The sequence below is a fragment of the Ptychodera flava genome (genome assembly GCF_041260155.1).
Source record: "Ptychodera flava strain L36383 chromosome 23 unlocalized genomic scaffold, AS_Pfla_20210202 Scaffold_23__1_contigs__length_28996876_pilon, whole genome shotgun sequence".
NCBI classification, from domain to species: domain Eukaryota; kingdom Metazoa; phylum Hemichordata; class Enteropneusta; family Ptychoderidae; genus Ptychodera; species Ptychodera flava.
This window is the reverse complement of record NW_027248277.1, coordinates 2007640-2058549: the sequence shown is the minus strand read 5'-3', so window position 1 is coordinate 2058549 and position 50910 is coordinate 2007640. Positions and strand designations below refer to the sequence as shown.

At 39.1% G+C, this 50910-nt stretch overlaps 1 protein-coding gene across 2 annotated transcripts; it reads right to left on the bottom strand.

Moving 5' to 3' along the window:
- Positions 1-3080: 3080 nt before the first annotated feature.
- On the bottom strand, positions 3081-24629 carry LOC139123722 (uncharacterized). 2 transcript variants are annotated; one of them, XR_011549779.1, is made up of 5 exons: positions 24300-24629; positions 22068-22190; positions 19342-20376; positions 11311-12580; positions 10085-10879 (listed from the first exon to the last, which is right to left on the bottom strand). XR_011549779.1 is itself a non-coding variant. In XM_070689878.1 (4 exons), exons 1-4 carry the CDS (start codon positions 24364-24366, stop codon positions 3100-3102), a joined length of 2301 nt encoding a protein of 766 aa, XP_070545979.1. In that variant the 5' UTR covers positions 24367-24625; the 3' UTR covers positions 3081-3099. The 2 variants fall into 2 exon arrangements, 1 of the variants encoding a protein (XP_070545979.1); XM_070689878.1 differs by lacking the exons at positions 10085-10879; positions 11311-12580 and adding an exon at positions 3081-4175 and having other exon boundaries at positions 24300-24625.
- Between the last annotated feature and the right edge of the window lie 26281 nt (positions 24630-50910).

Genomic DNA, 50910 nt, shown 5'->3' with positions numbered 1-50910 from the left:
TAAGGGTTAAGGAAAACATTCACGGATTTGAGAATTAGTTCGATTCCTAACGGATCAACTTCAGCAAATAAAAGTGCTCACAAAATGTATGAAATGTGAAGATTTTTGTGATATATTTTATGAGTCTTCTCCGACTTCTTCAGAAGTTGAAAATGCATTTTATCGTACAATTAAGGTTGTATGTGACTCTGGCACACATACATGTATATGGACTCTCAAGTTTTTACAATATTCTTTTTACCTACTACTTGTAGGGGCTTATAGGGTAGATAAAGTTTTCATCAGCTTATTTTTGTGAAAATTAGGAATTTTATTTTACCCCATAGAGATAACATAGGGATGGCGGCAATTTTGAATTTCAAATATCGGTAAATATTAGGTAATTTCACCAGAAAAGGGACGCTGTATTTGGCAGTAGTGAACTCATGACAGACATAAGTCTATCTGAAAGTTCAACTGACCTCAGTTGTGACCCGACAACTTCCAAAATGGCAAAAACTAAAGATAAACTTATGTCTGCCATCAAAAATTCAGGCAGATGAGGTTTTAACAAGTGACAAAGACACAAGCTATATCCTTTCTACCGATTCTGGCAAAAACAATTTTTAAATTTTTTTGGGTTCACAACTGAGGTCATGAAAAGTTGTGGCCAATCAGAGGGAAACATTTTTAAGTCAGTGGCCATTTTGAAAAAGTGTTTGAATGGGTGGAAGTGTAGCGCCACCATCAAGCAGAGAGGCTGGGTCATCAAGAATAGGTTATTTGGTGTATGTCACATTGAATAGGATGTACTTCTCACTCTCTTCAAAGCACTTTACATCACCTCAGTAGTTCTTTACCAGTTCCATGATGCACAAATGCTGGGGTATACGCATAGAACTTTTTAGCCGTAGGGTACACGCAGGGTATGTTACTCATAGAACTCTATGGCAGATTACACCCTGACTACCGGTATATCAATCGCGCTGATGGTTAGATTATACACGGTGCATTATTTGGCATTGCAAATTTGTATCATTATTTTATAACAATCCATTGCACGACACAAATCAGTATGTTTTGTTGTTTTGAGTGTGTTTGATATGGCCACTACAATGCATTATGGGATAACCGGGAAAAGGTCTATTGGCTCTATAATCAGAAAGCAATACATTTTTCTTTCTCACTTTTGACTCTGTTTCTAGTTTCTACTTCGTCTGCTTTAATGTGAATGATTTAACATGAATATAAACAAGACTTATGATGGTATGCACCTCAAAAGTGGAATACTTCAACTTTTCCTCAGCTTTCCTCCAGGAATCTTTCAACCATTCTCTTCCAAAATCAAGAATAAAAATCAGGGGTCAGCATGCAAATTTTGGTACTAGAGAAACTATCTGACAAGTAGTTTGAGAAACAATTTTTGACCAAAATTGACCAAAATTGGCAAAGATTGCCCCCAAAATACAAAATTACAGATTTCATCAGAATTTGAATACATTACTTTTGATCATCCTAATGAACCTGTGTAAAGGTATCAGATGAGTACTTATTGGAGAAAAAAAATTTAGACCAAAAATTGGGAAAATTGCCCCTAAATACAAATACAAAGATTTCACTTCAATTTATAAAAATACCGCAATTATACGGTGTCGCTCAACTTTGATCTGAATTGGTACATACCGAAGATCAACAAGAAGTGTTATTTCTATCTGTTCAGTGCAGGAAAATTATACGTTGATGTTATGACAATTTCTGCACAGTACAACCAGAAAAACAACAAGAAATATTTAAACCAGAAATTAAGAATGACAAAAGTAAATAAGGTCTGAAACTTTAGATACTGAAGGTCAACTTTAGCAACATGCATAGCAGAGAATCTTTCTACCATGGATGTACAAAAATAGACATCCATATGGTTTCAGCAGATCTGTTAATATGTCACAGTTCATAAACAATGACAGGAAATGAACAATTAGCTGTTTCAGTTACTGCTACCACTCCCAAACATAATAGGTACCCTGCATACAAATAGGTAACGGTCAAAATCCTCTTATTCAGATATGTGGGCTGATTCAGTTCACTGCCACCACTCCTGCACACTTGCAGTATTTCCCTTTTTCTCACCTCATTTGCACATTTTTGACACTGATGTGTTCACTTGAACAAATTCACATCTCAACCCCTACATCTACCTGTACACCAAATACTGAGACGGTTACTAAGCTTTGGCGGTATGGGAGCCTTTGTGTGTGACGGACATACATCCGCACATACCCACAAATATACAGACATACAGACGCCACTCAGACTCATCATACAAGCTCTTTTTGGTATTTATATATAAAACAAATATGAGCTAAAAACTTGACTGAGGTTATCCGAAGAACATGGATACCAACTTTCCGACAAGTCATTTAAGAGAACGAGTGATTTTGACTAAAAACTGAAAAAATAACCCTAAAAATACAAACATGCAAATTTCACTCAAATCTGTAGACATCTCATTCAGAATACCTATAGGAACCTGCACATCAAGTTTCAACCTCATCTGACCAACGCTTGCAGAGTTCTAGCAATTTCCATACTTTTTCCTTTTTTCCCCTCATTTGTGTATTTTGACACTGACATGTTCTTTTGAACAACTTCACATCTCCACCCCTGGGTGCACCTGAACACCAAATACTAAGACAGTAGGTGCTGTGGTTAGGGAGTTTTTGCAGTGGATGGACACACTTATTTACATACCTACATACATACATACCAACATTGACCTACATACACACAGGCAATCTTTCCTACCTATAAGAATAGCTTCCATTGGCACATACCAGTACATGAGGGAGCTAAAAAATGACCCAAAGTTTACCAGTATTTGAAATTCAAAATGGCCACCATCTCGGTGTTAATCGAGTCTATGGGGTCAAATAAAATTTTGATTTTCAATAAACTAAGATGTAGAAAAGCTTTCTTACACCAGGAGCTTTAAAATGAATCAAGACAACAGTATATCAGAGCAGGATTGTAAATCATTCTGTTTTCCCTTTGAATTTAGTATCTATCCTGGCTGGAAATGATGATTAAATGAGGATTCTATATCAGTCCAGTAACATTCAACTATCAATCTTTTATCGTAATCCACATCTGTTGATCAAATGGAGCACATTTATTCTTAGAGCAGTGCAGCGTAAATCCCAACTCGGATCTGAAACATTTGCCACATTTCTGACATTTAAGCTCACTGCCATCCACATGTGTCTTACAGTGTCTTTTCAAATCTGTTATCTTAGAAGTCTTGTAACTACAACACGTACACTCAAACTGTTTGTCATTGGAGTGCAGTAACAGATGCTCTTCAAGGTGACACCTGTGTTTGAAAGTCTTCCCACAGGTTTGACAGAGAAATGTTTCTTTTTTACCACACAGTAATCGGTCTTTTATTCTATGAGTGGACCTCATGTGATGTTTGAATGAACCTCTAAATTTGTATCTTTTTGGACACAAATGACAGGCATAAAACACAGAGCTGTGACTTTCTTGGTGGTGCCTCATAGCACTCACAAACCGAGTTTCATATCCACAAATCTTACATTTTCTGATATACTGCTTTCCGGCTGCTTTCTTTTTACCGGAACATGCATGTTTTTTCCAGCGCGATTTGAGCCAGAAAGATTCAGAACATTTACTGCATTTGTAAACTCTACGATCACTATTTTGATTTTTATCTGCATTGTCCCTTGTACTGGCTTCATTACCAAGTGTGACATCACAAAGGTTAACAGATGGTACAGACGAAACTAGAAGCTCATACAAACTATTACCATCTTGTGTCTCATCCTCACCGTTGTCTTTTCTGTTTTTATTTTTGATTTTGTCAAAGTTCTTACCACTGCGTGTATCAGCATTTTGTATGACATGATTTCCTACGCTATAAGTCTTCAGGGCAGAGTTGTTTACGCCAGCTCGTGTCTTGTACTTTCGTCTCATCCTGCCCAGACGGTGATGTTGTTCTGTAAAAGATTCTCTCCCTCTCTCATTACTGTCATGAGCATTGTCATTCCTACAGGTTTCCTCAGTGATTACAACGTCTTCATCTTCCAATTCTATTATCACACTTCCCATCTCATCACCTACTACCTTCCTCCCTCGTGCTGGAACACTGACACGGTGGTAAGTTATGTCTTTTGGTGTCTCACCTTTGAGAAGAAAAATCAGAAAAAAATCAGTTTCATTACTGAAACACTGAAGTGACTGGTTAACAAGAGATTACAACTACAACACTGCCTAGTGCTAGCCAACTTACCATACTTTCTCAAGTGGTATAACAGATTGAGTTTTAGAATTACACAACTACAACACTGCCTAGTGCCAGCCAACTTACCAAACCATCCGTGGGGGTACAGTGGATTGAACTTCAGAATTTTGCAACTAACGGTACAACACTGCCTAGTGCCAGCCAACTTACCAAGCCATCCGTGGGGGTACAGTGGATTGAACTTCAGAATTTTGCAACTAACGGTACAACACTGCCTAGTGCCAGCCAACTTACCAAACCATCCGTGGGGGTACAGTGGATTGAACTTCAGAATTTTGCAACTAACGGTACAACACTGCCTAGTGCTAGCCAACTTACCAAACCATCCGTGGGGGTACAGTGGATTGAACTTCAGAATTTTGCAACTAACGGTACAACACTGCCTAGTGCTAGCCAACTTACCAAACCATCCATGGGGGTACAGTGGATTGAACTTCAGAATTTTGCAACTAACGGTACAACACTGCCTAGTGCTAGCCAATTTACCAAGCCATCCTAATTGGTACGGCAGATTGAGATTCAGAATGACAACTGCAGCACTGCCTAGTGCTAGCCAATTTACCAAGCCATCCTAAGTGGTACTGCAGATTGAGTTTCAGAATGACAACTACAACACTGCCTAGTGCTAGCCAACTTACCAAGCCCAGGCGTACCTACGTAACGATATCATAGTTAAGGCAGTCAAAGAGATACCATGACTATGCATGCAGTAACTTTAACCCTCGGTCTAAGTAGCAACTGCTAGAAAAGTGATGCTGACACAGGGTTATCTTGAAGCCGAGATTAACCCTTTGAACCCAGCTCAGACAAAAATGTCTGCATGATGTCATAGGGTATCAGGGGGACAGGATGCAAAGGGTTAAACCAAACATTTTGAAGAAAATTCCACCGTTGGTGGCTCTAACAAGACCAGAAAGATGCCGGCGATAAGAAATTTATGCTACATCTTTGCTATCTTTGTGTTGACTATTGTTTAAAGTAGTCAATACAGCGTAGAACATGTGAGAAAGAGTACGGTACAAATAAAGTGTCCATGTTCATTTTTGAATAATGGCTGAGATTAGTTGATGAATGTAAGTTGACCAGGGCCTAGGCCATTAATTAATAATACATGACACACAAATAATGTCCTCAGGGCACATTAGTTTATCCGAAGTCATTTTATCTAATTTCTGTGCCACTTCAGATATCAAGTTTTGGTAAATTGAAGTTTTTCAAGTTATTGCTAAAATTGACCGAAAGAATTTGTTTTTATTTGCTTTAGAATTAGTTAGTATAGCCATCAATATTCATTGAACTAGGTCTATTGTAATGTTCCGGACAAAGTCGAGATACAAAGTTTCAGAAAAAGAAAGTCGCGTCATTTTCAGTCTCTGGATACGGTAGACATAATCTCACAACCTTTCTGGTATATGTATTATTTATTACAGAAAATATAGCTTTAGTTTTGTCTCTTAGAGTACAGCTGGGGTAGAGTAACTGTGCTTAAAGAACTATCAGATTAGGCCAAAGTAATTAAATTCTTTGTTTTGCGTCCACTCTAAATGGAAAAAGGTACGCGTACAAGCGGCTGAAAAACACACACAAGAAAATTAACACAATGTAATTTGATTGCAGCAAATAAAAAATTGTAACAAAATTTTAGTTCAGAAAAGCTAAGCGGTTATGTCCTAAAATTTCCTATTCAAATACACTGTGTGTGTTTTTCATGAAAATCTTAAAAACCTAAGCGGGTGGGGACGCAAAACAAAGAATTTAATTACTTTGGCCTTACTGCATTAACCCACTGGTGATGATTTATTTCAAGTTTATTTGTCATCTGTGTCACAAGTACGTTTTATTTCATAAATTACAATGTATTATTTATTAATGAACAGATACAGAGAAAGCCCCCTATCGATGGTTGATACTCACAGCTTTCCACCACTGAGAATGTATGTCAAAGGGTATCCAAAGGCATCGTGGGAGTTTGCCATTGCCAATATTAATGCAGATCTTACAGTGTGTTTCAATTCGGTGCAACAAACTCAGTGTATGAGATTGACACATTACATGTACAAAACAAATGATTAACTTGACTATCACGACACATGTCAAAGTAAACTGGGGACCTGTACTCCAAATATGAAAGGAATGGGACTGGCCATTTTGAAGAAGCTTAGAATGTGAAAGTTGACACCGCCACATATCCACTTAAATGAGCTCCCTGTTGCTGACAGTGGAGCTAACAGAGTGTCATCAACTGGTCAGATATTGGTCTGGACAGAGCTGCCCCATGCTGGTTTACTGTAATTAATCAATGTGTGATACCCAAGTTAGTCCTTTATATTGTACACAAAAAGTACCCATTTCATATACCAAGTTGGTTTATCAGCACATACCGGTACTTACATACATACATACCGTACATACAGACAGACATACATACATGCATGCATGCATGCATACATACATACAGACAGAAACAAACATACAGACATACATGCATGCATACATACATACAGACACACATTGACAGACAGACACATACAGACACACAGATAGAAATACATACAGAAATACAGACACATACATACAGGCATATACATACATACAGACAGACAGACATGTACACACATACACACATACATACAGACAGACAGACAGACATGCAGACATACATACATACATACAGAGACATACAGACACGTACAGACAGACATACAGGCATACATACATACAGACAGTATGTATGTATGCCTGTATGTACCGGGGTATGTCATACAGACATACCTACAGACAGACAGACAGAGAGACAGACAGACAGCTACAGAGACACCACCGACCTGCCATTTAAGCCCTTTTTGGTATGCAGGGTTCGAAATTTATTTTTTTCTTTGGTGGTCAAGGTGACCACCAGATTCAAAATTGGTGGTCAATAGTCAAATGTTGGTGGTCCAAAAAATACATCAGTCACTATCAATATCAGAGTCTAATTCGCGTGGAGGCCGAGGTCCATAGGGCTGGATAGTGGGCCAACGTCTTGTTCTGGCACCATACCATCACATTTGTAGAGCTGGATGAGGGTTGAAATCTCTCAGTGGAGGCCCTGTCAGCTTGATTCTCATGAGCTCATTGAGTGTTTGCGTTGTTAAGTTACACCTCCAGTCCGTTTTTATCTTCCCCATGACTGAGAATCCCCTTTCACACTCACTTGTGTGAATTGGGATGAGAAGAATTATCTTGACAAGGGTAAGTATATTTGTTAAGTTATCTGGCTGCTGTAGGAGGAGCCTCTGCCAAAAGTAAAGGTAAGTCAGATCGGGTTGATTGATGATTGTGTTCAGTGCAGTTAACTTTAGTTCCCTCCACTCTATTACAGTGTTTCCAACTTCACATCCTTCCCTCTGAAGCAACACCTGGAAGTGTTCCGCTAGATGCTGAACTTCATTATTTCCGTATGTGTTAAGGGCATCATCTTCATTTACTGGCCAATTTGCTGGATTGAAAATTCTGGCCATGTTCAAGATTTCATTATTTTCGAATGACTGAAATCTTTGTTGTAATTGGTCCACGGTATTTTTTGAGTAACTACACTTTGTCACCATTGACAGTTTCATCATAGTCCTGTCTTGGCTGAGTTTGACCCTGTTCAGCAGTTCAGCAGCTAACTCCATACCTTTGAAAGTTACTTTGATGCCATCCTCATCCACTTCAGCAAGACCATTGAACTCGATTTCTTGAGGGCCAGGGTTCGTCATGAGTTCCCTCAGGCTAGTTAGTGCAACATGGAAACAGGTCTGCACTGTTTCAACAGAAGTGTTGTTCTTCTGGAAAGTCAGTGACAGGCGAGACAATATTCTGTAAATATCCATCATCACATACAGAGATTTCACGAACCGATATGACTTTAACTGTCTCACAAATCCTCTGGCTTTATTTTTGGCATCTGTTGACTGACCTGTCAAAGCTACCTGTTCAAGATGCGTAACCATAGGCACATAATTTTTCGTCACGTTGATTACCGCACGTTCGTGATGTCCAATCCATCTCGTGCCGACCACATTCGAAGGTTTATACACCCTCTGATTCATCGCGTCGCCGGTTATCTGTAAATTTGTCCAATTCAATGGAGAATTTGTGTAAAACTTGTACACGTGAATGAAGAAATCCTCTAATCCTCTAAAAAATTGAGATCGCTGTAACGCTGTCTTATCGCACGCTTGAGTCTGTGGGCTACACAGTGTATAGACACGAGGTATATCATTACGTATGCGAGTTGCAACTCCGCGATTCTCGCCAAAATTAACGGCAGCTCCATCGGCGCCAAAGCCACTATCCTACTTCTCCACTGTTGTTGATCCAAATCAAGCTCTCGATCGAATGCCCGATCAATAGATTGTAGGATACCCTCACTGGTCGTTCCAATTGCTGCAGCGACAGATACACGGTGAGGGGAAGACCATTGTCAATCAAACGTAGATACAACACTTCCTGGTCGACGACAGAAACATCGGTCGCAGAATCGATCAAAATCGAAAATATACGGCTGTTATATACTTTATCTTTCAACTGCTCCTTCAAAATTTCAGCGATATAATGAATGAAAGTTTGAGCTTGCTTATCATTTTTGTACGTTGTACCCAAGTTGACATCATTACACTCCTGAAGTTCACACAATCCAGCAAAATCGGAGAACGGTCGTTCTGCAACTGCGAGGTAATATGCAGTCCGAAACACTTTTTCCAATTTAAGCACCTGTGTACCTGGTCTTTTTCTGCGTTTATGAAACATCTTTGCATCGGCGTACTTTGATCGCCTGCTAAACTTTGAACTCGATAGGCTCCGGTCGCTTTCTTATGTGACTCACTTCTCTCGTGTTTTTGTAGGGTGAATATTCGGAAATTCGAGCATCCACGGTGGAATGCATGTCGGTATCTCGGCTGTACTCACGGCAATACGAGCAAAACATGACACTTTTTCCATCATCATATTGTAGCCATGGTCGACCACTTTTCCATTTATCACAGAACTTTCTCACAACTTTCTGCTTTTTTGAAGACGGTACACTCGCTGCTTGAACTTCGCTACTTATTGTCTGGCATTTGTCGATGTCAACATCGCCCTTTGAGCATGAGCTCGCCGATGTTTCTGTCAAAGTCTTTTTCTGACTGGAATCAGCATTGACTAAACGTGTTGCCTCATCAGTTTCCGCAGTTCTTTTTTTGAAGCCAAAGTTGAAGAGGGTACTGGTCATATTTGCATTTAAATGCCTAGCGGGAGAGTTGACCTGGAAATCGCTGCACAAAGCAAATACCTCAGACTGTTTTCAGTGCATTGGGTCGAGTGCCGTGCCTCGTGTTGGCCAGTCGGAGTCTCATGCATATGTATTTCTCTGTTTCAAGACCTCCTTCCTCAATGTACGCCGCCACCAAGATCATTGCATAATGAATATGTATCAGTCGGTTTCGAGATGCCCGTTTGGCATGGCTTCGCGACGTCACAGACGGTTATTGAATATTTAAATTATCTGCTCTGCTAGCGCTAGCGCTATATGTTGGTAAAGGGTTTCGGCAGCGTACATGCGTAGCCGTCAGAAACTTGGTGGTCATGATTGACCACCAAAAATTGAAACTGGTGGTCAAAATGAGAAAAGCGGTGGTCATTTGACGCATGACCACCGGGTATTTCGAACCCTGGGTATGTATACTTATACCAAATGAGAGCTAAAAAACCACGATTATGTGAATTTGAAATCCCAAGAGCTGGGTGTGACAAAGCTCTCTTGAAATATAACAACACGGTACAACATTGATGATTATTGAGCATGATGATAAATTTATTAACACAAGTCATTTTTTATCAACTTTCACAACGTCATAAAATACAATATAACTCAAATATTGTGTTCTTCAAGTTAAAATGAAATAACCATGTATAAAGCAATTCACAAAGAGTGCTGAAGAAAGAAGTGTCTGCCAGGTTGGTTTTACATTTGCATATCATTTTTATCATTGAAAACCTGGCTTATTAAATGAAATGTACATGTTGGGATAGCATTGGTTTGGAATGTTCTTCATACTGGATGTTCAAAAATATTTGAAATACCTTAATTATCAATCAGTTACAATAAAGACTGCTTTATTTCTACATCTGTGAATGTTGGTTATGGAGGGAGAAAAGTTATTGAAACTCCATGATTTGTGCAAGTGTGTTGTAATTTTTGGCGCAGTTCTGCTCAACCCTTTGAGTGCTGTATTTTTTTTTCCCACAAAAATTTCAGTGCAACATTTTACCAATTTTTATTGACTTTTCTGTAATTTTTTGATAATTTTGGACCAAATGAACACAACATTTCGTTGGCTACAGTTTTTAGCAAAATATTGGCGAAAATCTGACAAAAATTGTCTTAGGTATATCTTATAAAGGTGACAGAAATTGACTTTGGCGCTCAAAGGGTTAATCGTAACTGATGTGGTTTGGAATAAATGCAATCAGCTCACTTGTTACAATGCAGTTAAAACTATAGTCCTGCATGCCAGACCTCAATCCTGCATCTGCGCTGGATCAGCACACAAAATGTGCCACGAGTGGCGCAGCCACCAGCTTAGTCTGGCAGAGACCCTGCGATTCGCGTTCTTCCCTGTTGGAACACGCGCGCGCCCTTCAGAGATGCGACGCGAATCCCAGGGTCTGGACGTTCTTGCAAGCGACCAGTCGGATTTCTGCCTGATCCGGGTACTTTATAGAACTCCACACATCCGTTAATCAAAACAAAAAATGACAGGTAGCATAGCCAAATAAAATGAAAAATGAAAAATAAAAACATACCGCGTATATAGGTCTACCAGCTACTAGTATATATTCTCTCCGCCCAGTTAGATAGGTGTTTCTTTTGACGTCACTACCCTTATGAATATTCATATACTTGCAAGAACTGTGTCTGGCAGCGCGTGCTCACAGCTGCACAGCCTTCGAATGCAGGCCCATCGCGGCGCGCAACAAACAAGGCACAGCGACTGTGGAGAGTCTACCACCAGCTATGAGTAACCGCAGGTTACGAGGTCTGGCAAGAACCAACTGCTCAGGAATGTGATGACGTGAAAAGTGGGCTGTCTTTCCCATGCTAATAAGTATAACTTTGGACCACTGCCCACTGAGGACGACGATGCATTTTCACTGTATGTACCCACCATGTTCCGCATATCCATGCCATAAAAAACCACCTGTTTCGCAAACCCATGCAAAAAAAACATACAGTAAAAATCTACAGCAAGCATTTATAGCGAGGCCATTCATCACTAGCTCATCAGCAGCCAAATGGGCCAAAAGGCTGAGCTAGGTTGGAAAGGAGCAAAAACATGAATAAGTAAATTCCATAGAGTACGTCGATGATCAATAGTTGCAAGTATGAAATGCAGTGGAGCAATCTGTTCAACAACAGATTTGCCATTCCCGACGGTTCCCTGCAGGTTCAAGGTCTGCCATGAAAATTTGAACTTTGCTACCTGACACAAAGTCAAGTGTCTTTCCAGAGAGAGTCATAAGCATTATAACAAGGCTTCTTTCTGGCTTCATGCCTTGCAAGTGCATCTTTGGTTTTAAAACTTCGCCCGCACAAGACACAGGAAAAATCTCGTACATTGCTATGCTTGTGAATCTGGTGTTTCGTCAAGTCTCCCTTTCTGTAAGTTTGGTAGTCACAGGATGAACACTGAAACTCTTTGTTGCCAGAATGTGTTTTTAAATGGGCAGTGTATCTATGTTTCAGTCCAAAAGTTTTTCCACAAGTGCAGGCATACTTCCGTGTATGGCATCCTTGTTTGTGTTGTTTCAAAGACAACTTAGAGCGGAAACTCTTGGGGCATTCATTGCATGCATGGATCTCTGTAGAATGGGAAGCCTCGTGCCACTTCATTCCTTTGTAAGTTTTTGGCTCAAAACCACAAACCTTGCATTTCTTTATGCCCTTCCAGCTGTGTGTACAACTATGCTCTTTGAGGAGTCTTCTTTCAGAGAATCCCTTCCCGCAGAAGCAGTTGAAAGGAAATTTTCCAGTATGTTTCCGTGTATGCTTCCTGAGGCCAGTGTTTGATTGGTAGACCTTTCCACATACCTTGCAGCTGTATTTAGACACTTTCTTGTCATCCCCCTCAACTCTTTCTGCCAAAATTTTGATTTCACTTGTTCCAGCAACCGCACCATCTGAACAATCTCCGGTCTTTGCTCTATCTGTGTCTCCTTCTGCAGAGTTCACTGGGCTCCTGACAGCATCACTCTCAATTTCAGCAAATAGTTTTGTAGCATCTGATATGATATGGAAAACAAAAAAAACCCAAAAGTAGTCGAATTATACAACTGACAACAATCTTTTGAAATCAAGGTTATGTGTCGTGCTGCATCAAGCATTGCATTGGGCTGGAAATTTAAGTGGAAAAAATTAAAATTACCAACAATTAACGCACCGTGCTCATTATCATCATGTTTGTTACACTGTAAAACATTGACAGATAATTACAAATTCTCATGGATTTTTCATCTCAAAATATAATGAATCCTATAGAAAGTCAATGTATACTGTGTAATTGGGAGTACCTGCTTTGTCCTTTTTAACTAATTCCTTTTAACTTTTAAAGAGTCCTGTTTCGTTGTTTGATCTCTTTTTTTTCACACTGCATTATCTACTATAGTCTGGATGCTTAGTTTGTTGTCTGTAATTTGCAATTATTCTTACTTGTCTGTTTTTTTTTAATTATGATTTTATACCATAGTAAGATATGTATTTTTATATGGGATGTATTGATTCCTGAATTCAATAAATAATGACAAAAATAAAAATATGTATTTGTATACATGAGAACTTAGTAGAAAAGGGATGAGTTTGAGTTTTACTGGGACTTGATATGAAATTACTCTCTCTATGGCTCTACATTTTATCCCTATCATTATTCATAAAGAAACTCAAAATCATCAAACTACACAGCAATATTCTCCGCATTGTACCTTCATTGAAGTACACAGCAATATTCTCCGCATTGTACCTTCATTGAAGTACACAGCAATATTCTCTGCATTGTACCTTCATTGAAGTACACAGCAATATTCTCCGCATTGTACCTTCATTAAAGTACACAGCAATATTCTCCGCATTGTACCTTCATTGAAGTACTCAGCAATATTCTCCGCATTGTACCTTCATTGAAGTACTCAGCAATATTCTCCGCATTGTACCTTCATTGAAGTACACAGCAATATTCTCCGCATTGTACCTTCATTGAAGTACACAGCAATATTCTCCGCATTGTACCTTCATTGAAGTACACAGCAATATTCTCCGCATTGTACCTTCATTGAAGTACACAGCAATATTCTCCGCATTGTACCTTCATTGAAGTACTCAGCAATATTCTCCGCATTGTACCTTCATTGAAGTACACAGCAATATTCTCCGCATTGTACCTTCATTGAAGTACTCAGCAATATTCTCCGCATTGTACCTTCATTGAAGTACTCAGCAATATTCTCCGCATTGTACCTTCATTGAAGTACTCAGCAATATTCTCCGCATTGTACCTTCATTGAAGTACTCAGCAATATTCTCCGCATTGTACCTTCATTAAAGTACACAGCAATATTCTCCGCATTGTACCTTCATTGAAGTACTCAGCAATATCCTCCGCATTGTACCTTCATTGAAGTACTCAGCAATATCCTACGCATTGTACCTTCATGAAGTACTCAGCAATATCCTACGCATTGTACCTTCATTGAAGTACACAGCAATATCCTACGCATTGTACCTTCATTGAAGTACTCAGCAATATCCTAAGCATTGTACCTTCATTGAAGTACACAGCAATATCCTACCATTGTACCTTCATTGAAGTACTCAGCAATATCCTACGCATTGTACCTTCATTGAAGTACACAGCAATATCCTACGCCTTGTACCTTCATTGAAGTACTCAGCAATATCCTACGCATTGTACCTTCATTGAAGTACACAGCAATATCCTACGCATTGTACCTTCATTGAAGTACACAGCAATATCCTACGCATTGTACCTCATTGAAGTACTCAGCAATATCCTACGCATTGTACCTTCATTGAAGTACTCAGCAATATCCTACGCATTGTACCTTCATTGAAGTACTCAGCAATATCCTACGCATTGTACCTTCATTGAAGTACTCAGCAATATCCTACGCATTGTACCTTCATTGAAGTACTCAGCAATATCCTACGCATTGTACCTTCATTGAAGTACTCAGCAATATCCTACGCATTGTACCTTCATTGAAGTACACAGCAATATCCTACGCATTGTACCTTCATTGAAGTACTCAGCAATATCTACGCATTGTACCTTCATTGAAGTACTCAGCAATATCCTACGCATTGTACCTTCATTGAAGTACTCAGCAATATCCTACGCATTGTACCTTCATTGAAGTACTCAGCAATATCCTACGCATTGTACCTTCATTGAAGTACTCAGCAATATCCTACGCGTTGTACCTTCATTGAAGTACACAGCAATATCCTACGCATTGTACCTTCATTGAAGTACTCAGCAATATCCTACGCATTGTACCTTCATTGAAGTACTCAGCAATATCCTACGCATTGTACCTTCATTGAAGTACTCAGCAATATCCTACGCATTGTACCTTCATTGAAGTACTCAGCAATATCCTACGCATTGTACCTTCATTGAAGTACTCAGCAATATCCTCCGCATTGTACCTTCATTGAAGTACACAGCAATATTCTCTGCATTGTACCTTCATTGAAGTACACAGCAATATTCTCTGCATTGTACCTTCATTGAAGTACACAGCAATATTCTCTGCATTGTACCTTCATTGAAGTACTCAGCACTGTTATGAATGTAATGCATGGGAGCTGCCATGACAAGTCAATATAAAGTAAACATGATTTGTACAAAAGAATAAGATCACCAAAGACCTATCCTTGACTGATGCCAATACTGGATTGTATTGTAAGCAAGTATAAAAATATACGGTAAGTATGAATGACATAGGGATATGTCATAACTTTTACCAAGTTGGTTAGAGTTAGGTATGTCATGCCCTGGCTTTTTAAATGTCAAAATTCAACTCATTTGCAAGAAACTTGTCCTGGCATGTCTGAGTAGTGGCTCTTGACAAGATGAAAATCAGAACGCCAAATGAGAACCAAAATGTTCATTACAGAAGAGTCTTGCTATACGGTAATTAGCAATTAATAAAAGTAGATGCCTTTCTTGAATTTTAAATCTTTGTATGAACAACATGTGGAGTAAGTATCATCAGATTTAATAGTGTTATTATTCAGGAAATAGATCGCTATATACAAACATTCTTTCCCTGTGTGGAGGTCCAGAATTGGTCTTACCCATTTTGGTGAAAATGTTAAAGGGACAAAGTCAGCCATTTTTCATGAATTTTGTTTGATAAGAGATATTACTGATACTGTTTGACATGTTGAAAGATACTGAATAAATGGGTGACTGTGCATATATTCGACCCCAGTTTTAGACACGATACATGAAACCACAGCAAAAATGAATCAATGGTCGTTAATTTGTCTAAAACCGGGGTCGAATATATGCATGGTCACCCATTTATTCAGTATCTTTCAACATGTCAAACAATATCTCTTATCAAACAAAATTCATTGAGAAATGGCTAACTTTGTCCCTTTATAGAAATCTAGCATGCCATCCTAATTACAGAAGGTCATTTAAATATGTCAAGTTTTTTTTTTATCTTTGTACACTGCTAAAGCAGATGGAAATAAACGTCAGCACTGCATTTCATCAAATTTGATGCTATATTTCTGGACATATCAACCTTATTATAAAATTCATTGATGAAAATTAATTAAATATGCAAATCAGCAATTACCTGATATGACACTGCTAAATGTCTTTGCAAACTATTATCGCACTGTGAGATCAACCTCTGTACCACGTTTCATCAAATTTGATGCAGCATTTCTAGACATGTCACACAAACTTTTAAGAAAGTTTATTAAATATGCAAATTAGCATTTTAATGACATGATACTGCAAAATGTTTATTAAATATGTGAATTTCTTTTAACACTCAGTGTTTCATCCAGGATGGCATCAACAAGGGTGATTTAACCCATTTACCAGAAAATTTAAGGGGATTTCACAAGTTCATATGCTCTACTTGTACATCTGTAAGGTGTGACTGGCACCATTTCAAGAGGGGCTGGTCCCCCTTGACAAAGTACTGGAGGGTACAAACATGTCAACAGAGGGGGAATCCCCATCCCCCTCTCTAGATGAAACACTGCACACTATCAATATCAGTACTACCATGTGTTTTACCAGAAATGATGCCATATTTATGGACATGCCTATTATGAAAGTTCGTTATATACTGGTATGCAAATTAGCAATTAGTTGTCATGACACTGCTGAGTGTCTTTGTAAACCATTTCATGACTGTGAGCTCAACAACTGTACCAAGTCTTAACACAGTTGATGCAGTATTTCTGGATATATCTACCTAATTACAAAAACTTTTAATATGCAAACAAGCATGATACTGCTAAATGTCCTTGCATGGCACTACAACATAGTGAGCTTAACATCTGTACCAAGTTCTATTAAACTTGCAGTGGTGTTTCAAGTTGTACCACGTTAATACGAAAATTAATCAACAATGCAAGTTTGCAATTAATTGACATGGTACTGCTGATTGTATTCGCACACTATCTGTATCAAGTTTCATCATCTAATCTAGAGGTCAGAGTTTCGTGACATATATAATTACGAAATTCATTGAATATTCAAATTGGCAATTTATTAACAAAGCACTGCCTTATGTCTTTGTGCACTGTTAGACCTCTGTATAACCGATATCTGTAAAATATTGCATTAAATGTGGCAGTCTCTCTAGAAAGACGATGCTTTCTCAAATTTCTCAATCCAAAACAATGGACATGCATATGTGTGACATTGTACATTATCCTTGTACCTAGACTCTCTCACAGCCCCTCGCTGGCTACACCTCCATGCTTCACCTCAGACTACCGGTATAATACCGCCCTCAGCAGATGAGCCAAGCAAAGCTGGCGTTCCACTATAACCTGGCTGGCTCGGTGAGCCTCGCTTGCTAGAAAGACTATTGAGGGCCCATGACAATATGGTTGAGGATAGAGCTGCGTAGCGGACGAGAGGCTGTAAGAGAGTCTACCTTGTACCAAGTTTGAAAAGAATTGGCTCAGACATGTCTGAGTTACCTGTGTTGACGTAGGGATGGATGGACACATGGATGGACAGAGCCAAGTCCATGTACGGTATAAGTCTCATGGGCCTAAATTAATTGTAGAACCTTTCCAGGTACACTCTCTAGCATGTTCTACACTATATAGACTACTTTATACAATGTTCAACACAAAAATACCATAGAGGTAGCATAAATTCTTACCTTTGCTAGCACCTGGCTTGTTAGCGTCGCCAACGGTGGAATTTTCATCAAAATACTTGGTCTTTAGTCAATGCATCCAGATAATCCTGCGTTGGCATCATTTTTAGCGCAGCGACTACTTAGACCCAGGGTGTTAATTACTGCACCCACTGCAATGGCATCCTTACCAGGTGGGACTGTAGATTGAGTTTCAGAACTACAAATACAACACAGCCTGTTGCCAGCCAACTTACCCAGCCATCCTTGGTGGTATGGTAGCTTGAGTTTCAGAACTACAACACAGCCTGTTGTTGCTAGACAACTTACCTTGGTGGTATGACAGATTGCATTTTAGAATGACAAATACAACACAGCATGTTGCCCGCCAACTTACCTAGCCATCCCAGGTGGTATGACAGATTGAGTTTCAGAACTACAAATACAGCACTGCCTAGAGTTAGCCAACCTACCTAGCCATCCAAGGTGGTATAGTGGATTAAGTTTATTGCCTAGTGAGAAAAAACTTACCTAGCCATTCCTGGTGGTACAACATATTCAGTTTCAGAATTACAACTATAACACTGCCTAGTGTCAGCTAACTCACCTTGAGCCACCCCATGTAGTACAGTGGATTCAGTTTTTAAAACTACATATACAGTACTGCATATGTACAGGTAGTGCTAGCCAACTTACCTTAAGCCATCCCATGTGGTATAGAGGAGTTAGTTTCAGAATAATTCATTTCCACTCCTTCCCATTCACCAAGCTTAAGTGTTTTTAAACAATTACATTAGGAAAAGGAAAACTTTCTTGAAACAACCAAGTGAACGATACTATTCTACTGTTTGTTTTTGTTTAAAAAAACAATAGTAGTATTGCCATATAGCGCTCTAAAACTAAATTCACAGGAAAAGTCATCGCTTGAGAAAGATGTAGTTTCTCAGATATGCCTTACATGTATGGTGTTTTTTCCTTTTACATGCCCGATTGAGCTTTTTCCAGATATGATATGCAATACAGTGCAGACAACAGATTTTGTAATGAACTTTACACTCAGAAAATGCAAAAATTTGTATATTCTTATGCCAAATGATAAAGTAGTGATTCTGATACCATAGCATTAATGAAGGCAACCATAAAGCTAAATATTGAATTTCAAAGATCTATTATGCCAGTGGATCAGAAACAGTGTTTTAAGAAACATAAGCGACCCAAATATTTTGTTACACAAATTTCATCATTTCAACAAACCTACATGTAAATGAGAATTAAAAATAAGATTTAGTTTGTATTAGAGATTCTTCAAAACATAGTTTTGAACAAAATTAAGCAAAATTTGAGGAAAAAAATTTCCCTTAAACTTTAAATTGCCACCTAAATGCTCCCAAAAGCATTGCAAATCCCACCCCCCTACCAGTACACAAACAAATATGTTCGAATTCCCCCCAAGCAAACATGTATTATGTCAACATTGTTACATTGTAGCAAAAATACTGAAAAAATAACACATAGTTTAATATTGTAGTAGTTCAGGATGTTAGCAGCGTCATGTTCTGAGATATCTGAACTTTTATGAAATGAATGGAACTCTTAGGAAACCAACAATTTGCATCTTTACCCACCTTCCTTTGCCATGGAATTATCATCATCTTTGTCAGATAGAAACGCGTGCTGTCCGTGTGTCTCATCATCATCTGACTCTCTATGATCTCCATTTCCTTCCAACTCTTGATTGCTGTCATCCATTTCAACATTTTCATCTCTCTGGTCTTGGATGCCAGTATCTTGCGCTACGCTGTTTGCTTCACTCTGTTTGTCTCCATGTATTCCCTGTGTACCATCCTCACCTCTTTCTGTTGCAGTTTTCAAACACGTGTACACTTCCCCAACATTGTCATCAAAATCAATGCTGTCAGCTCTACTGTCAGCACAGATGCCGTCTGTACTTGAATGTGAATCAGTTTCATTTTTAATAGTTTGAATGCATTGATTTGCACTCATTGTCTTTCCTTCTACCTGGTTACTAAACTGTTCTGCTGAGTATCTTCCAAATCCACTCTCATCGCTATCGTTTTCCTCTTTCACGGTTACTCCAATCTGTGGTATTGTACCATTTGGTTGATTGCTGTCTTGGTGAAATGACGGTGAGGGTTGGGATGACTGGAAATCCATGTCATCTTCTGTGTATAAATGATTTGTGTCATTCTCTCTTCTTTGCTGAGTGACATAATCGTATCGTTGCGTTAGGTGTCTAGGAACCATAAATGTTGCATCAAAACGGTCAAAAAAGTTATTAACAGTCGGTTCTAATGTATTCTTTTTCACGGACGTACGTCTGCATTGTGTGGAACCAACAAAGAATCTACCATGGGCTTGGGCATTACGCTGAAGTTTGCACAGAATATCAGTTTCTGTCAGGAGATGGTTATCAGTCACTGATCCTAATAACTGATTGACTTCGATAATCCCACATGGATAGGGTACACTGGGTGATTCAGTTGTGCTACCATGTGATGTCATCAATTCAGGTGTGGCAGGTTGTGATGTCATCAATTCAGGTCTGGTAGGCTGTGATGTCATCACTCTTTGGCTGCTATTGACTGCCAGCCTTATAATGCGCCCACTTTGACACAAGTAGTTTACCAACAGTGTCATATCTGTAACAGAGCGATGTATGAATCATTTACAATACGTTCAACAAATGGATACAAAGCTGGTAATAGGAACTTGAACAACTGCTAAATTGCTGAATTGAAGTTTAAATTCTGGGAAGGAAGAAAAAGTTGAAAAACTGACTTTAGTTTGAGCAGAAATTAGTAGAATCCTCCTTGATTCCATTCTCTGATGACAACTCAGCAACTGCACCAATGGGCTGCTATTAGATAAGGTGTGCGCAAAGGACCATTGGATAAGCTGTCAAATTCTACAATCACACAAAATTCTGCCACAACATTAAATTAATTTGAGGTACTAGTAAAATTAATTCTAGCTATGTTAGTTCCGCATGTTAAATTGAATAGAAAATGGAAAATTATTTCGATATACTGATAAAATTAATTCTAGACTACACAAAATTAATACCAACACATACAATTTATTTTAACAGTCTGATTAAATTATTTCCATGAAAATAGAAAATTCATTCAAGATATCAGTTAAAATTAATTCTATGCTACATAACATTAATTCCAGCATGTTTCTTGTTAGAGTAATTAATTTAAAATATGTTTAATTATATCAAGGATCGGAATATAAAAAAAATTCTTGCCAGTACTAGTATTTTGAGACTACATAAAATGATTGTAACACATTAAAATTAATGTAAAATAATTTTGACCAGAACAGACCTCTAGATTTCTGTGTTTTCCATGGAGTAGTGTTTTCCATGAAGTAGAGTAGTACCGGTATTAAAATGACTGATATTTTGGCTGATTTTGATGATTGATTTTTTGATCTTTTTAATATTGCCATTCCTACAAAGTCTTTGATCTGCAAGTTTTGGTAAGCTGAGAGCTGGTTTTTACAAATGTATTGCCATTCTTGGATCATTTAATATGTTCACTCAGGTAAAGATCATGCAAAAAATGTGATAAAAATATAAGTGTTGAATATAATATTCAAACAGTCTTACTACGTGCAAAACATACTACAAACCACTCAGATTGCACCAGATTGCCCTATTGAAGACATCAATTTCTCAAAAGTTATTATGTGAGAGGAGGGGACACCCCCCCCCCCTCTCGCACTCTCCTCCTGGGATATCCTATGTACCAGTATGTCATTTTCAAATGTTTTATCTAGTGCAATCAAATTGAAAACACCTCTCAGATTGTAATTGATTGCAGTATTGCACATATCAATATTTTAATTTTTTTTTATTCAAGAGGGGAACGTCTCACGCTTTCCCCCTCGGACTCTTGCCCATTCACCCCCTACGACATCCAAGTGAAAACCCTGCATTAATATGCTGGGCAATTTTGAATGTTCTCATCTAGTCCACAAAAAAACAAAAATATATACACATGCATATGGGAGCTGAAAATTCTAGACCTGATCCAGAGAGCACAGAAATATGAACTGCTAGGAGGATACTTGGCTATTTGTCTAGTTTCTCCTTGCAGGTTTTTCTCATTTTATCAAAGAAAGAAATTGCATTTGGGAGTGGTTGGGTCATGACAGAGGTTGCACAAACTTTCAGCTTATCAGAGGCTGTTTGTCTGTCAGCAGCCATCTTGAAATCAGTGACTGTGCAGGTATATCCCACAGTCCTCTTCTCTAGGTTGAAGCCTAGTTCTCATAACTACATGTAGTGTCAATAACAGAGGGTTTGTGGAAGAAAAGAACTCACCTTTCTCAGAGAGATTTCCATTGAGCACTCCACGATATAATTTCTGCGTTGACTTTTGAAACCATTCTCCAATTATCTCCTGTTTATTGCCTTTGGTAAGAGTGGCCCACATTTTCTTACATTCTGAAAACAGACAATAATATGTTTCAGCACAGACAGCATAGAAACTACTGCCTATGGTATAATAGCTATATCTTTACAGCAGAAGAAATTCTCATGCATTACTGGCACAGCTGAATAAAAATGTTTGTCTAGAAGTGGCACACTAAAAGGAGTAGCATCATATTGTTTCTGGTAAAGATTATATCCTGAAAGTAGCATTGGAAATTCAATGGTAGTAATAACAGATACCAATCCTTTGACCTTATTCAGTAAGCTTTCTTAAAGGCGGAGCCTCCCTTTAAAAGGGCGCGAAGCAATGGCGGCATTCATTGTGTAAGTGGACACCAAACAGGCAGTACGCGGGCACACGCCGCAAAAACCCAGACAGACTGCCAAGTGGTCAGCACTTTATCAGCCTTCCCTATACAGCTCCACTGAACTTGACAATTTATTGTGAAAGACAGAGGTGCATAGAACATTGTGGAATGAACAGACTTCTCACATTTCTGTACACACATTTCAATAACAGACCATAACCATGGAGGTAGTAGAGGGCTCCTACTACCTCCATGGTTATAACACTCACAATAGCTGAACACACAACAATCTATGGGCCACCTCAAGAATGGACCCAACTATGTACATCCCTATATCACACTATTATGGGGTTCACATCTAGGCCCAGGGCCGGCCAGAACTAATCCGGCAGAATGTGAGAAGATAAGCTAATCTTTTGTCCGCGTTCACATTACGTTCAACGCTGTCCTAGCCTAGATCATTTGGTAGCGTCTAGCTAACCGTCTAGCCTAAACTGCAACTGTCCACAACCGAGCCTGCAGCGGGATTTACTGCAGGTCTGCTGTTCATAATCTGGCTAAGTTCTTCGTAAAACATACAGGTCTTTCTTCCCCGACCGCTTGTCCTATTATTATCAGAAACTTTTTTGAATTCTGACTTCAAATGTTTCATCTTACGTTTGCATTGATCTTGGCTACTATCAAACCCATGCTCTGACAAATGCTGTGAGATGATATTGTACGCGATTCGATCCCTCGACGTGCCGTCCATCAGATTTTTCACCATATCTTCGTTCCAAATGCCTAAAAGACACTTGATTTCTTCCGTAGCCCAGTTGACTCCTCGACTCGCCATGTCTAAAATGATACTGAATCGTCGAATAGGTCAAAGACTACACTGCATGTCAACTACAGAGGGCGTCAACTGGGACCTGAGTCGGACAAAACGCGGTCACATAAGCTGTTTACTGCTCGGCCACAGACCTGGGTCGGCCACAAACCACCCCTCTCGACTAGGACAGAAATTGTCCGGACAGTGGCCGGCCAAAACCGTTCACACCTGTTTTTTTGGTCGGCCACGAACCTGGCTAGGACTTAGGGCCTAGTCTTTTTTGGCTAATGTGAACGGCCCTAAAGTTAGTGTCTTGATTAGACAATACTTTCGTCATCCAGGTCCACTGTTCTTCAGGTTTGCTGAATCGGATTATAATCAAATGTAGATAAAGCGAGGACAGCGGAAACACAGACCAAAAAACGATTGCGTACAAGACTGAACCCCTCTGCCACATCGGATTTTACTCAGATTGATGACATAATTACCGTATATTGAACAGCCCCTCCTTTGTGATTGAACAAGGTTACATCCATGGATAGAGGGACAGTACTACGTACTATAGAACAAAGCTAGGCTTCATGATACACTCTGCCGGGTACTTCCGTGGCAGCATACTTGACAAGGTCCCTTCATAGCATAGGAAATGGCACAGGCTCCCGCAACGTTTGAAAGAAATAGCAATTTGCTTACACTGGCTCGGCACGGCAGGGCTGTGTGCTACCGGCGTTATGGTGGGAGGCCGTGTAACGCCGGTAACACACAGCCCTGTACGCAGGGCTAAGCCCTGCCATGCAGAGCTATGCTAATTACACTACAGGAGACATTGCTGTTTATCGAACCACAAGCGCCTATGCCATGGTGAATGCTACATAACATGTAGGGCAAAATTGACAACTGTTAATGATTCTGTCGACAACGAGGAGAAAGAAATTCTATATAATGATGATATACAATTATTGAAAACAGGGGACACAGTCCCTCCACCGTGCAGGGGAGTACCTTGTGGAGTGCATATTGTCAGGTCAGCCTTCGGAAGTGTGGGGGATGCCACCGCACTTGATGGCATTGACAGCAGTGACTTCTTTGGCGGCAGTGGAGGCCAGCATACGGGAACTTGATCGTCCTCCGTGGTCTTTTCCTACAAGCGATGGCACCACACGAGGACTTTCCATTTTGTGAATGAAAGCAAAGGCCTAAAAATCTGTGATAAACCAGAATGATCGCCTTCTCCTCTGCAGGTTTTGTGCGATCACAGTGAGCGAGTGTACCGTGAAAAGACTTATAAGGTAGCCTGGACCTCACGAGCAATCCGTGCAATGCACTTTGACCCCACTGTATGACGAGGTGCGTCATGGGAGAGTTTGAAAGTCTTGTGGTCACGATGCTCTGCGCGTCGACATCATCGCAGGAAAAATATACAATAGCTGGCAACAATTTTATCTGAATGTTTAATTGTCTGTTCGTCATGTTCTGCTGATTTGTTTTATGTGAAATGGCCTACAATTCGTCTTTTGTTTCGTTTAGTTTTATACTTCGTATTTTTATATTTTATTTCGAACAAACCTGCTATTGGGCAGTTGACCTGTTGATTCGTGAGTAAATAAATAAATAAATAAATAAATAAATAAATCTATTCCTTCCCTTATAAATAAATAAATAAATAAATAAATAAATAAATAAATATTTTTAAAGATTGTATGTAAAAATTGTTACGCGATAACATTGCATTCGTTTGAGTAATTCTAATTCTGGCGACGAGAATGGAAACCGTCCATCTTATGGGAACTACTATCGACCAGGTCTAGTCCATGGCGCAAACTACAACTGGCCGTACGTAATGGAACAGAGAAAACGTGCAAGTATGACTGAGGAAAAAGTAAAAACACTACCTAGCTAGTTATCATGACTTTTAGACTGATTTGAAAGAGTCTCTTGACTCTCTATCTGCTACTTGGTTCATTGACAAAGGTTGAGAATTCCTGTGTTTATATGCAACTGTTTATTTCAAATTGTATTGGGTAGTTCGAAGTTTTGTGGGTGGGACACCAAGGTTACCACCGTATTAACTAACTTTTTATCATGGAGGAAAATTATTAATATTTAGAGCAGTTTAATACACATGTATGAGTAATATGTGTTCGACTTAAATATGTTCAAGATACCGGTATCTAAATTGAAAAACATAAGGGCTTAAAATGAGCACAAAATTCCGAAAAAAAAAGATCAACGCGAACAAATTTCTTTTGAAGACGAAGATGGGCCCAAGGTAGGTTGTACATATTGTTCCAGATTTCTATACAATACGTCACATGACTTTTCCGGGCAACGTTGATGTGCTTTCACTGCTAGTGTTCCGCTTTCAACAGTCGATGGTGATTAAGTTATTTTTCTACATCACAGAGGCTGTCCACCCGTCCACTGTTTACCAATCAGTCATAAGTTCGATTGCCGCATGTCTGCTGTGTTGTTGTTCCTAACTGTCCAAATTGTGACTATTCAGGTCATAAATAATAGTTATTAGCAGTCTGTAAGAAATATTTTGAAGACTTGGCATCAAGAAAGGTAAATACTACCATTGCCCCATTAGAATTGACTTTCCCTCTGTACATACAGGAGCAGGTAAGACTCAGACTTGATTGGACGGTAGAGAAGAAGACAAAAGGCCGTTGAATCTAACTTAAAGATAAGAAGAGAAAGATAGTAAGCTATATGTTGTAAAAGATAAGTGACGAAAAAATCACCAGCAACAATAAAGACCAGTAGAATTACATATATAACAGAGAGAGATTAGAACGTGTTCAGATTGTGGAGAACTCCCGATGAAAAGTAAAATATCTTGGGAGGGAAACAGTAACAGTGTGACAATGAAGAATAGGCGACAACCTTAATATAAAACTGTTTATTACGAATGCTCGTAGCGTTATGAATAAGCAGGATTAGCTGAGACTATTAGCATCACATGCACAATATCACGTTGCCAATCACAAAGTCATCGATCTATTCCGACATAGATTCTGCAGTCAGCTTCAGTTGGATAACTTTCACTTTTCACTACGTCAAGACAGATTAGATACATAAGGTGGAAAAGGAGGTGGTGCCGGCTATATATACACGAGAGACGATACAGATAATCGAAGAAACAAAATTTCAACAGCATAATTTATCCGACCTTATGTGGTGTAATATCAAGACTTGTGATAACCAATCTGTTCTGCTGGGTGTTATCTACAGATCGACCTCGTAACAGAAACAGCAATAACGAGAACAATACTAAGCTCATAATATGGGCGATTTAAACTACCCAGGTATTGGTTTTTCGAATCTGGAGTGGGTGCCGGGAAGGGGGTTACTCCAATAGAAAAAAAGTGGGTATGTGCCGCCCGAATGGGTCACTTTTCCGTAAGTCCCAAGCTTTGGGAAAACCTTCATATGTAACAGAACAAAAGGTAAAAAGTTCCCTAAATTTGCCATAGAAATCCTACCAATAGGGCATATTTTTGGAATATACAGGGGTAGATGTTTTCAACTCCGGCGGTACACCCAATATAACAATATCAAGCGCACCCCTCCCGGGATACCGGTAGTGGCTGCAGCACATTTTGGACGCAAATATGAACACGTTTTTATCACAACATGTGCACTTTCCTACTAGAGAAAGAAATTGCGATTTAGTATGGTAATTTATGAGAGCATTATATCAGAGGTAACATCATTTGGCCATCTTAGTGCCAGTGATCATGTCTTCATTTGGATTACAGCTAGTACAATTCGGGGGAGAAGAAGTAAGTAAGGTAGCGAAGAAAAGAAGAGTTGGAAAGAAGATTTCGAGAGCATAATTACTCCATGGCGTATAGCCTTGAAAAGCAGAAAAGATGAGGATGTTTGAAAGTCAATATTTGTAGCAATGCTGAGGCATTTGTACCTACAAGTGAATAGAGAAGAAGAAGGCAGCAGCCATGGATGACATAAGATTTTTTACAAGAGAAGAGGCGGAAGAAATATGCTAAGAAGTGAGACAAGTATAACTATAAAGACTATAAAAAGCTACAATAAGATTGTACAAAAGAAGGTTAAAAAGGCAACTTGCGAAGAACTTAGCTGAAAACAGTAAAACGAACTCAAAAAGCTATTTATGCATAAGATCAAAACAGAAAGCGAATATGTTAAGTCTTGGATGGTGTGTGATAATGACAGACGATGCTACAGCGTTGAATACATTCTTTTTTCTGTTTCTTCATAGGAATTAAGATACTTGCAAAATCCTCAAGTCTAAAGATGTTTTCATTTGTCCGAATGAAGGTCAGTTATTGGGCACTTATATATCATCAGAAGCTGTGTGTTCATCATTTTTGTATTATGATTACTACAAAATCTGCTGGACCAGGTACAATGTATCCACAAATTCTGAATGCATGTGCGACAGTCCTGGGTAACACTTCTCTTCAACCAATCGGGGCAGTCATCAGAAGTACCTAGACTTGAAAATAGCCAACATAAACCTTTGATCATAAAAGGAAGTAAATCAAATCCCGGAAATTATCGACTGATCAGTCTCAATTCAGTTGTTGACAAAGTTGTAGAGATCTGCTTTGGAGACGCTGTAGTCCACAATTTAGAGAAGCATTGACTCACAACATGGCCTTTGAACACAGATCGTGCTTTAATAACAAACTGGATTTCTTCAGCATGTAACATCATCTGTGAATGACAGTAGACCTGTGGATGTCATTTATTTATATTTTACAAAAACCGTCCAATAAAGTGCCTAATATAAGACTGTGTTATAAATCGCGTTAGAGACAAAGTGCTTTGGAATTAAAATTGGCAGGGCAATCGTAAACGTGTCGTGTGTATATACGTTATGCTAGGAGCATATTCTGATTGGCATTCATTATAAACTAGTGGCGTCCCCAAGGGATTGGTTTTGGGACATGTCTTGTTTCTAGTTTATATAAATGACACTGACAATATGGCATTACCTCAAGTTTTAAAACATCTACCCATGTGTATTGTCAAAAACAGACTCATTGTTAGGGACTTTTGTCAAAATCAGACCCATAGTTAGGGAATAATGAAGCGAGCAAAAAACAAAATAAGCCGTCCAGTTGTCAAGTAGAAAACTAGCAAACAAAAGTATTAAAGGGCCGTGAGCTGCAATGTCATTGAATTTGTTCAAGTTCAAATATTTCCAATAATTTCAGATATTATTTGATTTCTATCAATAAAGTGATATTACCTTGCACTGTCATGAAAACAATACTTTGTTACCAAACAGCCAGGAATTTTTATATAGTTGAAGTTAATCTTAAATTTCCGCAATTTTCAAATACTTCACATGTTACAATGAAAATAGAGAATATGTCTCAGTGAAGTATATTTCATCCCATGAGATGTATTGGACAGAATCATGTTGGTCTGTAAAAATTCTTATAGGTTTATACACTGGCACTGGTTTCACTGTCTGTTTGAAAATTCACATGAGGCGACCACATTTGCGTGTGACACCACTTTATCATTTATCTGGTTAAAACTTACATATGTGCTCACAGAGGTTCATGTAACCACAGTCCCTCATGTAGAGGGACTGTGATGTAACTTATAATCAGAAAGTGTTGTTCTTATATTTAAAAGTTGCCAGGTAATTTAAGAGAGTGGATAGGTGGACTGCGAGGGAGCGAAGTGGCCAAGAGGGGGGGGGGGGAGCATGAGAGGGGTGTCCCCCTCTCACAAGGCGAAAAATGAAATTTTGGACTGGAAATGGTGTTCTCTGGTGGCATCCGAGGTGACATTTGACTAATTCATTGGACATTTAGCTGAGACTGAAACGGTACTTTTATTGTGTGTCTCAGAAGTGGCTCACATACAACAAAACAAAATAATTTGTCATGAATTTGTCATGGTTTTCATATGAACTGCAGATTTCATAATGGTACACTTTCACTTATATTAGCAAACATCAAGATATCTCTGACATATATCTCTGATTTATTAAAGTACGGCGCCCAAGGGCGTACTGACAAATATGAAACATCCTGATATCTCTGATATATATGTCTTATATATTTAAGTCATGAGCTGGAAGGGCGTGCTGAAAAATGTCTGATATATTAATTAAGTAATGCGCTCAAAGAGCCCACTGAAAAATATTGAACATACAGATATGATATATCTCTGATATATGTGTGTCTGATATATTTAAGTTGGGTGTGCTGAAATTATGTCTGATATATTAAAGTCATGCACCGGAAGGGCGTGCTGAAAAAATGTCTGATATATAAGTAATGCACTCAAAGAGCCCACTGAAAAATATTGAACATACAGATATAATACATCTCTGATATATGTATGTCTGATATATTTAAGTTGGGTGTGCTGAAAATTATGTCTGATAATTAAAGTTACGCGCTCAAAGGGCGTGCCGAAAAATGCAACTGAATGATGAAATTTGTGGCTGACACAATGCTTTTTATGCAATTATGAGGCCGTGTCAAAATCCAAAAACACACTGACCCCTATTTGGCATTTCGAAAACATGGTGACCCCTATCACCAAATCAAAAACAGGGTGACCCCCATGAATCCACCCCCTGCCCCCTAGGCCAAAGAAACTGGCAGTTCCTTTATTATTATGCATGCAATATGTCTTTATTGCCACTGTGCTATATAAGCCCACATTTCACCAGTCATCAAAAAACAGAAATAGATTTTCACTGTGCAGCCTGAATCATTTTTGAATATGCAAAATCACAAATATGCACATCCTCTGAGCTCGCTCGGCACAGCACATTTCTTCTTCTGGCTATGTATGACTGGTAGCCATGCCAAGGAAGCAATGCAGACGACAACATATGAATGAAATCAAATCCCTATATCTTTCACAGCTTCGTACTGTTTTGTAACATTTGAATAAAAGATCGAGGTTTATTTCTGGGGGTCTATTATAACTTAAACTATGGGGATTTTCTGGAAAAAAACCCTGGAACCCTAACCTCAAATGTGTGAATGCCACAAGTAACACCTCCCGCACCAGAAGCCGCCATGGCAGATGACTTCCAAGGATCAGACGCACAGGAACTGACGACATTGGTTGCTAAGTAACAGTCTTTCAGTGGGGTCAACCAGGGTCACGTCATTACAGCAGAGAAGATTCCCCATCGAGAGTCTCGTCACCACATCACCACATACGCGCATCACCTATCACGGTCGGCCGGGCCCGAGGGATGGGTCTTGAGGATTTTATACCATTATTCTAATCCATGTAAAAAATATAGGGACGTTCGCTGTGTTTCCGACCCATGTTTAGGGATTTTTCGAATGAAAAGTCGACCCATATTTAGGGTTTTTCCGCGCGAAAAAGTGACCCATTCTGGCAGCACATACCCGTTCACCTTTCTATGGGAGTACCCCCCCATCCCACCCCCGGGATTACAAATCATTGATTATCCAAATTACTAAATTATTATGCAGCCCACACCACCAATGTACCATGAGATCTAGACCGTCCCATGATTATGTACCTCATTTCAAGACAATGCTGACTTTTCACCATCAAACTGTGACTGGAACAAAATTGTCTATGGATGGACAAACCACACACACACATACTCCGATGAATAAATGTAGTGATGACATAGGACACGGTTTAGGCCTTTGGCCCATGTCCAATAAACTCTGATTTCATAATTGCCATCACCTCATATTTGCTCAAAGTAATATGCAAGTTACCAATGAAATGAAAAAACGACAAACCTGATTGCTTTCAGAGTGGTATGTATGATCTCAAAAAATGGCTCATTGACGGATGTACGAATCACTGACACAGCAAATTTTACTCCTTATAAGACCAGTATATCTATTGAATATATTGATGTGTATCGTTTGTTTTTATATGAAAACAAGTCTGATAGAAAAAAAATATTGAGTACATTTCATTTGTACAAATATATTTGAATTTTACAAACATTGCACTCTTTTAGCATGTTAGAGTAAGTGACTTGCAGTAGTCTGTGTAGTGTGGCAGAATATATTTTACTGTTGTCAATGAGCAATGTCTTCGAGGTTATATCTGAATGGTAGAAGATTGTTATTACAGCAATTTCAGGTTTCTGAAACTGGAGGACTCGAATAATAGCTGATTGGACATTTAGAAGTTATGAAGTAAAAATAAGGAATTTCAAGCAATCAATGGGTTTAGCTTCTGAGATGCTGCTAATTAGCCCTAATACTTCTTATAGATACAAAGAGATGATTACTAACTTGGGGAGATTTTCTGTATGGTGCTGGGGGGATAGGGCTCGGAATTCTCCTCTCTGGCTCCAATAAACCCTCTATACACTGATAGTTTCTTCCCTACCGATATTTCAGCTTTGAAGTTGTGAGTACATGCATCGTACTAAAATTTGAACAAATTTAGCGAAAAAAAAATATCTGCCCATGGCTCATTGTTTGTACACTGTGACTTTGTATAGGAAGAAGACAGGAGGATAATGTTGAAATGGTTGCACTCAGCACGGTCCCTTTGTGGAGGGACCGTGCACTCAGCAAGTGTGCATACACAGATCTCTGTACTATCTATGTACCATGGATTTTGAGAGGGGTGTCTTGGAAATGGATCTGAAATCAACATTAGTTTGGCCATTGTAACCACATTTTCCCCCGTTTTGCCCTCTGCAAAATGTTGACATGAGTTGTCTGCTGCTGCCCCTGCAGACTGAAGGCAGTATTTATTTTGGAGGGCTGGGGGTTATAAATTTCATACTGGTAAGATAATTGTAAGTGCAGTTAGGGAGGTACTTCAAAAGATAAATGTCTTTGGTCATGGAGACTGTTGATAACACCGGGAATGTGTGATCCTAATATCAAAGTTATGGTCTGACCAGATTTTTAATATGGTATCCATCAACAAGAAGGGAAAGTTGGAAATATTCTGATTCATCAATGCAATTCAAGATGTTAGGATGCTGCTGCACTCAAACTAAGGTACATACTGGCAACCTTCATGAGAAAATTGTATTTCTCTTCAATCCAGTAACTTTGACAGTATCTGTCACTGCTGGTTGTAGACCAATGATATCTAAGCAACACAGCATAGTTGGAATGACAAACTCTGTGATCTTCTATGATTGACAAAATGAATGACAAATTGAATGAATGATCAATGACTGACTGGAGTTGGTCATCTGATTAGGAGAGGCAAAATTGACTGCATATACCCATGCCTATTGAAGAGCAGCTTGACATTTTTCTCGGCTGGTACCAGTATGTCAATTTCTGATGACTGGTAACTCAAAGATAATAGTAGTAGGAATATACCAGAGCTGTATTGTATAATCACTTTATTATTATTATTTGTGTTGGTGAATGCGTTCTCTGATTTTCATTTTATTCAATCCATTTTTGGCAGCAATCCTCTCTGCAGACATCTGTGAACAGCAAAAAGGAGAAAAGTATATTAGTTTGATTTTGAAGAAAAGTTGAAAATCACTCTGTTCTGTCTTTTAGAAGTTGCCAAATTGAGTTCTTTTCGAAGTCAAAGGTGTGAAAATTTGAAGAATTCTCTTGAATCTTCATTGGATTTTAACTGGCAACATCCAACACTTAGTTATCTAGCTATAACATATCCCAGTCGAGACCTGAATCCATAAGACATAAGTCAATGAAATTTCTCGGTACATCTTGTGTAAAACATTTTAAAAGCCACAAAGGGTAAAAATTGACACAAAGTAGTCAAATCCTACAAATATTGAAGAGTTTGAAATTTTGGACTATGGTGATCCATTTTTGCAGGAATGTAATTTATTTGATATGTCTTAATAATGAAGAGCAAAACATTGCCAGGTTTGTGCCGGTACAGTCATTTGGAATCATTATTATGTTCTGAAAAATGACCAACTTTGTTCAAAGTGCTATTTGTGGTAGTCAAGCTATGGTATGCAATTTATTTTTTTAAAATCGTAATTGCTGAGAAATGAAAAGCAATGCAGACGCTATGTGAAAGTTTATATTAAGGTAGAACAATTAAACATTCACACAATATAAACTTTCACCACAATTTTATATTGAGGAATCACAAAATCTCAAGAGGTAAAGATAAAAAATACAAGTCATCGTTGATGACACAGTCCCCGCTTGTCCATTTTGTTATAATCTTTGGTGTCTAGGTAGCTGTGGTCTAGGTAGCTGTGGAATGACATTGATGCAACAATGTGCACAAGAATGCAGCTATAGTATTTTATCTTCGTATCACGTTTGAAACAAAATCAGTCCATCGTGGGACAGTGACCTATGTTTATGTGTCAAAGACATAAAAAAATCCCACCAAAATTTAAATCAAATGGCTGTCTATTGACCATATGGATCATGGCACAAAATTAGTAGACATGCATATGTATGCCATTAAGTACTTTATCTTTGTACCAAGTCTCAACAACATTGGTTGAAGAGCATATGATTAAGCCTCAAAGACATGAAAAAATCCAAAAATGACCATCTGACAGCGATATTGGAAAAAAAATGACAATCTGGAAGCCATATTGGAACATGTCACGAAGTAAATTGTGACATGTATATGTATGCCATAGTGCTTGATCTTTGTGCCAAGTTTGGACAAAATGGGTGTAATGACCTTTGAATTACGATTCAAAGACATGCAAAATTCCAACAAAATGGCAGTTCTGCAGCCATATTGGATCCTATCGCAAGCTTAATTGATACATGCATATGTATGCCATCGCAAAAAAATGGCCGCCTGTCGGCCATATTGGATCATATCACAAAATAAATTATTGTTCATATGAAGGGCATAAGCTTTTGCTTTTGTGCCAAATTTGAACAGAATCGGTTCAAGGATGTCTGAGTTATGGTTCAAAGACATGAAAAATCGCAACAAAATGGCCGCCTCACGCCCATATTGGATCGTATCGCAATATAATTCGACATGCATATGTAGGACATAGTGTTATGCCTTTGTGTCAAGTTTGAACAGAATCGGTTCAAGGATCTTTGAGTTATGGTTCAAAGACACGAAAAATCGCAAACAAAATGGCCGCCTCGTGGCCATATTGGATTGTATCACAAAATAATTTGACATGCATATGTAGGCCATAGTGTTATACCTTTGTGGCAAGTTTGAACAGAATCTGTTCAAGGATGTCTGAGTTATGGTCCAAAGACATGAAAAATCGCAACAAAATGGCCGCCACGCGCCCATATTGAAACATATCGCAAAATGATTTGAAATGGATATGAAAGCTATAATGTTATGCCTTTGTGCCAAGTTTGAGCAGAATGTGCTCAAGGATGTCTGAGTTATGGTTCAAAGACATGAAAAATCGCAACAAAATGGCCGCCACGCGCCCATATTGAAACATATCACAAAATAATTTGACATGGATATGAAAGCCATAATGTTATGCCTTTGTGCCAAATTTGAGCACAATGTGCTCAAGGATGTCTGAGTTATGGTCCAAAGACATGAAAAATCGCAATAAAATGGCCGCCTCGCGCCCATATTGGATCGTATCACAAAATAAATCGACGTGCATCTGTAGGATATAGTGCTATGCCTTTGTGCCAAGTTTGAACAAAATTAGTTTAGCAGTGTCTGAGAAACTGTTGATGACGGACGGACGGACGGACGGACGGGACCCAATCTATAAGTCCCCGCCGGACTTCGTCCGCGGGGACTAAAAAGCAGAAAGCACTCGTACAATAGATAAAGAATGAGCATTAAATGCATCAGATTTTGGCAGTTTTAGTCTGAGAAAAGCACAAAGGCTTTGGAAATAATGATAATGCAACCACATGTGTATAAAGTAATAGGTATTTGGGTCCGCATATGTACTGAAAAAAGTTGTTAAATTTGAAATGCGGAATGTAAAAGAAAACCGAAAACGTTTCAGTACGACGCTCTGTCAATATTTGAGAACTAAGGGATTTTCATTATCCTCTGGATACCTTATCCCTCATCTCATTTGAACAGAACTGAACTGAACTGCTTCAAGCCTGTCCCTCCCCTGAAAAAAACTGAACATTTCTTTCGTAAACAAATGCGTCATGTTACCATGCTGCTTTTGTAGGAAAACCTGACAAAGAATTAATCGATAATCCTGTGAAAAAGAGCGTGTGCACCATACTTGAAACAAAACACATAAAGTGTCGGGTATAAAGCCAAACATATTTCATTTCTATATATTTTCAGTTCAAATCGCAGAAGGCGGGCTTTGTTGCACAGGCTTACAAAGCGTTCAATACACTATGTACATGATGATGTACCGCTGGAATGACGAGCAACGGGTGTCCCTGTGCACATATCAGGGAAACAACGACTCGAGACAGCAAGTTCGTTCATTCACGGTAGATATACCGGTTTCTCACGAGTTTATCGGCATCACAGTTAGTTATTGAATAAAAAAAATGTAAGAGCAGTTTGATAAATACTATCGACATACCTTAATCACCCGTCTACCACCACTCTTTCAAGAAAATCACGAACAGCGCACAGTCACAAATATTGCCGGAAATTTCAGCAGCTCAACTCGATAAACGGCATATGACTCTTCACATCATAAGCATTGGCTGCATAATACGAGTAAAGTAGTTCTCTGCTTCGTCACAGACATTTGTGACGATGCATACTTTTTAGTTTGGAACGGTCTCTTTTCTTTGCCCGTGTAAAGAGCTTTTTTCGTCTTTTTACACATTCGAGAGTGATATGCCACAAAACTACTCGACTAGCCTTGGACTTGTTTTATCCTGCGAAAGGAGACATTCAGAGGATGTCGGTTATTATATGACGTCACAACTTAGCTGCTAACGTGCGCAGAACATTATACTTGCGTCTGCGCATATTGCAATTCCAACAACAGGTATTGGGATCTCCATTTATTGCAGTCTGAAGCAAGCAATGTTGTTCATGTGCGGCAAGAATTTAGGTTGAAAACCTGTTTCACTTGTGAAGAGAGGTACGTGTACCAATCTATCATCGTCCCAAATAATATATACTCTTAATATTGCACTTCTGATTGCGGGGACCTGAGGCTGTCTCGGCATAAGACATTCCTCCACAGTGATCGAGTCTTGTACCCTAGTCTTTTCGCGACTACGTATTGCCCGGGTTCAGTAGCCCATGACTTACCCCCAAAATTCCCCACCCCGTAAACATTGTTGATGAAAATTTTGGGCAACGGAACTGCAGCAAGACCATAGGGTCATGCTATGGTCAGGTGTATGGAGATGGGTGTATGGTCATCCGTAGCAAGGTGGAAGCCGGGGTGGAGAGAGCTTTCGTGCTATATACTTTGTCCTAAGCCATTTCAAGTTAAAGTTATGAACAATATTCAAAGACAATCTGCTGGGGCCATGGGGGATGCATCATTATCATACATATTCTGAAAAAATTTGGGACCGGTGGTAGCCCTGCGTTACACGGCCTCCCACCTCCAGAGCTATACCATTACCATACAACAGTGAGAGGCCTTCGGAGTCCCGGGACATTTGGACGAAAATTCGAAGACAGAGACGATGTACGATAGCATCTGGGCTAATGAGGGATGGGGTGGAATGAGAAAGCGTTCGTAGTACACACGAAGAACGTTTTGTGAAGCCGACGGAACGTGGTATCCTGCGCCATCTTGGTTTTTATTTCGTTTTCACGTTTTCAGTGTCTGCATGCCGCCATCTTGAAAACATTGTTTTGGTACGCGACGGTAATTTAAAGCTTGCCGCGCCGCCATCTTAGTGCCAATTATGGTAACTTTTAACATCCATTAACTGCCAAAAAAACCTGACGTATCTGTAAGTCTATCCGATAGTAAGCGAAAACCAGAGCAACCTGCTATTTCGAAAAAAAATATTACCATATAGGGGGCAAAAACTTGTGACAACCACGGTGCTGACAATATTCTGTATAGCTTGCGCTCATACCCTGTGCTTCGCAGGGCTATCGGAAGTGACAACTAACATGTTGCATTCTGGGATAAGGGAAGTCCTTCCGCATTCTCACCGCTCAGTACATCCGGATCCGTCAATGACTCCATGTCCACTCTGATGGTGTGATGAGAACCGTGAATTGTGACAGTGTCTGACCGCCAAAGCTATCCCAGCTGTAATCACCATGAAAAAGTATAAAAGAAGTACAGAGCTTAGAATGTTGGATGAAACAACGCTCCTTTAATTTACATATCAATATAAGGCTAAGCTAGCTGTTTGTCAAAAAATGTACAAAACGTTCAGAAATTCAATGAAGGATAGAAAACTTGATTCTTTTAGTGGGGGGGGGGGGTGGTTGATCAACAAGGTTTCTATCTGACAAAGTTGATTTAAGGTAACAATGGCCTGGATGACACACTTCTATTATCTGAGACACCTACAGGGCTACAGATGCTATGCATTATTGTGAAAAATGGCATTTAGGCATAAACATTCTTAAATTACAAATCATGGTTTTCAACAAATCAGGGAAAATTTTAAACAAATTTAAATTTACCAGACATGGTAATGAGTTGGAAAAGTGTCAACATATACTTACCTTGGCATAAAGTTAAATGTGAAACTAAATAGAGCACACATTGATTTGAAAATTTACAGGGTTATGCAGGTGTATTTTAGATTGAAACAGTTACTTTTTGCAGAATCAAATATTCCAACTATGGTTCATTTATTTATTTTTTTTTTTTTTATCAGTCCATCATCCAACGGGTGTTAGCCCAATTACAGGATGAGGTACACATAACCCACTATCCCCCCAATGGAGCACTGAGGAGTAAAGTGCCTTGCTCAAGGGCACAACACCGTGCTAGAGTCGTGAACTCACCGTCCTCCGACAGTGAGTCCATTACTCTGGACCTACCGGGTCTTGAACCGGGTCTCGAACCCACCATCCTCTGATAGTGAGTCCGTCGCCCTAACCACTGGTCCACGGTGCCTCCCTAAAGATGTTTGACACCATGATACAACCTATTTTGCTATTTTGTACAAAAGTATGGACTGCAGACATTGGAACAAATGCACAAGCCAATACTCACAAACTTAAGAAACCCTATTCTGCAAGCATATACTTAAAGTGAATAACAAAGCATCCAACATAGTATGCTTAATGGAACTGAGTAGATATCCACTAATTATTTCAAACATAACACAAATGGGCCTGACTCATGAGGCATGATCTGGGCTGTCAATTGGCAATGCACATACAGACAATTAGGTGTAAGATATTAAACAATCATAGTTGCTCGTAAATATTGGACATTTCATGAATATAAAACTGGAAAATGACAAACAGTTTAAAACACTGACTTCAATGTAAAAGTTTACAGTTATTTGAAAAATATGCATTTTAATTGCTAAATGATGTTACCAGACAAGGGCACGTAAAATAAATTTCGCACATGCAGAGAGTTGAAAATAGCATCCAAAAGATCACAGATCAGCACTCCCCCCTATGTATCAGTGCAAACATATTATACATAGAATTAGGTAGATATAGACATTATAGACAGAGCATGCACCAAAACAAACAAGTAGAAGATGAGATGCATTTCTTTTTTCATTGCAAAGGCTACACAGACATTAGACATGATTTTAACTAAACATTTGTAAAAACACATTCAGAGACACACAAGACCTTAGAAACATATTTTTCAAGAACAGATGACAGATCATCATTATGTGAATTTGGAAAATTTTAACACTCAGACAAAAAATAAAAAAAAGAAAGTACTTACAATATTTATGAACTCTAATATCCTGCCCTATATATACATATATATATATATATATATATATATATATATATATATATATATATATATAATATATATATATATATATATATATTATATATATATATATCGTTTCACTCTATCTGAGGATTGCAAGATGCATGAAACTTAAGTAATAGATTTCATTACTTTGTAATTGAATCTAAATTTTACTATAACCCAAACGGGATTCGAACCCCCACACACCTCACGGCAACATCGCCCAGCTGATAGGCCTCACACAAAACCAGTCAGCCACTGCTTCCAACCCAAAAGAGTTGGTCACAGTAACTGACTTAGATGTTGCAATTCTGTGCGCGACCGAGCAACACGGTGTGCGTGGAGCAGACGACACACAGACACAGTATACACACATATAGCAGGGTTTCTCTCGACTGCGCAATTGCGCAAATTGCGCATTTTCGAGCCATTTTCTGCCCTTTAAAAGTTACTGACTGCGCGGAAATTGCGCACAAAACACAGCAAGCAAAGATATCCACATATTTTAGGGTGTTCCAAGCGCATAGTGTAGCGACCAGTGAATTTGCTGTTGTTTCTATTCAGAATATTCCCTCGGAAAAGACAAAATATAGCCTGTCATTCAGCTTTGGTGACGTGCATAACATGGAGTGTACGCATGGAAAAGAACAGCCAACGACGTATTTGCGCTTCAGTCTCCATGGATATTAGTGCAGTTTTTGATGTTCACGTTTTAAAGTTTGAAAGCAGAAAACAATCATCAATGATGAAACTATGGAAAATTCTAGATTTAGACAATCAATCTCGATCACAATAAAACACAATCGTTTGATTGGCACCCAGAAGGGTAGGCCTACTCCTGATATTTTCATACGGGGGTGTGCCGGCCATATTAAGTCGAAAACATCTACCCATGTATATTCCGAAAATATTGCCCACTGATAGGGATGTGCTTGACAAAGTTAGGGAATTTCACTTTTATTCTGTTGCACGTGACGGTTTTCCTGAAGCATGGGACATTTACTTTGTTATTGACCCATGCTTAGTGTTTTGGAGATAAAAATCGATCTACGTTTAGGGGATTTTTTCGTGAAAAAGTGATCCATTCGGGCTGAGCATATTTTCATGGATTTAAACCCAAAAATTAGGACCAAATCGTGTCCAAGGGGACAAGTACGTCAAGTTCTGAATCGGAAAACCTGTGTGTGACAAATCGACAGAAGATGGACAGCAGCCGAGCACATCACAAGCTGACAAACATCATGATGTCGATGTTAGCACGGGTGCTGCATGGGACATAGACGTCGCAACTGAACTTGGTGACGATCGTAATGATATCGAGGAAGCGCTTCCTAGGAAGGCAAATCAACATCAACAGTGACTGCCCCCTAAAATGTCAAATTTGCCCCCTAATTTTGATGAATGGGGCAGAAAGTGCCCCATTCAATGAACATGCAGAGAAAACACTGATATAGTAATCGGAAAAGCACGAAGCTTTTTACTGAGCTATCAGACAGACTCGGGGACAGTAAATATCCACCAGCAATACTGTTCACTCAGGTTAAAGAAATCTTACCATAACCCAACGGGATTCGAACCCCCACACACTCACGGCAACATCGCCTAGCTGATAGGCCTCACAAAACCAGTCGGCCACTGCTTCCAACCCAAAAGAGTTGGTCACAGTAATCGTTTATTTATAACACTCTGCTTTTGCATTGAGCACTGTAATTTCCCACGAGGACATCTGTATACTTTTATATATATATATATATATATATATATATATAATATATATATATATTATATATATATCTTTTACTCTTTTATTGTTAATTTTGCAAAACCGTTATTGTACTTTATGATCAAGATCCCTGTTGGGATACAATTTCAATAAAGGCTTACTTTACTTTACACATGCCCTGCCCTCAACGTGCGAAATTCACGCTAACCCGGTGGCCCGAGACCAGCTATTTCATGCCGGACCAGTAACTCTTGAAAGATGTCCTACTGTTCCTAAAGACGCGGGTTAGTAACTTTCACTATATGGAAAGAAGTTTACCCAAATGTTTTGTTAAGCTCATTAATACCTGATAAAATTATTCAAAGGAACGAAATTTCTTTCTTTCAAGAGATTTGCAAAACGTGAAATTCGCAAAAACTCAACAGACTGATCGGTACTGCATCTAGGCTAAAGACCCTACCTCATGTTTTCTCACGAGAGTAGTGGTGGTATTCAATATGCTCCCAATTTGTTAAGCATGTGTTCAGTCCGAGTTCTGATTTGGTCATAAAAGAGTCATTGTTCAGTGTATCAACCCTGTCGAGGTAAACTGGATTTCGAGGACACCACACCGCGACATTGCACTTTTACTAGTATACGATCTCTGATATTTACAGTTACTAGACATCGAAATTAGAATTGTTTGGTCAGATATGTGAGGTGATGAAATCTCCAATATAGGATATTTACCCCCAGTTTTAAACAATCTAGTAGATTCAGATCACGCAAATCGGGCTTGGCCAGACCGCAGAGCCAGATCTGCAAGGTACAAGTGAAATCACTGATATATATATATTGAATATTACATGGGACTTGACAAGTATAGGATCGTCAAAATCGAAGTTAGGGTCAGATTGAGGAAGTCAGGCTTGTCAAGATCTGTGAGGTAGTATAATCTTCGATATACATTGGATATTTACCTGCGATTTAAAAGTCTAGCTGTTAACTAGTATCGACATTTAGAGTCGGTAGCTGTGGGTCCATAACTGTGGTGTTTTCGGACAGAATTTCTGCCTTTTACAGGCTGGTTTTGGCCTTTACGTTTTAACCCCGCCACCACTGAGACTTGCAAGAGACACAAGGCAAGTCACTGAATAGTATCGATGTTAGAGTCACAGGCGATAAATATCAAGTAAATATCTGTGATTTCACAGGTATGGCGTGTCAACACGCGAGGCGAGTCATTCAAAAATTGTCTAGTATCGATTATTAGAGTCCAGAAGTCGCTGATACTAACTAATCAGCCTGAGGTAAAACATCGGCAATTTGGCAAACCCAACGTGCCGCAACAAGAGGCAACCATCGTCCAGTATCGATATTAGACAAGTATATAGATTATTATGTATAACAGAAATAATTTGGACGTCAAACTTCGATACTAGAAAGTAAATTTCCGATATTTAAACATTGTGCAAAATTGCGCCTTGATTGTTATTTGATTTTGATGGCCATTTGCCTTGGTCACCTGTAAAGGTTACATTTTTGTGATTCGTCTTTCACGTGGGTTTCAACATTTCAATATTTTTTTTCTTTATCAGTTGCCCTAGTTTTTTGTATTCCCTTCCTTGGATTTGATGATAGTCAAGCTTCCCTCAAAGAGGAGAAGCCAGAATCATTTTTGAAAGAGTCAACTGCTGTTATGATTCCATTTGTGTATGACCTGGTGTTTGTGGTGCCAAAACTTATACCCATCTCTGACGGAGTTCAGGACACTTAGCTTTTTCGTTTGGTCACATATTTCAAGCCCACATTGTCGACTTGTGCTCGTTTTTCTTAAAGTTAGAAATACTTGTTGTTAACTGCTGTTTTAAGAAACAGAAATGTTATATGTGTGTGTGTTTAAACTTTCACTGATTTCATATGTTTTTTTTGCACTGAGATCAGTTGCCCGAACTTCTGGTTTTGATAGCCATCTTCATTCGCTTTCCTGAAAAAGAATTAAAAAGCACAAAATCAGTTTGAGAAGTGGTGTCTTTTTATGTTTTGGATCAAATTTTCTAGGCCCCTATACTGAGCGTGGGTAAAAAATCTCTACTATTTTTGGATTTGACATGAGGATTGGACCAGTTGATTTTCTTTAGGGCCAGTGATTTTCTAAACGTTGCTGGCCCGCTTGGCCAGTAGACATTTTGTGTGAGCTTCACACACTGCCTGCCCTGGTTATTGTAAACAATGTAGGCTGTTGGCCTCTGTTGCACTCGGAATGTATAATTATATTTGTTAGATTTCTGCTGCACTTGTTGTCTGTCTGGATGGAGCAGTGTGCAGCTGTTGATGTGCAGTGTGCACTAAAATTGACTGATCCTTTCCCTCGCTTTACATATAGGCCGTTCACACACAGGCCATTAAAACGCCTATGAAATGGCTCTGGTCCAATACTGGCACAAAAAGTTATGTGTAGACACTCCAAAGTGCTTCTGAAACGTTTCAAATTTTAGATGGTTTAGCTGGGTAAGGGAAGACCTGAGCCGGTGTAGGGATTAACTAGAGACAGCCTCATATTTACAAAAAATTGCTGAAAGGGCTTTACAAAAGGGTTTAGCAGGATAGCTGATCAGTTTCCAGCGTGAGATAAAGGGAGTGAAACTGAAGTACAAAAAAGTTTTTGACAGAAACATGCAGTATGAAAGTACGACGGCATCCATGTTAGCCAGTGTTAGCCATTTTGTTGCAATGCAGTATGCTTGGCCATATACACCTTTTCAACTCAAGAGAGCACATTAAGCCGGCTTAAACACTGAAACACACAAATAGTGTCACCGAAACGTGTCTAATTTTTCTCTGTCTGAACGTAGTAATTGGAAGAGCCCATCAATCGGTCAAATGTACGTGTTGGGATGGGTGGGACTTACATGTAGGCATTAAGTTTTTTATCCTACATTTACAGTGCAGTGGTCATTTTGCTCAGCTGCGCATGCGCAACGTTTTTGTTGATAAACAAATATTTTTATAAGCATAAGTCTTCTCACCTTCAATCAGAGTGAGATAGAAGCGGTCACTCACGTTGTAAATGCCTCTGTAACACTCAACATCATGCAACAGTTGTCTGAACGTAGAGCCCACCAGGTTCCATATAAGTCTGATTACATGTTCGGGGTGGATGGGATGGGATAGGACTTACATGTAGGCATTTAAAATTTTTATCCTACATTTTCAGTGCAGTGGTCATTGCGCTCAGCTGCGCATGCATGACATTTTTGTTGATAAACAATATTTTTATCTATAGCATTTACGTGTAAGTCTTCTCAACTTCAGTCGGAGTGAGATGGAAGCGGTCCCTCACCTTGTACAACGTTTTTAATTCATCCAACATAAACTGTAAAAAAGGTCTACATAAGGATTGGGTGACCAAAAGAGGTGCAAATCACCTATACAATTAAGTCAGTTCCCCATAACACACTACACAATGAGCTGTATTTCGATTACCATGCACAAAAATTGCACTACATGTTTTCATATCAATATCTCGCTCCACGTTTTACTGTATTGCAAATATCGCGCTATACTGTTTTGCGTGTACCAGTAGTGGATTTGGTCGAGTATTTCTGTCTGTTGGTTCTGCGCTAGGTGACTGGATGCTTTATGTTGTTGGTTTGAACCCGATTGAAAACACTGAACCGGTATATTTTTAACCACGTAATTACCGATTGCATGAAGGTATGATACAGAATGAGGCTGGGCTGGATTTTTGCACTTCCAAACTTTCGTTTAGGAGGGGGCCTGAGACCAAACACACCTATTTTACTATTGCGCCTGCTTTAATTATCCACGGCCCCTAAGCCTTACAGCATTTTTATATATCCTCTGAAAGTAGTGGAGGGGCTTATACATCAGAGCAGGGGGTTATACTCAGGCGAATACAGTATTCTGGTAGTACACGTAACATTACTGTTGTGATCATCTCAGTCACGCTGCCAAAGTCCTTCCTCGTAAAACGTCTTGATGAGATAAAATACAGAATCCTGGTTAACATGCTGCTTGCCATATGGTGTCTCTTTGTGGTTCATGTATGAATCAGCACTGATACATGTATGCATAATTGCCACACTTTAGATTTCTAGGTGCATTTGATAACTACCTTGCCACCAGAGCTCCCACGCAAGTACGCATACTATGTTTTCTAACCATATTACAGTGGAGAGCCCCAATACAGTTCACTCATTTTGCAGGTTGAGTACCATGGAACTGAAACATAATTATAATAATTGATGAAAGTTGTTAAACCTGTTCTGCATTCTGCTATAAACAATATGGAAAGGTTTATGCTGGAACAACAGATTTTGTTGCAATAAAACAATCACTCTACTCTCTATCATGTGTAATTGCATGATATCCCGTCATAATTTTGTCCAAAAGTTATAAAGCTGAAATGATGCAGAATTTTAGGTGAAAGCCATGCGTACAGATCAGCTGATGTACTATATCTTACTGTAAATATAATATTTCATCTGTGGATGTTTGGCTTCCTATTGTATAAATGGCTTGAAAAGGGGAAAAAATTTATTTATTTGATTAATATCAGAATGGGGCATTAGCAAAGAACACTTTCAAACTGCTCAATATTCTACAGTTCCCAATGTCATCAAAAAGAAATGTACTTGTAAAGTTGTTACTTATTTGACCAAACTCTATCTCAAAAGCAATAGAAATTTAAATGTAATAGTTCCCACGAGTAACATTTTAAACTTGAATATACAGTACAGTCCACGCAGAACCCGTCACTGGTGCGGGAACAATGCCCGCATAAAAAGTGCATTGTGCGCGCACGAAACGAGCATCATTGCCAGCAGTATGCGGGCAGATAAAGTGCAGTGTGCCCGCAGTGTGCGGGCACGATTCGCGCATCGTCACTGTGCGGGCATTGTTGCAATGTGAGGCACATTCACACCTTGACCTTGAATGTATGGCTGAGTTGAACGCTGTTGCATGAGAATGTAAGTTGTAAGAGTTTCATTCTTGTGGACAAAAATTGCAACAAGTGGACGTACAAGTGGCTACTGTAGTGCTGGGTTTTGTCATCGGCTCAGCCGAACTTTGACCCATTGCTGATTGGGTGGGAGTTGCAACGTTTAGTGTCATTTACAAATACTAGTACGATTTTAGGCCGGGGGTAAAGTGAAAACTCTTTACGTACAATGCATGATCTGTTACTGTGAAATTGTTACTCTGACTTGGTGCGCTGTGAAGATCGAGTCCGATCGAAAATTATCGAATTTCTCAATAAAGATGACATCACTGGTCGTGAGACGTGGTGTTGAAGAAACTGAGTGAGGCTGTGATGGTGACGATAGGTACATGTAAGTTGTTGCCATAACCGTAACGCATCGTAGAAGACAAGTCAACACAACAATAAAAATTCTTTATCTGTTTTCTATTTTTCAAAATGTGTACTTTATAACAGGAAGACGATTTATCATGGCAGAAGTGAATGCCTGTGAACTTGAATCACTCTAGTCTATACGAGCTCATATTCTTTTTTTCAATTGTCAAAAAGACGATTTAGAACTAAAAATGCTGAACTTCTGTGACAGTTTCACACGGCTTTCTTCCTCTTTTTCATGCCTAATCGTAATCGTGACTCTCATTTTCGGTTCACATTATCATGTTTATGCCATACAATTAAATGAAAGGAGGTCAGAATTACGTTTCGTTGCTTACTCCCCTGTAGCGCGTCATACTTTCTCGATATACAGTAATCGCGGTCCCTCTATCACAATGATATTACCGGTATGTACATGCAGGTGAGGTTGTTTTGTGTGACGCCTGGAAAGACCAAAATTCTACAAGACGCATACTCTTATATGGTTTGGTTTTTCCTTTCGATGTACGGAATGATTGAACTGAGAAGCAAAAAAATCGCGATTGAGGTTCTGCTTCGTAAACCTGTCCTCGTAAATTTCAATGATTTCACAAGCCGAACGTCTCTATCAGCATTTTTTCTAGCCAACTATCACTATTAGTGGCACAAATAAAATGATTAATGTGAGTGGAGTAAACTGACCATGTTCGTAAGTAATAACTTGAATTTTCTCCACAGACATGAAAACAAAATATTCGTTTTGGGCGACAGCGCTCGACTTGTTTTCTTGGGTATCTGCTAAAGTGCGGGCTGCGGGTTGCGGGCTGCGGGCTGCGGGTTTTTAGAATTATGGCTAGATTTCTAATATATGTAATATGGCATTTAGTATATAAGAAATAAAACCTTTAGAAGGTGTCTATTATCAATAATCATGATCAGGTCTATCGTACAGTATCCCTTTTCCTGCCAAGTCCATATTTTCAACATCAGGTCAAGATGGTTAAAATTAATGAAACACAACATATTCCATATTGTGTATTTTAACATAATACTGTACATTTGAAGGCTGTTGAAAACATATATGCTGTAAAATTGATTTTTTGGACTAAAGATGCTATAACAGACCATACCAAGTGGGTGAAAATACGTCATGTTTCTGAAAAAAAATCAAAATCTGCTAAACTAAAAGCGGCGATTCCGAGGACCAATTTATTTGTTCCGAGCTGCCTGGCCATCACAAATAATTTGGGATCTGAAATCACTTTTCTTTCTTGCCATGGATGTGAGTGAGAAATAATACCAGACTGACAAAAAAATTCGCGCCTCGGAAATGTCGCCACTTATCGCGGAATGAAATTGTTACATTTCTAGTATCAGGCCATAGGAAGTAAATTCTTTGTAATGCATCTATTCATAATTCGGTTCTAGGGCAACACATACAGAAAATTAAACAATGCCTACTTAAATGCAATGTGTAAGGAAAGATTTGACTTCAAAAAGCGTAGAAGTGTTGTGTATTTAATGCCGTGTATTTTTCATGAAATCTTTAAAAGAAAAAGACGTACGACAATGGACTTAGCTTACTTTGCCGTTTCGGTTCAACCGAGGTCACGACCACAGAGAACGACATTCCGCTAACATTTTACGCGAGAATTTCAGCGGGAAAAACACGTCGGTGCGTTGACTTATTTTCAGGAATCGATCTAATAGGAATATTTTTGGATGAGTTTGTGTTCTGCAGCTCTCAATAATTGTGTATCTCCTAATATCATGAACATATTCTATGACTTGCACCTGCAGCATGATAGTCGCTCCATATGCATTTGATCCAGCGTGACTATGAAAAGTTTCCTAGGACTATTATCGTGTTCACCACATAATTTTAAACGGCATTGAAAACGATTCTGAAAATTGTGCTTTTATCGGCGGTTGAACTAATCTGAAGTGTGAGAAGGGCATGGCATTCTATGAAAAAGTAACAAATTATTAGGCGTGTCGAGTTTCAACGAACCGAAGTTCATCTCCCAGTTCATCTGTGCTGTCAACGATCCGAAACTTACTTTTAAACTATCCGTCCTAATCATTACATAAAAAGTTAATATAGCGAGTTGTTGTGAAATCTGTCTTGTGTTCATATTATTACTCATCCGTGTTCAGTCATATCATTTCGAAAGCTTCGATCGGCAGTGCGCTGTGCAACGGCGAATGTTGGATGGGAAATGGACTATTCTGACGTTGGTGGTGCTTTACCAGATGTAAGCTAAAATAACGGCATTATTCAAGAAGTTCACGGCTTTTATTCCATAACAAATACATCTAGGTACCCTTTTAGCATTTATTCTATCTACTAGCGAAAATGATACCAAAAATCACACATTTTTTCATGCCCGCAACCCGCAGCCCGCAGCCCGCAACCCGCAGCCCGCAACCCGCAAAATAGCGCATCCGGTTTTCTTGCCGATCATGCCGAAATCTCAATGAAGTTTTGATACGTTCCTCGGATATTCCGTACGAAAAATATTAAATGGACAACATGGTAGTCGATGTAGAGAAAGTCATGATCATCATACTGCCAACGCAATCATACAAACTACGGTGACGCCGCGTAATTTTTCATCGCCACCGGTGCTTCACGATAAAGTCCAACATTAAAATTTGTTTCCCGGGTCATTACGACCATCTGAAAAAAAAAAACTACAAAAAAATACGGCTTCTGCTTATATTTTACATATGAGTTAATACCCGATAAGGTCCATTTGTCAAATTGTTCCCATGCACTCCGAACGAAATCGGGGCCAAAAATCTTGAAAAAATATCACGTCTTTTTTGTGATAATGTCAGACAATACCATGCCAAAAAAGTCCGATATTCAAAAACTGTTCCAACCCAAACTTTTTAGTGACGAAAACTAAAACACTGTGCCAGTTTCTGATAGTATTTTCCGTTCGAGTCGACACCTGACGAACCGAATTTCAAATGTTTCCCGCCCCCAACTATTTGCTGCAGAAAAATATGTCTTTTTCATGTCGTGTTTTACGTTGATCAAATCAAACTCTGTAAAATACGCGCGGTGCAGTGTGTTCTAAATCGTACTCCGACTCTGAACGTTATTAGTATATCACAGTGAAGTCTATTACGTCACCACAGGTCTTCAGTGTCGTTTTATTTTGTGACAGACAGTCGTTCGGGCGACGACATTCCCTCCACATCGAATAATACATTGAGGTACCAGAAGAACGACATTGTGAACAAAAGCTTGGGGCCGAAACGGGAAGAGTTGCCCGGGAAACACGTCAATTTTGCTACACTGTCGTCCAGATGACCTCGAAGACTTGACGTGGGTTGCAATCTCCGCCCAGAGCAGACATTGTCCTCGGCCTATTCAATAGCGTCTACGCACTAATCAGCATGATCAGGCGATGGGTCACAAAGGTCATCGAAGTATGCAACAATTTACAGTAAAGATTCGCGTCGGCATGATTGTTTAAATAATTGCGATCACATTGCTGGTGTATACTATCAAGTTCGGAAACACTTTTAAAGGAATAAATATTTTTTTTACAAAAATAATTGCGTAATTTTTTGAAGAAATCATAAGTCCACGAACTTAACGTTTCGAATCTGCAAGTGGGTTATTGTTTAGATGAACTCAACCACGCTGAAACATGGGTACTCTTACCATTGGCGGCATTTTCCCCACTGCCAACTTCAGTCATAACTTCAGTGCAATGGGTAGTCGTAACGAAAGAAAGATGTCGCTTCTCGCATCAACGTGTCAAAGAACGCGACATTTTAGTGTTGAAGTAATGCAGACGTATCACTACTTGTAGAAACACTAACGTACTGGATGTTTTTTGATAATGCATGCTGGTGTCATGTTTCTATAATTTGCACCGGTTACTGTAATCTTCATTCTAGTAATTCGCCAAATTTCAACATTTCGCCACTTGGGCTTGAATTCCCACGATTTACCGGAGGTGTAATTCTTCAAAATTGGCGGCAAATTTACATTTTCAAGTCTCTTCTGTTTAAATTCAATGGCAGCGCCATTCCAGGCACCCGCATGTCTCGTGAATTCCTATGATTATGCATGAAATATCTCACGCAAGGTTGGACAATAGAAAGACAAGTAGTCGAACTTTTATCAGAACTGTAACTGTTAAGTATCGCTTTTCATATTTTCACAGCTTGGATTTAAAACAATGTGTTGTGACACGTCTCATGCATACTATGTATTAATCATTGTGAAACAAGCGTGGGCAAGTTTTCTAGTCGACAAAGTATTGTAAATTGGAGAGTCGGACTTTGGGGGCCTTGGAGTGAGCATATCTCCAGGCTCTCGGAGCTAAGAGTTGCCCCAGGCAGCCATCAGGCTGACCTGGGGAAATAAAGTTTCGAGTTTTGAGCGCAACGTTAATTCCTGTGTCACCTCGCCTGATCTGTATATTTACTCCATCCACGCGTACTGTGGTCTGAAGTTCCCCTTAATCCAGATTCCTGGTTCAGAACAGCAAGAACATTTTTTTTTCACAATTTGATATGGTGGAGAACTAAAACCCGGTTGCAATATCGACCAAATGTGGTGTTTGGTCGAGCCTTGAGCTACAAAGCGAGTCGTTCTGCCAAAAATCTGAGCTGCATGATCCCCGAAAACGAAGAAAACGAAGCCTCTCACAGCGAAGCTGAATGGAATTTCCCGATAGAAGTGAGAAGCGAGTCGCTCCCGGACACCTGAGTGAAATTCCGCGGATGACAAAGAGGATGGAGAATGCAGAGTTCAGACCGAAAAAAA

What these genes read in the sequence shown, in the direction of transcription:
- LOC139123722 (XM_070689878.1), bottom strand. Translation starts at nt 24,366, where the DNA reads ATGCCATCAAGTGCGGTGGCATCCCCCACACTTCCGAAGGCTGACCTG. An exon ending in TGGAAATCTCTCTGAGAAAG is followed by an intron (nt 20,377 to 22,067) that starts GTGAGTTCTTTT and finishes GCTCTGTTACAG; the next exon opens with ATATGACACTGTTGGTAAAC. An exon ending in TAATTCCATGGCAAAGGAAG is followed by an intron (nt 4,176 to 19,341) that starts GTGGGTAAAGAT and finishes TTCTTCTCAAAG; the next exon opens with GTGAGACACCAAAAGACATA.